Source organism: Triturus cristatus, chromosome 3_2 (genome assembly GCF_964204655.1).
Source record: "Triturus cristatus chromosome 3_2, aTriCri1.1, whole genome shotgun sequence".
NCBI lineage: Eukaryota > Metazoa > Chordata > Amphibia > Caudata > Salamandridae > Triturus > Triturus cristatus.
Genome location: NC_140584.1, coordinates 101,527,954 through 101,600,042, shown reverse-complemented (window position 1 = coordinate 101,600,042; position 72,089 = coordinate 101,527,954). Strand labels below are relative to the sequence as shown.

Below are 72,089 nucleotides of genomic sequence, written 5' to 3'. Positions count from 1 at the left end.
CCTATACTGAAGGAACTGTGCCCCTTAAGCGCTGTGTCCGGCGAGCGCTGTGAGCCCCAGATCACCGCCGCCGCCCAGGTACCTGCAACCCAGTGGAGCGTTCTTTGCCCAGGATCACCGCCGCGGCCCAGGCGCCACGAAGTCCGAAGCGCTGTGTGTGCCTCAGGCAGTCCAGGGAAGCGATCGTGCCGTCCCGTGAACCGCTGCGGCCCCCGAGGCGAGGGGGAGGGCTGCTGCTGGTGTCGCCAGAAGAGAATCGAGACCGCTGCTTCACCGCGGCCCCCGACGCGAGGGGCGGGCCGCTGCGGGAGCTGTACAGGCCGCGCTAGGCCTCAGAAGTGCCACAGGAGCGTTGCGGGGCAACCGGGGCGCCGGCAGCGTCACAGGCCGCGCCCCCGGTGAGCCACGCTCCCATTGGCTGTGGCTGCCAATCTCCCCAAGAGCCGCGCCCTCACTGGTTCCCGGGCAGGGGGAAGGAACTGGAAGGCCCGGAGCCCGTCCTGGCCTCAGCGTGGGGGCTCTGAGGAGTATGGGAGCCCTCCCTACCTCTCCTGGCTGGTTCTGACATCCCGGGAGAGCCGCCGGTGCCCTGCAGAGCCTACGCGGGGGCCCCGAAAACACGAAGCCCCAAGGTAACCCCCCTCCCGGGGAGGGCGGAAACTCCAGTGGGAATAGCGGGGCTGCCGAGGTGCCTAACCCGATCAGAGTGGAAGCCCCGTGACCGGCCCTCACTCAGACAGAGAGACCGAGAACGAGCAGCAAAGGCCTGTTTACCCCCCTGATTGCTAGAACTAACGTGGGCTGCCCCGTCTGCCCCCCTTAAAGGGGCGCAGCCTAGAACATCAGTGAGGACTCTCCCTTTCACCACGGAGGAAGCCACAGTGGATTCTGGGGGCCTGAAGGAATCTGTAACACACCCCCAGACCTAAAAAGTTTCGCATCTCCTGAATGTGTCCCTAATACAGCATACATGCCTAAGAAATGCTACTTGAATGAGTCCCTTACCTTGGAAATGTTTTGATGTTATATTCATGCCCATGAAGTGCTGCATTGATGACCTTGCTTATAGGAAATGCTGCCTAGGATGTACCTGAATGCATTGAAGCCTATGTTTTAACCTACAATCCCTTACCTACAGTGATACCTGCTCTTAGCAAGGTTTGTGCTACTGCCTTTTACCGGCCTGCAGTTTCATGCCCTGATGCACTTGAATGAATCTATGCATGTTTTGTACTGAAATGAATTTACTGTTGCCCTGAGATTATCTGCTCTATCATTTAAATGAATGTACTTGCCATGACCTGAATGAGATAAAGGGTCTTGTTTTACAAATCAGCCTGGTGTGGTGTCTCTTCGTTGTGTGCGCATTACTGAGTCCGTGTGAGTGTGAGCTGCACAACTGCTTAACACATTGCCTTCGGGTGCCTTCCTGCCTCGCGCCAAGCTACCGTGTCGGAGTCGGTGACCCCGGTTCTAACATGCACCATACTTGCCAACATTGTGTGATGACGAAAAAAGTTAACGTATTCCAGGTTTCACAACTATTACCTCTTGTTAGACCCGGGATCCCTGGTTGGCTGAGGTAGGTACCTTAGGCCAAATAAGGACCCGCGTTTCCATGTCGGGGAAAGAAAGGTCACCTTCTGAGATAGCCCCCCCTCACCCCCTTGGTAGCTTGGCATGAGCAGCCAGGCTTATCGTTATGCAGAAACAATTCAATGCGTCATACGACAATCAGGTAGTTCATTATGCAGAAATAATGCCGTGCGTAGTACACTAATTAGGTAGTTCGTTATGCAGGAATAATGCAATGCGTAATACACTAATCAGGTAGTCTGCTTTGCAGAGATGACGCAGTGTGTAATACGACAATCAGGTACTCTGTTATGCAGAAATAAGGTAATGCGTAATACACTCCAGCACCAATCACGGTGCCTTCGGCGGTCTCTCCGCCACACGTGCTGACTCACAGTCAGCCTCCATCAACAGTTGCCCCCAACACGGGTATGCTATAACAAAAAGTGCAGCTCCGCACTCCGGCACCAGTAATGCCATTCCTTTGGCCAGTTCGGGCCGCGATACGAGCCGAAGCAGAGGCTTGCGCTGCCAGAATGAGAGAGAGGCCGAGAGCGTCTCCCTCCGAGACCTGGGAGGTACAACCTCACTCTCCCATCCTCTTCCAGCGACTTGGGCTTCCGATGCAATCTATGTGAATTGGCAATGGTGGGCTCGGGCCAGCGGCTCAGCTCCTCCTGGACTGCCGGTCCGGGCCGCTACTGCTACGAAGATCTCAGGCTGCCATAGGGCACACGCACACAGCATCGCTGAGACTCCCTTGAGCTTCGGGTGCGCAATCACCGGGTACTCCTCACAAAGGTCTCAGGCTGCACGATAAACATGCACACAGTGTCGCTGAGACTCACTTTAACTCTGGGTGCATGATAACATGGTAATCCTCACAAAGGTCTCAGGCTGCACCAAGCACACGCACACAGCGTCACTGAGACTCATTTGGATTCCAGGTGCACGATAACAAAGCAATCCTCACGAAGGTCTCAGGCTGCACCAAGCACACGCACACAGCGTTGCTGAGACTCACTTGGATTCCAGTGCACACGATAAAAGGACGATCCTCACGAAGGGCATAGGCTGCAAAAAGCACACACACACAGCGTTGCTGAGACTCGCTTGGATTCCAGGTGCCCATGATCACAGGGCACTCCTTACGAGGGTATCAGGCTGCAAAAAGCACATGCACACAGTGTCACTGAGGCTCTCCTGGAAATTTTTGTGTTCCTGAGTTTCCACAACAGGCAGCCAGCTCACCTCGGGCCCTTGGGGATCAGTTACTTCAGGACACTGCACAGCAAAGTCCTTTCAAGCAGGGGGTGTTAGACCAGGCACCATTGGCGTGAGTCTCCCTTCCATTTTTCGCTGCATCTGCATGTTTTTGCTGGTTATAGATGCTCTGGGCGCTGTGCCACTGCCATTCAGTGCCACAGTGCGAATGCTCCCTTTGTAAAGATGACATGTGAATTGGTACATCCATGATTGGCTTATTTGGTTTACCTGTTAGTCCCTAGTAGCGTGGCCTGTGTGTGCCCAGGGCTGGTAAACCGAAGGCTGCTGGTGGGCCTGCAGCACCGGTTTGTGCCACCCACAGAAGCAGCTTGTAAAGTGTGTCTCAGACCTGCCACTGCAGTGTCTGCGTGCAGTCCAGAACTGCCATCTTGGCTGTGAAGTGCACCCACTTCCCAGCCCCTGAACCTTCCCTTCGCATCCTGTAAGCCACCCTTATGATAGGGTGCATTGTATGTGTAAGCTAGGACATGCTCTGATGTGTGTAGCATGTCCCAGTAGTGAATTACACCCAATTTCGTTTTTCACTACTGTAAGGCTACCTGTTCTCCATAGGCCAGAATGGGAGGTCTGGGCTATTACATCCTAAAGTCCTAACTGACCCACAGAACATGGCAGAAAAACGAATTTTGTATGCCTGAGCTCAGAATATTAAAATACATCTTTTAGTGAAGGTTATTTTTATATTCTGTGTTTGAAACTACCACTTTTAGAGTATAGGTACTTTTTTGCCTAAGCCTTCCAGTGTGCTCTGCTATTATGTGTATTGGCTGTCTGGTTTTGGAGGGACAGGGCAGGCTGAGTCAGACCTGGGTTGAATAGAGAGATCTGCCTTGGAGTGAGGGGAGGGGTAGCTCCTGCACTTGAATAGGGCTGTGCCTGGCAAGGTGAATGCTGGCTCCACCTCCCACTGTGCGTCTGAAGGCAGACCCCCTCTTTCTGAAAGGAAGGATGCAGCCTGGTAAACAAAGTGCTCCAGGACTGGGCAGAACTGGTTCTGGCTGGGTTCAGAGACTTGTGACTCCTAAGAACAAAGACTTTGGGGGTATAAATATTTGTGCCCAAACCCCTACAATTGGTATTGCTCCTGGACAACAAGAAGAACCTCTGCCCGTGTGACTACAGGAATCTGCAGGAGAAGGACTGTCCTTGGGCTTGTGTGCTGTTTCTTGGACTGGCCTGCAGTGGTTACTACTGGACTTGGAAGAAGGGGAAAAGGACTTTGAAGGAACTTTGATTTTGTGGCTACAGCAATCACCCAAATGCTAGAAGAGAGCTAGCCTCCTGCAGGATTCTCAGGCACACCAGCCTCCACCACCAGCCTACTGTGTCCTCCCAGCGAGGATTTCTACCTTCAGGTGAGGCTCCTGTGAGTTCCAGGGCCTCTAGTTCTACTGCTGAAAAAAGAGTGCTGAAAATCGTCGCTAACCCCCGTTAGCGAGCCGCTGCAGCTGGTGAGCATAAGAAAAATTGTCGCTCTGCTACCGCCGAGCGCTCGCTACCGGAGATCATCGCTTCATCTGTCAGCAGGCCTGAAAACGCCCGCTATCCCGAATATTATCACTTCATCTGTCAGCGGGCCTGAAAACGCTCGCTATCCCAAAACTTAACGCATCACCCGTCAGCGGGCCTGAAAACGCCCGCTATCCCGAAGATCATCGCAGAGCCTGTCAGCGGGTCCCAAAACACCCGCTATCCCGAAGATCGTCGCAGAGCCTGTCAGCGGGTCTGAAAACACTCGCTAACCCAAGTATTTGAATCACCTGACGGCGGGCCTGAAAACGCTCGCTAAACCCAAGGATTGTCGCATTGTTTGTTAGCGTGCCCCAAAGCGCTCGCTAACCCCGAAGCATCGCACCAAGCTGATCGCAGCGCGGACGCCAAGCGTTCGCCATTTTCCCCGCATCGCATCAGGATCGTCGCTCCCTCGCGGAGCGCCATTTTCTTCTGTCGCAGCAATATCGCACACGCAACAGGCTCGGTGCATCATCCTCCCTTAGCGGCAAGGATTTTATCGCATCACCGGCTTAGCGTGAAGAAGTTTGTCGCTTTGTCCTGCCCGCAACCCAGTGCATCATCCCCCCCTTGCGGTAAGGATTCAACGCATCGCTGGTTAGCGTGAGGAAATTTATCGCTACAACTCCTTAGCGACATTTTTGTTGCTTTGCTACAGAATCCAGATACCTTGTGAGTAAAAGGGTCGCAGAGACCCCTGCATTGAACTGAACATCATTTTGTGCACCTTGAACTATTTTTGCAGCATTTTCAAAGTAACCATATTTTTCTAGTATTGTGGATTTTTACTGTTATTGGTCTTGTGATTAAGTCTATATAAATATACCTATTTTTATAACTACTTGAGTGGTGTCCATTTGTAGTGTTCCTCATTGTATTACTGTGGATGGTCATAAATGCTTCACACACTGCCTCTGAGATAAGCCTAGCTGCTCGTGCTACGTTACCACAGGGTTGAGCAGGGGTAATCAAAGGGTGCAGGCTGCTTACTCTGACTTAGGAAGAAGGGTCCCTACTTGGACAGTGGCCAGCCATTGCCAACTAGAGACCCCCATTTCTAACAGGGGGACACAGCAAAGGCCCTTTAGTCTTTCCTTGGTTAAAACAGAAAACTGCAGGCCAGCCCCAGAACACACAGCAAGGGTCAGTCCTTTCCTTCAGTCTCTTCAGTTGTTTCTTCCTTGGCAAAGGTTCCTCTTGACCACGAAGTAGCTCCAGTCTTGTTCAATCTTGATCAAGCCATTCTCCAAAGTTCAGGGGCTTCAGCTCTCATAGTTATACCCCTCAATGGCTTTGAAGTCTTTGTGTTCAGGGGGGCGCTGACCCCTGTTCAAACCAGTTCTGGGTGTCTCCCGGCCAGTGACACCTTCCTTTGATTAGTGGGGGTCTGGATTCTCAGTCACTCAGCAGGAGATGGGGCCATTGCTTTATGGCTGCAACCCAGGCCTCTTCACCTCTAGGGGCTACTCCTCCCCCTTCACTCCAGATGCAGGTCAGCCTGTTGCTGTCTCACCTCCTCCCGTAGGTCAAGACATTCCCAAAATCCTATCACTTTCAAATCCAGACAGTCAATCCACAACCAGGCAGAGACACACAGAAACGTTAGAGCACAACAACCCAGCCACCTCTAAAATAGTAGCTTCTAATCACACAATGCAAAAATCACCTTCAAAAAAAGATGTGTTATTACATTGTGAGTTCAGGCATACTAAACTTCACCTCTCCATCTTAAGCCTTTGGGAAGATAGGCTGGAAAACATATTACACAGCCTCCCCATTCTGTCCTATGGGCAAGATGGCCTTTCAACAGTGAAAAACGAAATGGAGATCATTTCACTGTCAGGACATGGTACATACCTTAGTACGTACCCTACCTTTCACATGCACTGCACCCTGCCCAGGGGGTACCTTGGACCTACCATAGGCATGGCAGTTTAACAAACTGTGCGCAGGCATTGCAATGGCAGGCCTGAGTTCCATTTTTAAGGCTACTTGTGTGGGTGGCGTGATTCATACTGCAGGCCCACTAGTAGCATTTGCATTACCAACCCTGGCACACATAGTGCACTTTACTAGGGACTTTACTAGTAAAGCAAATATACCAGTCATGGACAACCAATTACCATTATACTTTATACAGGGAGCACTTGCACTTTGACACTGATCAGCAGTGGCAAAGTGCCCAAAGCATCTAAATCAGTCAAAAATAGAGGGGGTAGAGGCACAAAGTCAATGGTAATCACGCCAAGAGATGCCAGGTCTAACACCTCTGTGATGCCAGGTCCAGTAGTCATCACCGATTGTGGGAAACAATTTTCCTTGGGATGAATGTTCTCGATATGGAAAGAATTGTAATCATTAATTGCCAGGGCCTGAAGTGTGTCCTTGGTGTATAATAACAATGTGCCTAAGTCTGCCAAGTGTGAGTAAATTAAAATAGATATATCACTACTGTTTAATGTTTATCAGCTGTCAAAAAGGTATGACTATCAGTTCCCCTCAGTAGGCTCGCTGACCAACTGAGCTGACTTAAGAATGTGAGCCAAACTCTTCTATCCGTTTCTTGTGCTAGGTTTCACAATTGTGCAGATATTTTGACACCTTTCTTTGCCTATCAGCTAAGGTCACCCAGAGCACCACTTTCCCTTTGCCTGAGCAAACTGTGTCAGGGCTCCAATAGCAATTTGTTCTCCACTGTCTTAGGCAGCTGTTTTCGACGTGTTTTCTTCAGGCTTTGATAGTTATCTGAAAATCAGTGGCATAACAAAATCCCCCGCAGACCCCATGGTGCCGGGGGGGGGCCCTGAGCTCTGCGGGCCCTCTCCGACACTGGCAGATCCCTAGCATGAGAGCTCGGGAATGGGTGTACTTTGTAGGGGGGCCCTTCAAGTTTCTTTACAACACTGCTGAAAAGTGGGAAGGTGCAGTGCATGGGCACACTGGGCAGTTGCCCGGGGGCCCCACAACCATAGGAGTCCCATGCTAATCTATGTACAGACCAGAAATTAATATAAGTTTATTTTATCGATAATTAGGATTTTTATTCCTGTGTGCAGTTGTGTAGGCAGGGCTCAGTGCACTGCTTTGCCCGGGGGCCTATAATGCTGTTAAGACGGCCCTGGGTAGGTTGATATAAGACTGAAAGGAAGGCAGAGCGGGACCTTACTTTGGATCGAGGGAGCAGTAATCAAGTGGCCTCTTGAGAAAGGGCATACGTGCCACATTTTAGAACAGGAAAGAGGGAGAAAAACTAATCGGGGAATGTATTTCCCCCATTGAATTACATTGATGCAGAGAGCATTCTGGCAGGAAGTAGCTAAAAAAATGCCATTGGTGGCTTAATACATTGGGAGTCTCCAGCCAGAATTGGATCCGACGAGGAAGACACCTCTCTGTATGCTGCAAGGTGATGCTTCAGACTGGACGGACCTTGAATATCATGGCATTGCTGCGTGCTGTGCTAAGGAGCAAGGAAGAAGGTGTAATTTGTGAACAGACTGCCCAGGGAATAGGAGCAAGAATGGTGTTCTTGTGTTCTTGGGCAATTTATGCAAACTGCTGGGAAGCACCGCGATTAGGAAAATAACATTTATAATAATACATGCTAAAACTGTACCTGAATGGAAGGAGGAGAGAAACAAATCAGGCATTCCCAGTGGTTGAAGTGGATAAAATAAGTAGGGGAACTGTGGGTAGAGAACCAGGGGGCGGGAAAAACCCAGGGTTTGGGTCACTGGGTAGAGTCAGAGGTCTGGCTAGAAAGAGCATATTACGTTATTTAATTTACTCAATGGATATGCATGTTTATTTAAGATTTATTATGAGCTATTGACGTTAAAATACATTCACAAAGTAGGATACGTTTACAATCACAGAATGTCTTGAATGCGCTTATAAGTGGAATCATATGCTATGTGTCTCCAAGCCATGCAGTTTCTGTCATGAGCATTTCTCCCTTTTTCCACAAGAGCAGTTCAAACATGAATGGAAAAATATCCTAGCTTGGAAATGTTTTCAACATAATTATGGCTCTGCCGTATTTACCACATAATACATCATCTGCTGCATAATCTGACCATTTTAACAAAAAAATCGTTTCTATCTCAAACGGTTCAAAAGCTACTAAAACATGTGACTTGTGTTGCTGCGGAGTGGAGGGCCCCTTGCAAAGGTTGACTGGTCATCTTTCTCATTGCTGCATTTGTTTGTTACACTGGTGCTAATGAGGTGAAAGCTTTGCAGTGTCGTTAGTATGTGTAAAAATATCAAAATAAAAAAGTGTCAGAAAATGTACCACATTACGCCGCAGCCTTTTTTCTTCATAATTTAGTCGACACTACAACATTATTTTATCCTCCATTGGTGCATAATTCCAATGGCCCCAATGCAGTTAGCACATGATAAAAGTACTTGTGCATGTAGCAGAGAGATGGTGAAGTTTGCAAACTTAGTTTGGTGTGAGAACAAATCCTACATTGCCAGTCCCTAGTGATTTGCACTACTACTGCTGAAACAAGGCCAATGGAGGCGCCAATGGGTGAAGCAGACTGGCCTCAAGGGTCATTTGACCTCAATGACAGAGTCACTTTTGCTCTAGGATGTGCTGCTTCGTAGGCTGTTCGCAAGACTGGACGTGAACTTCCCGTTGGATTGTGGTGGACAGGCTTTCAAACCTACACTGACCGCCGGTAGGGTCCACCTGCTGGTGCTAAGAGACCAGGCCTTTTAAGGTCTAGCGGCACCTCAGGAGAGTGGGTTGGTGGACTGGCCATGAAGGCTAAACCTGGTTCTCCTGTTTCAAATTCGGCAATTCTGGCAATAGTGCCACATACTCCTCCCACCCCGAACACCTTTCTGGCCCACTGACAAAAACTGGCCCTGCCTTCAGCTACAACCCAATTTTGCCCTGTTATAAACATCTGGATGCCACTGAATTCAAATTATGAAATAGAGAAGAATAATATGCTCCCTCAAAAAAAAAGTAACATTCTGGAAAAAGCAAACACTCATAGGGAGTGCAAGCTTAAATCAAGCATGCGAAATGTAGCGGGAACGCCATGGTTACCTTAACGCTCTTCCACTCATTATTCTGAAATCATGAGTGTTTTTGCCTGAAAGGTTAAAGACATGAATACATGAAAGGACACGCTTCAATGTACATTGCTTATAGCCTTACAAAAGGTAAGCAGTATGGTTTAAAAAGACCACGTCCCTGAGACACCACAGTGGTACATATTGCAAAAACTAAAAGAAGGAAAACAGCTGATAAGAGGCACATTAAACGTTTCCACAGTTATTTTTTAAAAAGCGCTCAGGTTTCAACTGTTTCCCAACTAACTTGATGTTTGTTTTTATAGAGCGCCGAGTTCAGTTCCTGGGAATCCGAGCTTCTCATGCAGGCCTCGGTGCTGAGAAATTAGCAGAACTGTAAAACAGAGACTGTGGACCTCTGGGCAGGCACGAAGAGCGATTTCCAGGAGAGACTGGTGGGGCTGAGAAGGCATTGGGTACAGAGGCCAGTGGAGGCCCTTTTCTACTGCAGCCTCCTTTCCCCTATTTTGCAAGTCTAGCAGTGTGGAGAGCGGATGGAAAGAGTCAGGCAGAAATTTCACACTGAAGCCCTCCTCTTCTTTTCCTGGTGTCATCGTCAGTCTAGGTGAGCCCAAAAATAAAGGGCAGATGAAGCGAATGCATCCTGATATGATTGTTGTACTAGTCACAGTGGGCCAGGCAGGTAGTGTCACAAGATGAGGTGTAAATTACTGTAGGGCCATCATAGGTAGCTGTTTTTGTGTGCTTACCTAAGATTGATTGTCCCTTCAGTGTTGCTATGCAGGTCCCTGCCCCCAGATACAGAGGGTGAGAGGTTGGAGGCTGTGGCGAGTGCTGAGGCCATCCTTAATGTGCACCACATAGGGCTGAATGATTATGTATTCACTTTTAAGCTTGCCTGCCATCCTGGGGGGCATTTTTAAAATTAAAAAGTAGGGGAACGTATTGTACTAAATTAAAAAAGTTGGGTCAATCTGTGCCCTGCTGATCCAACTCACTTCAACCACTGGGCGTTCCTTATTCAAACCAGTCAGCTTAATAACCGGAGTAGTCGATTGTAGCGATGTGCATGAACCCTGGGCAGCGCGTGTACTTTCATTTCCGCTAGAATTACATTAGACACATTCTATAACTTAACGCTTGCATGTGCAAGGCCTTTTGTGTGTGCTTCAGTACAGAAGGAAAGGAATTGCAAAGACATGTCCCAACCTCAAGGACCATGCCATACTGTTAAGAATGACGACTGCCCCCAGTGGTTTTCATAATGCACTCTATGAGATTACTCAATTCCTGCCGTGGTCAGTTCAGCCTTGAGGCCAGGGGTCACAAAGGCAGTGCCAGTGGTTGGAAGGGGCAAGCCAGGGGTCGCAGTTGCGATCCCTGGTGACCCCTAAATTATGTCACTGAGAAAGAGCCTCAAAGAGACAAATGTTAGCTCTGTTATATTGAGCACTTGCGATATGTTATTTTGGGTGCTGTCACTGTGCCCTGGCGTCTGGGGGAGAGCTGCACCTTCCCCCAAGTACGTGTTAATTGGTTTGGCACACGCTGTGTGGGCGCGATGAATAAATGACTGTGCGCGTGCTCTCATTATTTAAAGGCCTAATTGCTTCCAGGTGTTGCGGTCTTCCCAAGCGGGTGTCCCAATGCCAAGAACACCCCACATCAGACCGGCAACACAACCTTTTGGCAACGAGGGTGGTCCAGAGGCCGCGTTGTGTCGAGTGGCGGCTGCGCACTTGATCCCATGTGCATGGTGCTGGTGCTGCAGGAGCGACACACACCCCTACTGGCTGTAATCAGGTGGGGAAGGAGAGCCACAGCGTTGGCCAGGCTACTGGGGTGTACCCATATCGTGCCCTGGAGGTGTGGCTGGTGTCTGGTGTTGCAGAGGCCCAGGAGGAGTACACATTTAACTGTGAGGAGCAGCCAGCAGGCGAAACAGTGCCCACACAACTGCAGTGCAGTGCTGGTCACTTTAGAACTGTCCAGGGGAGTGTCCCAGTACAGCGTGGGCGCAGAACATGGCTCAGATCCCAGCAATAGAGCTGTTTGTCGTGGAGGGGGCTCCTTCTGCACAGGCCCCGAGTGGGTGGAGCTTGTTCTCCTGTTCTTTGAGGCCACTGAGGTTGAGGATGACCCGAAGCAGGCCATGATACTACATCTTGGTGGAAAGAAGGTGTACAAGATAGCTAAATTGGTGGTGCAAGCAGTGCCAAAAACTCATCTCACACTCATTACAGCCCTGAATGCCCACTTCGAGCCTATGGTAAACCAGGACTATGAACGATTTATGTTCAGGCAAGCAAGGCAACAGCCAGAAGAATCACTAGATGGGTTTCATGCGCGACTAAAGGAGCTGGCACTCACCTGCGGGTTCAGAGATGAGATAGAGGAGATACGGGGCCAGGTAATACAAGGCTGTACCTCGGCAAAGCTGGGAGATAGGATTTTAGAGGAGTCAGGAAAGTCACTAGCTGATATACTTACCATGGGGCGAATGAAGGAACTCTCAAAAGCGAGGGCAGCACACATGGATGCTGTTCTCCAGACTTCTGTTAAGACGGAACCGGTGAGTGTCATCACCCCGACTAACGCTGCATCAACAAGTCGGACAAGAGGCCCAAGAATCCGGTCATGCGGATAAACTGGAGGTCCGTCACACCGACCGTCGGAGTGCCCAGCAAAGGGGAAAAGGTGCACGGCATGTGGTAAAATGCACCACTTCATGAAAGTGTACCGATCTCATAAAGGCCGCGCTGCTAGGTCTCAGGTGAACATGATCCCGGAGCCCAAGAGCCTAGTAGTGACATGGATGACGATGGCCAGACAGAACATACCGTGCATTCGGTGTTCACGGTAGGCTCAGCATCGGCAGCACAGAGCCGCCTTCCACAGTGCCAAGTACTGATAGGAGATCGTCCTGCTCTAGCCATAGTGGACACAGGTGCCACCATTAATATCCTGTCGAGGGAGGAGTACCAAGAGATGACTCGTCCTCCACCCCTGATTCCTGCCAAGAAAAAGGTTTTTGCGTATGATCAAACCAAGCCCCTGGCCATCAGAGGAAAGTTCAAGACCACCATCACCTATGACTCTCAGGAAGTAGATGCCCTTGTGTACGTGCCAGAGGAAGGGCATGGAATGTTGCTAGAGTATAGGTCAGCAGAAGCGCTGGGCATTGTCACGTTTGCTTTTGGGAGAAGGAGTGAGTCGGATCCTGGAAGAGTTCCCGAAAGTGTTCAGTGGAATCAGGTTTTTAAAGAACAAACAGATACGCCTTCATATAGATACATCGGTGGCTCTTCGACACAGGTGCGCTGCCTTTCATTTAAGACCATTGGTTGAAAAGGAACTGTACAAGCTTAAAGAAGCTGGAATTCTCGAGAAGGTGAAAGGCCCAACCCCCTGGGTTTCCCTGATTGTCGTGGCCTGAAAACCGAGGCAGCTCGGAGAAGTAAGAATCTGTGTGGACATGCGCATTCCTAACACTGCAATTAAGCGAGAACGGCATCCACTTCAAACATAGATGACCTAATAGGGGAACTGAGCGGAGCTAGCTGGTTCTCTAAACTTGACCTCCGAGCAGGCTATCACCAGTTGGTCTTAGATGAACAGTCCAGGTACATCATGGCGTTCTCAACGCATGTTGGATTGCGACGGTAGGTTGAGTTTTGGGATATCAAGTGCCGCTGAGGTATTCCAAAATACCATGAGGGAGGTTCTTGCTGATCTTACTGGCGTAGTCAACATCAGTGATGACATTCTGGTCTATGGAAAATCAATACCTGAACATAACAGTCGGCTGATTCAGGTACTACTGCGGGAGCGGGTAATGCAAAATGTTGTATACCCTCCCCAATTTGCATGTTTATACTAATTAGATTAATTAATTAATTATAACCGTATTCATTGTTTGAAGTGAAAAGTACTAACTAACTTTATTAATAACTGAAATACACGTGGGATTGCATTTGCATGGCTAATTAATACGTAAACTAAATTATGTACGCATACTAATAATAGACAATTAGAATATTGCATGATATGTGTTGGTTTTGTGATGTATTTGTGATTTGTGCTTTATTAAGTGAGTATAAACCGCTTTGAGTGTTGCTTTCTGCTAGATAAATACACACACATATGGGTATTAGCGAGGGAATAACATTTTATTAGCCATTTCTATGTATCAATTATGTTTTGTGTTTCTTTTGCTTAAGTTGACCATTTGGGCCTGCCACAAGATGGCTGCCTCCTGTACCTGACGTGACTAACGACGCTCCACGAGGTTTTGGGTGAAGTGCGCCTGCGCTGACGCCAGCAACAGTGGCCTCGTCTTGACCCTAGCCAGACTGTACCCACCAAGGTCGCCCTGGGAAGCCAGCCAGTTTTCCTGGGAACAATAGACTGTCTTTAAAAACCGGAACCAGCAAGTGTGATGACACCATGAACTAATACTTCATGAGAACTCTGTAGGACGCCCCTGATCAGCCAATCAGAAAAGCCGAAAACCAATATTTGTTACTTTCTGACAGTGATTTTACTATAAATTATGGTAGAATAGTGAGGTTGGCACGTTCGTTCGCTTTTTGTTTCCTGACGTTATGCTGACGGAGAGGACGGTGACGCTGCAGGACAGCTGTTTCCCTGAATCTTTGACGGACTGAACTGATGCCCAAATTTGACTTAGAGGACGACAATTAGTTAGAATAGGTCAATATGATGATTGACGGCTTGAATAACAAATGATTTGACTTGCATTAATTAGATAAAGATTTTTTTGATTAATTATCAAATGAGTTGGGTTGTTTATTCAAGGAAATGTATTAATTCAAAGTGAATAGAGAATTAGAAATTAACCTAACCAGCAACTGGCAGATTCATCGCCAACCTATGAGAGGAATACCAAAGGTGGAATTTAGGGCCGAATGAGTAGAAGAAGGTTACGAGGATTTAATGCTCATTAGGGTCAAGAGGTATTTCCTTTCATGTCAGTGTAGGAAGGTGGAATCTGACTATATGGTTGCCCCCAACTTTTTGCCTGGTATTTGGATGGTTTTTGACTAGTCTGGCTGGGATCCTGCTATCCAGGACCCCAGCCTCTCTGCTTCCTCCCTAAAACTGATGTGAGTACCCTAAGTACCTTCCAATTGGATACTGAGGACACCCTATCAGCCCCTTGTAGATGGTACCCTAGGTACCCAGGGCATGGGTCCCTCAGAGGCCTACCAGGGGCTGCAGCACTTATTGTGCCATCCCTGGGACAGCCATACCAAATGACACCACCAGACCACTACTGTAGTCTGGGTAAGGTGGTGCTTGCACTCCTTACAGGGATATAGGTACCCTGTATCCCACTTAATACAACAAATATATCCTCATAGGTCACCCCTAAAGCAGGCCTTGCTAATCCTACAAGGCAGGGTGCTGAGATATGTGTGAGGGGGGGCCCCTACCTGAGTAGGGCCCCTCTGCAACCTTCGTACAATCATTGCTGGGTTGTTTATAGTGTAGCCATACCATATACTCTTAACCGCATTATAAGTATATCGCGATAGCGTGATAACTTGAGAATGGCTACACAAAACCATATCGTGTTTGGTGTCAAACATGTAGGAATCATACCCCCAATCCAGCCATGGGACTGAGGGCATGATTCCCCCCTGCTAGAGGGGCGATATGGGAAAAGCGGCAGAATTTAGACACCAATTTAAAAGTGCACATGTAGTACAAAATGGATGCTACCCGCCACCCACACGACTCTGGCTGCCTGTTGCTGGGCAGAACTCCAGCCACGGCAGCTGGACAATAGGGATCCTGTTGCAGGGAGGTGTTCCCACCTCCCCAGACAGACTATGTGGATTGGAACTGGATGGGTGCACCATAGGATGCCTTTCAGAGTTGCACGTAGGCTTCCCCAGTGCCTACATTCTGCAAACACCGCCTGGAACCGGTTCAAGGGCATCCTGTCCCCTGTCCAGGTGGGAAACACACAAAGGGAGAGGGTGTAGCCACCCTTTTCCCGCCTGACCTCTCATTGGTGGTCTCTGATCTGGACACTCCCCTAATCTTTGGATAAAGGTGAATACTGGGTCCCCAGAGCCTCAGATTATTCTTGAACTTCACAGACTTGAACTTCGACTTGTTGCCGCACAGCTACCTGAAGAAATCTCCCTCGGGGTAAAGGAGTTACCCCCCTGCTTGGCAGGCACCTGAAACACTGCAAGTGACCCAGTTGGAACCTTGCTGCTCCTATGCACATCGATGACTCTTTCCAACCTTGAGGTGGGTTTCCAAGCATCCCAGAGACCAGTGAGTGTGTACAGCAAAGCTCAGCACCGTGGACCCCGTGGGTGCCGAGATCCCCAATACCCCAGGACAACAGCCACCTCTTGCACATCACCCGATCCCGACAAGTGGGGAAGTTGTGCTTTGGCCCATTATTTAGCCAACCTCTCAGCATCATCTGTGCCAAAGATCGATGCCCTATCCCGCTCCGGCGACCCATGGGCGCATCTTTACACACGCCAAATTGCTGCCTCCCGCCGTCCCTTGTCTCTCATCTTGTGGGCCCTAGCGGAGGTCAATCTTTGATTCCAAGAGTTCCCCTGGTTGCTCCAGGCCTGCTCTACAGTCTCCTCACTGGAGACCTCCCTCAGACCTCGTGGGTCTGCACCAGTAGCAGTTTTGTGTTCTTGCATGGGTTGCTGTTGCCAAGGCTTAGTGGATCCAATCGGGACACTAACACCCCAGCGACCCTCATCCTTTATGGGACAGTCGCCCTCCAGACGCTGGCCTTCCTTGACACCTCCTGGACGCCCTGGCTGACGATCCAAGCTACACCACTACCACCTGGAAGCACCCGACATTATAGGGCTCCTTCTCTTGAGCCCCCTGGTCACTGTGCCGTGACCCAGACTCTCTCCCCTCTGCTTTCAGGTCCTTCTCTACAAGATCTACATTTTCATTCTTCACGACCACGACAACGCTTCTTGCTAGCAGCAGTTCTTCACGTTTTGCCATTGAAAATCATCCCGCGACCCGACATCGAAAACGTAGAAGCTGGAGCAAGATCACCGCTGAGCAGCTCACCACTTCCCTCAGCCAGAACCCTCCTACCAACACGACGGACCCCAACGAAGCAGCCCGCAACCTAACACAGTCGCTCACCATCTGCGCCAATGACCTCGCTCCGCTGAAGAATCCTCCCAGCAGACCCGGCAGCAAGAAAGTCTCATGGTTCACCAGCGACCTCAAAAACTCCAAGAAAACTTGCCGTACCCTCGAAAAAACCTGGCTTCACAACCAATCAACAGAAAACATGACAGCCCTCAAGAACGCCATCCGCGAACACCACCAAAATGACAGCATTCAGAGAACGACTAGACAACAACGCCCACAACAGCAAGGAACTCTTCAGCATTGTCAAAGAGCTCTCCAATCCCAGCGCCTGCAACAATGATATCACACCCTCGCAAAACCTCTGCGACTCACTCGCCTCGTTCTTCCACCGCAAGATTGCCGACATACACAACAGCTTCAGCGCACAGACCACGCACCCAACCACCGAACCAGTGCCCCCCACCACCACCCTCTGCACCTGGACCTCGGTCAGCACCGAAGACACCACCCGCGTGATGAACAACATCCACTCCGGATCCCCAACCGACCCATGTCCACACCACATCTTCAACAAAGCCGACTCCATCATCGCACCCCAACTCCGGGACATCATTAACAGCTCCTTCGCATCTGCCACCTTCCCGGAGAGCTGGGAACATGCCGAGTCAGCGCCCTCCTAAAGAAGCCCACTGCGGACCCCACGAACCTCAAGAACTTCCGCCCCATCTCGCTCCTCCCTTTTCCTGCCAAAGTCATCGAGAAGACCGTCAACAAACAACTCACCGCCTTCCTTGAAACAAACGGCTCCCTCGACCCCTCGCAATCCGGTTTCCGAGCAAACCACAGTACCGAGACCGCCCTCATCGCAGCCACCAACGACATCAGGTCCCTGCTCGACAACGGGGAAACAGCTGCCCTCATCCTCTTGGACCTCACTGCAGCCTTCGACACCGTATGCCACCGCACACTGACACAGCGCCTCAGCAACACCGGAATCCAAGGGAAGGCCCTGGACTCACCGGAAGAACCCAGAGAGTCCGCCTCCCCCCCTTCCGATCCTCGGCCACCAAAGTCATCTGCGGCGTTCCTCAAGGATCCTCGCTCAGCCCCACCCTCTTCAACGTCTGCAAGAGCCGCCTCGCAGCCATCGCACGCCAACACAACCTCAACATCATCTCCTACGCCGACGACACTCAGCTTATCCTCTCCCTCACCAACGACCCCGCCAGAGCCAGCCTCCAGGAAGGAATGAAAGACGTCGCAGAATGGATGAAGCTCAGCCGTCTGAAACTGAACTCAGACAAGATGGAAGTCCTCATCCTAGGACCATCCCCCTCCGCCTGGGACGACTCCTGGTGGCCCCCTGCACTGGGCACCGCCCCCAAGCCTACTGACCACGCACGCAACCTGGGCTTCATCCTGGACTCCTCCCTCACGATGACCAAGCAAGTCAACACCGTCTCGTCATCCTGCTTCAACACCCTACGCATGCTCCGTAAGATCTTCAGGTGGATCCACACCGAAACCAGGAAGACGGTCACCCAAGCCCTCGTCACCAGCTGACTGGACTACGGGAACACCCTTTACGCTGGAACCACAGCCAGACTCCTGAAAAGACTCCAGCGCATACAGAACGCCTCTGCACGAAACATCCTAGACATCCTGCGTTACAGCCACATCTCTGCCCACCTGAGAGACCTGCACGGGGTACCCGTCAGCAAGAGGATCACGTTCAGACTCCTCACCCACGCACACAAGGCTCTCCACGACTGGGGCCCAAAATACCTCAAAGGGCCGCCTCACATTCTACACACCCACCTGCCAGCTCCGATCGGCCAACCTCGCCCTCGCCACCGTCCCACGATCCACTGAGCCAAAGCCGGAGGAAGATCCTTCTCCTACCTGGCCGCCAAGACATGGAACTCCCTCCCCACCCACCTACGGCTGACCCAGGACCATCTCTCCTTCAGGAAACAACTCAAGACCTGGCTGTTCGAGCAGTAGCGGCTCCCCCTCCCCCCAGCGCCTTGAGACCCTCATGGGTGAGTAGCGCGCTCTACAAATGTGATGATTGATTGATCGATTGACCTATGCACCCGCTTCCCTGGGGCAGGTAACAGTGGTACCTCGGTACTCTCGTGGGTGTGGGCTCTTCAAAAGCTTAACTCTAAAGTATTGAACTTGAACTCCTGCTAGAAGTGTTGAAGTGTTTTTAAACTTGTAAAGTTCAACCGCAACATTCTCCATAGACTTTAATAGAGATCCCGACAGTAGCTTTAGCCACTGCACGCGTCTCCCGTGACCCCCTTTCTCACTACCTTGGGTGGTTTCACAAGGGGCCAGCGACCCTAAATGCCCTAGGCATTGTCTGTAGAATTGTCGTGGTTCTTATACCACTTTTTTGATATATGGTTTGGTCCCCCCCCTGGGGCCCTGTGATTCCAGTGCTATTTATTGTAACTATCAATGCTTGTTTGAATTGTATCTTCACCTCTAGCCTCATAAAGAGACTAGTGGGGTTAATCCTAGAATAAATACATATATTTTATATATATACCTGTGTGGACTACTCTTTCATTTGGTTATTCAAGAGGTTATCTATGGTAAAACAATAGGCTTAACTCTCCTTCAAGACTTAACCTGAAGGCTGCTCTCCACAGCTACCACTAGGATAGCTTTCTTTAAAGGCTGTCTTTAACCTATTACCATAAGAGTCGAATTGGACTGGTACAAGGTGTCCCCTATAAATAGAGGACAGCATATGCCAGGCCAACTTCTCACAGTCAGCGTTTGGAACAATCATCTCCCAAGAAAGACAGACCGATGATGAGTGAATGTTGGTGTTATGGGCCCCACCAGCGAATGTATTGATTGAGTGTGTTTGTGAGATCTTTGGTCTGTGACAGAGGGAGGGATTTTGTATTCCACGCTGCAGCACTACAAGGGATACAATACTCAGGGCTCACGCTCCACAGAGATAAGTGTGAATTCCTAAAACAATGATTGCAGTTCTTCAGGTACATCTTTTTTGCTGAAGGAGTCGCTCCAGATCCCGAAAAAGTAAAAGACATTAAAGAAGCCCCTGCTCCCACAAATGTAACGGAAGTGCGCAGCTTCCTCGGGTTGGTGAACTACTGCGGTAGGTTCATCCTGGACCTCTCATCGATAACCACACCTTGCGAGAACTTACCAAAACATCTGTCTCATGGATATGGGGTCTGGATCAGGAGACTGCATTCCAGGCCACAAAGCATGCTCTGTCAAGTAACACCATGCTAAGATACTTCAATCCGAAGCAGCAGTCACAAATTGCTGTTGATGCAGGCCCAAAAGGTTTGGGAGCAGTCCTTCTACAAAGGCCCAAGGAAGAAGATGAATGTGCGCCAGTGGCATTTGCCAGCAGGTCCTTGACGGCCACCGAACAGAGGTACTCCCAAATAGAAAAGGAGGCAATCGCTGTGCATTGGGGGGGCACCATTTTCATTTGTATGTATATTGAAAACCTTTCCTAGTTACCACAGACCACAAGCCTCTTCTCCCTTTGTTCACCGGGACTGCCTCTAAGCCTCCACCTCGCATGGAAAAGTGGATGCTGCAGCTGCAGGAATACGACTGCAAGATCAAGTACCGTCCAGGGACGAGCAATCTGGCGGACTATTTGTCTCGTCATCCCAGAGAAGCCACTATGAGTGAGGTAGAGGAAGCGGAAGAAATGGAGGAATACGTACGTTACATCGCAGACCGCTCCCGTCCGCTGTCCATATCATTGGAAGAGTTGTGTCTGGCAACTGCACGGGATGACTGTCTGCAAAATGCGTTGGAGGTGGTGAAAACCAACAAATGGCAAGTCTTGAAAGGTCAAGAGGTAATGTTCACTCCAGAGGCAAAGAAAGTGGTTGAGAGTCTCTACCAGGTGAGACAGGAACTAAGTGCAGATCCAAATGGACGCCTGATGAGAGGCCACCGACTGGTGAGCCCATCGACCCTAGTGGACAGAGTGATTGGATCAGCACATGCCGGTCACCAAGGGATGGTAAAAATGAAAGGACGACTCTGAACCAAAGTCTGGTTCCCACTCATGGATGACAAGGTCGAGGAGTTGGTGAGGTCATGTCAGTGGTGTCAAGCTACCGGTGAACCGAATCCCCCTGCCCCGATTGCCATGGAAAAACGGCCAGATGGCCCATGGAAGAGTGCTAGCATGGACTTTGGGAGTCTTCTGTATAGGAAGCACTCAATGGTAGTAATTGATGATTACTCAAAATACCTTGAGGTAGAAGTGCTATCGTCACAGAGCGCAGGAGAAGTTATCCCAAAGTTAGAAAAAGTGATGGCTACTCGTGAACTTGTCAGAGAAATCAAAACTGATAATGGTCACCCTTTTCAAGGTCAGGAATTTGTACTGTATTTATCATCATTAGGCATTGTGCATAAGAAAATAATGCCGAAATGGCCACAGGCCAATGGAGAAGCGGAACGCTTTATGAGAACTCTGAACAAGGTTATCCACATAGCTGTGGCCAATGGTGACTAGGTGGAACAATCCATCTATTCCTTTTTGAGAGACTATCGCCAAACTCCACATACCTCTACTGGTCGTGCCCCAGGGCACCTGTCAATGGGGATAGTAGTGAGTGACTCTATTCCGCACCACCCCCGATTGGTTCCAGACGAGATCAATGATCAGGAGGTTGACTGTCGGAGAAAAAAGTCCAATGCCCATGTTAGCCAACGGCGCAGAGCGAAAGTATTTCAGTAAACGGTAAATGATCTGGTTCTGATTAAAGACCGTCACCCCGGCAGCAAATTTAGGCTTCCTTTTGAAAAAGTTCCTTGGTGCATTGTGAGTATTCGTGGCACTCAAGTCACTGCAAAACGGGGATTGGATATGATCACACGAAATGTGTCAGCTTTCAAAAGGTATCATGCTTGTTGTGCAGAGGGGTTGGAGGGTCCCATGGGACTGTGTGGTGATCATGATGCAGGGGACTGGTCAGAAGATGATACAATGACCCCTCAAAGTGGTGGTGCTCAGTTGTCCACTTCCTCTCAAGTGGGTGGGCCTGAGGTGTCTGAGACTCCAGTGACCACTCAAGGGAGTCAAGACTGTTGTGATACACGTACTCAGTATAATTTAAGGAACAACCCTGAGCCTTCCTGTAGATTGAGAGATCATCTCTGCTTAGTGAACAGATGTGCAGTATTGTGGTTTTGTATTGGTGCCTGCTATTTTGACATGTCCTCATATCTTTGTTGTTCTTGCACAATTGTTTGTATTCATGATGGTGCTACCATTTATTTTTGGGGAGGAATGTTATATCGCGCACTTGTGATCTGTTATTGTGAGTGCTGTCATTATGCCCTGACGTCCGGAGGAGAGCTGCGTCTTCCCCCGAGTATGTGTGTTAATTGGTTTGACCCGCGCTGTTGGGGCATGGCAAATAAATGACTGTGCGCGTGCACAAGGCGTTAGAGCCGACACGCGCGTATTCAGTACAACACGCATATCTGAGTGCTCTCGTTATTCAAAGGCCAAATTGCTTCAAGGTGTTGCAGTCTTCCCCAGCTGGTATTCCGATGCCAAGAACGCCCCACATCAGACCGGCAACACAACAAGCTCCAAATCCACATCTATTGGTGCGAAAACAACTGAATTCATGTCAGTGCGCACGGGTGGCGCCTGCATAGGCCTCCCGCATGCCACAACTGGCGTGGAACGACATTGACATGGAGCTGTTGGTGTAGCTTCAAGGGGGGTAGCTTCAGGAGGTTGTTTGGGGTATTACACCCCTCTAAAAATGTATTTTGTAGTAAATAGTTGGGTACAAGTGCTTTCAGTTGCGTATAGTGAGGTGTCTGTTGTATTTTATCTTCATTTTTACATATGCACAGTCAAAACACACACACACACTCATTGTCTGATCTCTGTTTCAAAGATCTTTAAATATGTTGTTCAGTTTGTAAAAATATTGTGTTTTAAACTGCTAACAATACACCCTGCCTCTTAAAGATGCCTTATGCCCTGCCGCTCATATAATGCATTTTAACAAAATATGCCAGTGTGATTGTTGGCCCTTCCCACAATCTTACTGACTAAGCTATGTCCCTGGCAGTAGCACTGCTGAAAATGTTCCAGATCCAGTCTGGCATCAGAGGAAGTAATCAAAATATGAAGAATCTGCAATTAGAAGTCTCTATCAGAATGATGGACTGGGCATTAATCAAGAACAGTGCACCCATCGCAGGTTGATTCCCCAAGCAACCCTTACAGTTGATATTTACGTGGGTTTTTTTGTTAGGTCTCGCCTTGCTATCGCGTAAGCGATTGCAAAGCGAGACTATTGTAAGCGGGTTTTAAAAGTGCTCCCAAAAAGAGGATTGTATGGCTAGCACGCTCACAATCACGCGCATCGTGCCGCCATGCAATCCGCTTTTTGGGAGCACTTCAAAGGGTCCGCTCCCCCGCCCCCGCCAAGCGCGCGCGCCACGCTCCGCTTTTTGGGAGCACTTCAAAGGGTCCGCTCCCCCGCCCCTGCCAAGTGCGCGTGCCACGGTCCGCCAGGCTTCTCTTGTTTTTTGGGTCGTTCGGTGCACATTAAGCTTGGGCACCTCTTGGCTGCAGACATTACACGCCCGGCCCCCCTTGTGCGCTTTGGCCCTTTACATTGAAAACCTCCTGGGCTGACAGGGTCCCTACAGTGTTCAGATAGGCCTCAGCAGCTCGCCCCATGCTGCTGGCCTCGCTCTGTTACCACTTCATTCTTGCGGCTGCTCCTGCCACTCTCCTACAGCCTCGTTGCTCCGGCTGCGCTGGGACCGCTCAGCACGAGTGGTGGGGCCTAATCTTCTGTGCCAGCCGGCCATGTGCGCACTCTTCCTACGGGCGGGGCACTAGCGCCAAGGCTGCTCTCCTGCACGCACGCCGCCTGCCAAAGGCTCCCTTATCGGCCAACAGCACCTCCCCATCTGGCTGCTTCCCAGGAAACACAGGGGACCGGACTCCACAGGAAGCCCCTCCTTTTCTCCACAGTGAACAGTGAGTCTTTTCCTTTTATTGTAAACGGGCCGTTACTGCCTCGCTGCCCAGCGGCCCTCTCCCTCACATTATCTTTACCGCCGCACATGTGGCACTCCACCCCATGTCTGCTCACCCCGATGGGGTCATTCTACCTCCTGCTGCCACTCATGCCTTAGGCGGCTGCCTCTTTCCCCTTTTGGGCACTTCTCTACAGCTGTTCTGACCGGCCACTGGCTTCACGCTGTCTCTTTTTTCACTCACGCTGTGCGGGGGGGGGGGCTGGAGCTGGCACCGGAGACTGCTGGGTCCATTCTGGGCCGAGATAATCTTCCTCGCAGGGGTGGGAGAGTGGGCAGCTACTCCACTCTCCGTCCTCCCACATTAGGCTCTCTTCACTGCTCGCCACAGCCCCACAACACCTCTCGCCTTCCACGGGCTCACCTCCTTCCCTTTACTTGTCAGGCGTCACTCGGCCTCATGGCAGTCTGCGGTGGCGGCCAGCATCTTGGCAGTCCAGCCTTGCTTGCCTTGCATCTCTTCCCCTCCGGGACTCACTTCATGCCGGATATCTCCACAGCACATTCTTCAATGCGGGTTGGGCTCCCGCCACCTTGCGTTCACCTCGGGGCTCCTCACACGCCCTGCAGGTCTTCCGATTGTCTTCTCCTACTACAGGGAGTGCCCTCAACACAGGCAACACACTTTCTCCCTTCACCACCTTCAAAAAAGCATTTGCAATGCAATAGGTCTCGCATTTGTGAGACTTTGAGCTATTGGCATTGTAAATGACAATGACTTTTATTTATGTTTTCAAACCCAACGCATAGATAAAAAGTTTGTCATTTACTATTCCAGTAGCTCAAATTCTCACAAATGCGAGACCTATTGCATTGCAAATGCTTGTTTTTTTTTATCTAACCTGTATTTCAACTATAGATGCCAAGTTTCCCATGTCCATGTGGTGTGCTGAGCCACTCCAGAATTCTGGGACAAGTAGTCCTATTATTAATGTAATACACAAGACCACAAGTCCCAGAATTCAAAGAAAAAAACCTGGACAGGAGCAGCACATCACACATGGACCTTGGAACTTAGCAGGGCGTCTTTGAAGTTTAAAATGCCAGCTCAGTCGCTTCTCAAGTTAGTTGGTACTGAATTGGGAGCTCACATGTTGTGTGAGGTTACTACTAGTAAAGTCATCTAATATGGTAATTAGTCCTCAGTTTTAAAAATGTTGAACACTTGAGAAATCTGCTTGAGGCATGGTGATCCTTGCGCACCAGATGTTCGCCGTGTCTACTTGTCCCTGCAGAGGGTGTGACTTAAGGGCTAGGGCGGACGATTTTCGATTACTGTCGCCCCCCCTGTCTGTGATTGGCTCGTTCCTGCCTTTGGGGGCGGGCTCTTCGGGAACCAAGTCGTCTTTCGTGGCTCCCGCTGTTAGCTCTGGTTTGCCGGTACACGGCGCATGCGCCGCTGGAATTCGAGGAGCCGCGAGCATGGTGCGGGATGCGAGACCAGCGCGGGTCAGAGAGCGTGGCCTATTCAAAGGGTGAGTGAAGAACATAGTGCGACAAGCCCCCCCGTCAGGCCCGGTTCTAGCGGGTGGGCCAGGCCCACCCAAAAAGGAGCCTTGGCCCACGCAGTGAGGGCTTGAAGGCAGGTACACAACGGCATATGGCTCAAAGGGCTGTCTGTGCGCCCGGGCTGAGATAGCTTCCCGGGCGCGCGCACACCGACAGTTTTAGAGATGATCGCAGCCGCACCCGAGTACTTCACAGGTCTTTAAAAGACCATTTACATGTTAATGAGGCTTTGTTTTATTTCACCTCTTCATCTCCACATGGCGAAAATGACAAATCCTTTCTTTGACAAGGGTAACCTTTGCCTACTGTTCTGCTGCGTGGATATTTATTTTTCTATGCAGCGCAGGAGAAAAGTTTGTTTATTCCTATTCACCTTTCCTGACCCCTGCAGCTGCAAATCACATCAGGCAGTGACACAAAGTTTGACTAATGGAGTAGTAGGTAAGAGAATGTGTTACTATTTGGTTTTCTTTTAAAAATCTGCACAGGCACAGCAGGACACATAACTTTGTGTGCGCTTCATTTAAACAGTTTTTAGCATTATCATGCAGGATAACGGTAAAACAATAAAAGATGCCCAGGTAACGCTGGTGATTAATAATCCAGCTGGAGAGCAATCATTTGTCTGTTAGTTTTTAAATGCAGATGAACTGTATTTTATGTGGAAGCTGAGTGGGTTACTGCCTTTTGTCACAGAGATCCTTGTGTTACTTGCAGTTCAGAAGGTACAATCCCAACATAGGACAGTGACCAATGAATTGTCACCAAAGAGCTGCATACACAAACATGAATGGTATGGTTAGAACTTCGCTTTTTTGTTTTATGATATAGTTAGAACTTCCTCAGTCTTCCATCATTCTAATGTTGCTAAAATGAGTATATTTGGGCAGATATACATTTTTATCAGTAAATCTGACCCCCATGGAATATTCTTTAAATCCTAAGGTTGTTTCCCCAGACCAAGCCCTCTCAAAATATACTGCCCACCAGTATGGATGACGTGATTCATACACCTTGTAATCCTGATTGGCTTATGTGACATTCCCTGTAGACTGATTTACATACTTGTATGATTCATTGTCTCTGTATAATGTGTGCGTGGTGTAAAGTACTGACACACACTACACTGATATGAGTAGCGCTATACAACAAATGAAATGCATATGAGAGAGGGGCTTCGGAGCGATGAGGGGCACTGGTGGAGGGTGGCAGTGAGGGAATCTGAGGAGGAGGTAGTGGGAGGGGCTGTGGAGCGATGAGGGGCACTGGTGGAGGGTGGTAGTGAGGGAGTCTGAGGAGGAGGTCATGAGGGGCACTTGTGGCGTCAGGCAGTGAGGGAATCTGAGGAGGAGGTCAATAGGGGGGGCCATGGAGGGATGAGGGGCACTGTTGGAAGGTGGTAGTAAAGGTATTTATGGAGAAAGAGGTTATTGGTGTGGCGCCAAAAAAGACTTTAGCATCAGCGCTAAAGCCGGCCCTGTCATGCCCATTCTGTTTTTGTTTATTTAATTAGCAGTCGGGTCATAAGGGCTTCTGTGGAACATACTTTAAAGTGTGTGCTAATTATATTTACTGCTATATTCAATGTTTTAAGTTTGAAGGTGATTTCACTAATGTTTTTACCTGAAAAATGAAAGTGGAGCCCGATGGTGCCTGATATGGGGCTGGGGCCCAAGGTCAGCTGTGAGATAAGGTGCACTGGAGAGGAGTAGTGGATAATCAAGCCTGTAAGGGAGTGGGTTGCAGAGTCTGGGGTCAGGTGGAGGTAGTAATGAAGAGGGATTCTCCATGAAGGCTCGCACAGAGGGAGCCCGAGAAGTGTCACTTGCCTGATACTCCCACCTCAGAAACCTCCTCTTCCCATCAAAGGAACATTACATGGAAAAAACACTTTTTGAGAGTGATAATATTTAGAAACAGATTTCGAAAAGAGTGCGTTTTACTGGGCCTTGTAAGACTAAGAAGAGATAAAAGAGGGCCCTGAAGCAGGCCTGCCCAGACATATATGCGACAAATTAAGCCCGCAGTGGTCCACCCAAATGCACCCTTGGCTCACCCAAATAAAAATTCCTGGAGCCGGGCCTGCCCCCCATACACCTGGCAGGACGGTTTAGTCCCTGTGTCTAGCTATAAGTGATAATCCCCTCCTGTGCGTCTGGTCGGGGTGTGGTGAACATGGTTTGATCGCAGTGCTGTGCAAGAAGCTTGCAGAATTGCCATAAGTGGGCCATGGAGCGAAGGGACTGGGGGACTTACCCCTCCATATTTTTTACGTGGGGGGATGGGACACAGGGTACAAGGGTGAGGGGTGCAGGCGAGGTGTACCAGGCAGCTTAAGTTTAAAAAGACAGCTTTTACTTTGCAAATACAAGTCTAACTTCAGGCGTTGTCTTTGAAACAGCCTCAACATAAGACAGTTGGCAAAGCCGTAACTGTAGAACTACTCGTTCAGTCCCGTTGGTGCTCACAATGTCTGGTGGGAAGTATACATGTGACGAATGTTGTCCATGAAGTAGCTGTAAAAGGCACGCATAAACAGAAGTTGTTTGGCCCCCAGGGATGTAATGTCAGAGGAATATTGCGCGGGGATTCATGTATGATGGCACCGTGTACAGAATCCTCTTTCTTCCTCTGGAGTGGGCGCATTCAGTAGATTTACATTTGGACAAATGACAGTGTGTAGTATCCTGTGGACAGGATACTACACAGTGTTTGGTGGGTGCTCTTTTGATTGAGACTGCAGGATCAAACAAGTGAGATGGAGACAGCTAAACCAAGGATGCAAATCCGCTCTTATATGGAGTGGTGCCCACCATTTCACAGCATAATCCTGGGACAGGTAGGCCTTGATGGTTGGACTGAGCTGTGTGGCATTTGTTGTTTGTTATAGTAAAAGCTCTTAGATGAGCTATGCAGAGACCTGTGAAATCCTTGATCAGTTGCAAATTATAGAAATGTTTTGGTAATGCACCAACATAATTGTTTTACGTATATAGAATTTTGGATGGGGATTTTAAGACTAGTTTTTTCTTATGTAGCAGGAACATGCCAAATGCTCTTAAGCTAATGCACTAATTGTTCCTACTCAAGGGGCACTGCAGTACTCTGTGCACCGGCCATTCTATGTCTGTTGCATCCACGATATGTTGAAATGGACAAGTTTGGATCAATAATCTTAATGCTTCAGTAGAAGCGAGTGAGGCATATGTGTACAAATGAGATAGTGAGATGGGCCCCCTTTGGCATGGACTCTGACGAGTTATGGGTGTGCTGCCAATACTACCACTCCTACACAGTGGTAGTATTCCTTATGAAATGTGGAGTGGGACTTGCTATTTATTTAGTGTGTGCCATAGGCAGGGGAGAGTTTATATTCACGTCAGTGTTCCATTTTATGATAGCTATGCAAGTGGCTCATGTGGAATCTATTGGAAAACTCATGAATCTATTTCCTTATATGAGCCTAGGTTCTATTTCAGGAGAAAGGAATGTCAATGACTTTAGGACAGTCATGCAGCATGCCCAGGTTGTTCTTGACACTTGTAAGGACCCTGTCCTTGACATAGGAGGAAAGTTTATTTTTGAAGCCAGAGGTGCCACAGATTCAAGAACGTTTGTGTGTGACTGTATCCTCGAAATGTATTCCCTTTTGATGCCCAGCCTCAAGAATGTCCTCAGACCTACTTCTTGACGGGCATTACATATGTCTCTGAAACACTAATGAAAACTGCATTTAATAGCTACCATTTTCTTCATCACATGAACTGTCTAAAGGTATTGTCTCTACCACAAGAGTTGATGTGTTACAAGTAGGGAACGGTGTGAGGTCCTGCCAGGAACCATGACTGGCATAGACCCTATGTAGTGGTAGTGGTACATATTCATAAAGGGTTACAGCATAGACTCTACTTTCAGTATTCAAGGCTAACCATATACTTTGTATGGGCAAAGGTTAGCCAAACCACATGGTTCAAGTTAACTAGTTTTCAAGGTTTAAGCCACTGATGCCTCAACGTGACATGATTGCATCTCTTGACCACCTGCAGACAAACCTACCTGAAGTTCATTCAATTGGTAATTAATTACAACAGTTTATAGGCAGCTGTCTGCTTCTGATTTGGTCCATATCTGTGCTCAGTCTTGACTCCTTTGGGAGTGCTTCCCCCATGTGGGGTCTAAATGATCCCCCTCAGCTCTCAAGTTCACTTTGACCGGACAGGGTCTAATTGAGCTCTTTGCTATCAGTGACATGGATGCAATGCCTGCCATGTCATTGGAACCAAAACTGGAGAATGACCAAGGAGGATTTTTTTTTAGTACACTCCTGACATACTGTGTTATGAAGGTGGCAGAAGTGCCATAAAGTGGGCCCCATGGGACTTGGAACTGCGGGGGAACGTGAGGGATTTATCTTCCCATATTTTGGAGGGGGATACTGGACATGGGTGGGTGGGGGAGGGGTGCTATTTAGACCCCATTGGGACTTTTTTGGTTTCATGGGGACTGAAAATGGAAAATATTTTAACCCCTTCAGTGCCCATGACGAGCTGGACTCGTCATGGGCCGCGGTGGCGCTGTGCCCATGACGAGTCCAGCTCGTCATAGACCCCGCCCGCTAATGCAACGGCCGGCACAGGGCGGGGAAAGGGGCGGGCACTGAAGGGGTTAAACAGGCTGCTGACTTTTCACTGTCCAAACCTGCAATGCCTATGACACAGGATTCTTGTGTGATCTGTGTTCTGGACTGTAGTATTTCACAGTTCATTCAAATACCTTTTAAAAGTTGGATTTATTTTTGTAATTGCTGCTTTTGCCCCCTGCAGTATGCGCTCTCATCATCCCATTTGCAAGCTGTCAATTAAAGACTTGGTAGGGACAGGTAAACAGATGAATGGCTCTATTAGCATATCTTTCCCCAACGAGAAATACACTGCAGTAGTACCATGTCACACTCTTTACTATAAAGGAGAGGTTATGCAAGATTCCTTTAAAATATAAATGTGCAAGACAGTTACAGTGTTTTAATATATCAGCATTGCTATAGCGCTTTCTTAACCCTTGTGAGTCCTAAATGTTAATGTGTTTTTAGGTCACGCTTAGGCAGCTCTTGCGCCGTCTCTTCGAGACTTGCTGTATTCCTGAATGGACTTTAAGCTCCTCTCATTTTCCGCTCATCTTTACAGTTGGCTTCTCTTGCTGTCCTGTGTAGATGATGGCTTTTACTTTGTGAATAGGCTTTGTAGACCCTCCTTAGTACCTCCCACTCTCCTGTTACTTCCCATAAGGACAGCCCCTCTTACTTGTGTCCTTACACTCTAGCTTTCATTAGCAGTTAGGGAGACCTATTTACTTAATTCATGTCGTGCTGAAGCAGGCTCTACAGTGCCCGTGGCAATGGGGCCTCAACTTGTATGTATTTGCAGCGTGCTATGCACATTTTCACTTTAGGAATGACTGAGTGACGCCCCACATACAGAGCTCAAAAAATCCAGTCGCCCGCTCGCCTTTGCAAGCTTGATTTAATTAGAGCGAGCTATTTTTAGGTCTTACTCTCCCTTTCTGGCGAGTAGGAAAATAAACTGACTTTTGACCTCTGTCTCTGAAAGCAGAGAGAACGTGACAAGAGAGCAAGATTCAAAAGCATCTTTTTTGCTCACAAAGTAAATGAGCAATAAAAATGCCTTTAAATCTTGTTAACTTGTCGTATTTGCTTGCTTTCACAGACAGAGGTCCAGTGCATTTCAGTTAGGTCGAGTAAATTTTGTAGGTTACTAGACTTGCAGGTCTAGTAAAAATTAAATGATTTTTCGAGCCCTGACACAGCACTCGTGAGACCGGTGGCTTCGGCAATGGCGGCCGCTTGTTGGTGTTTGCAGCGTGCTGCCTGTGCTTTCACTTTAACAATGGCTGCCCCCACACAGCAGTCACGGGATGCCTGTTTTTTGTTTCGAGGATCTGATCACCCTACATTGTACTTATAAAATTTGCTGCACTATGTCGCATAATTTATATTTGCTTGACTCTTAATTTACTCAAAAATCTAAATGTTAAGAACCGCTGTATTACAATATTCAAAATGTTTTTGGAACCACTCCTCTCTGAAGAGCCCTTTATTTTCACCCTCAAATTGAGCCATGTGGTTTCACGAGCTTCCCGTTGTAAAGCGCTTCAATGCATCGCCAGGAAAAGTAAGCAATATATTAATTCAATTATAATACAGTATAAAATGAGAATTTTTTGTGAAAATAGTTAAATTCTGTAATCCGGTTCTATAAGTCATTTTATTTAATGGCCCAGCATTACATGTCCACTTGCTCTTCTCATTCCCAGTGATTGTTGCCTTTAGAAAACTATATTGTAGGTACTGTAGACCCTGTCGCACTGTACAGCGCCTGTCACGTTTTCGTTCCATGGAAACTGCTTTGAGGGGGATTGGGTGAACGTATGGGCTATTTACTTTTTATCACAATATTTGGTTGAGTAGGGAATCTATGATCCAGGTTTTCTGGTTTCACTTTGTACAAATCGGCCTTTAAATTGTTATTTATTTGTATCTCCCTTTAACCTCAAATGTTAATCTGTTTTTTGTAACCTTTTTTGTGCATGAGGGTAGAGTAAGTTTGGCAGCCATAAGCCACATGAAGGTGTGGCTTGATGGTTCAACTGGACATCGATCCAAGCCAGGACCAGGCTTCGGGCTCGAGCTTGATTGAGCTTTCGGTGGCTCACTCACCTTTAGTGTAATATGACTTCAGATATCTGTATGTATAACCGGTTGGTGCACTGGGAACTAGTGACCTGTGTGCTTACAGACATATAAGGTACCATCCTGGGAGTGAAAGCACTGTGAGTATGTAGGACAGTAAAAAAATGTATTGCATGTTGTACACAGTAGTAGATCGACTGGCAGAAAGACTTGAGGAGAATTATCTTTCACCTGGTTTACATCTTAAAGAAACAGTGACGCAAAATCTGGACAAAGTGTTGTACTGGAATTTACGGAATGCAAAGTAGAGGTAAGAGCTGCTTTGCTGCTTTGTGGCAAGAGCATGTTCCATGGGTTGTACATTGGCATGACTCTGCACTGACCAAATAGTTGGGCACCACAAGACTTACCAAGTGGTTAGACAGTGCACTCCACTTCTCTTATTAGAAAGACAGTGCTCCGAGAATAATACGGGTCATCGTTTTACTGACCGCTTTGATTGCGTGGTGGCCTGTGTGTGTGTGTGTATGTGGTTTTCCTCTGTTTTGTCTGTTGAAATCTTGAATGTTTGTTAAGGGGAAGATGTGTGACATAGTTGGTGTGTGCAGGTGACAGTGTGGATGACAGTGTTGTTCAAGAGCGTTGGCAGTGGCGAGGGAGGAGCAGGCAGATGAGACAGTGGTGGTCAGCTCTTGGGCTCTTTCTGGATGTAACTTGTGGATGTATTCTTTCCATATTCTGGCGATCTTGAAAGAATAACTTATGACGAAGCTGAGCGACTCTACTATCTTTGCCACAGAGCTTACTAAATACAATCATTCTATATTGCATGCGGAAACGCACACATCTATGTCTGCTCCTGTTTGTCCCCTCCCTACAGCGATGCTGCGTTCTACTCAGCTTGCAGTTGAAAGGACAGATGTGTTATTGGATGTAGTTTCTGAGAGGACTGATTCGGAGGCCTCTGTAGGGGCTAACATCACATCCCAGATACCCTTAGGTTTTGGTAGGGATAGTTTGGACCAAGCTCAGGCTCCAGATACAAGGTTGGATAATGTGGTATGGGTTGGTGAAGATACTTTGAGAAGTAGGCCTAGCATATCCCCTTTGCCTAAACCTGTGCTCCTTCACTTACTTCCAGAGGCAACACCCTGTGTGGTTATTCTGGGTAATGTCACACAACATTTGGCTAATACAAGAGTGCTATTGTCAATTGAGGAATAAAGTTGTGCATTGGCTTAGTATGAACACTGCCCTGGTAGTGGTGTAGGGTTTTACATCAACGAGGTTCGCCAGGTAAGCTGGTTAGAAAAGGGTGAAGAAGCTTTGGATGGGGATTGCGGGGTCATACATTTTAACTGACCACATGTGGCAGGGTTAATTTCATAATGATTTAGGGGTAACCCTTTTAATGGCGCAGTTTCCTCTATTCTGGCACTCCCACTGTTTTTCTTTCTTTAAGTTCATTCATTGGACTATGACCGGTATTGCTGGGAAATTTAAGGATCCTAAATGGTTGGCCTTTATTGGAGGGCTTGAAATAAGTTTTCTCTAAGAGAATTGGGCAATTGAGAGTAATTACTTTTTACAGGTATATAAAACCTCTTTTTCACCAGCATTAGAATCCAGAGCTGAACGAGCAAAGTGAGGGAGGCAAGCTGATTATTTTTACTCACTTGCTTTAAAAGGGAGGTTTTAGGTGTTTCCAACTGGTGTCTCCACCATGCAGGCTTTATTAGTCTCCTCCGCCAACCCACATAAGGTAGTAATGGTAAATCTGATGGGCTTAAAAACGTCTATGGCATATATTATTGTGGGAGGGAACTTTAATGTTCACCTGTTTGTGGTCCTGAGGGAATTGGTGGTTTTGGATGTTGGATGCGCTCTTTTATCTGGAACACATTCATTAGGGGCATTAGATCAAACCCCTTGTTGAATGAGCCTAATTTAACCTTTACATTGGATGGAATATTGCTGACTAGAAGGGATGTTAATCGTACTCTTTTATAGGAAGAGGTTGTGAATCATATATAGATTTTTTTGTTTTGTCTCCACTCCAGATGTATATTTCCAAATTTTGGATACCGAAGAGCCCTTTCAGCGATGATAATCCGGTTTGCGTCTCTATCTGTTGGTCTGCAGTGACTGCCCTAGGGTAGGTGTCCAAGGGGTTGTTAAGGTTACAAGCCATGGGAGAAGACATAAGTGGACCCAGATTATACCTGAGGCTTTTTACAAGTCCTTGTACTCCAGCTGCGAAAGGGACCTCGATATTTCTATGTCCACTACAAGTCAAGCTCAGGATATTTTAAGGGTCTTTTTTGACATCTCTAAAGTAGTGTCTGGTTTGCTGGGGGCCCTCAAGTCCCACCAGTGTACTAATCTCCCCAGGTGGTTTGACTCTGCATGTTTGAAAGTGCTGAGGGAGCTTAAGAGTGTTTTAAGTGTTAAGCCATGGGATCTAGCCAAGGTAAAGAAACGTTGCTGTTTGTATAAGAAGGAAGAAGCAAGCTGTAAAAACGACATAAAGCAGAAGGCCTGGGTATATCTAATTGAGGCAAGTACCATGAATAGCAGCTCAAAATTCTGGAGTATTATCAATGGCCTCATATTTTCTCTGGAAGTGGTGCTTCCGTGGAGCCACACATAACTGAAGATGCATGGGTGGCTCACTTAAAGGATGCATACAACATAGGACATTTGGAACACCAGGACAGGGATTCCGTGATTGGGTCTGCTAGGTTGACCTTCTCCAGTGAGAAAGTTAAAAAGACCATAAGGGTTTATTCATTAACAAAGCACCAAGCTTGAATGGCCTTCCACCTGATATATTCATAAGTGATGATGTCTGTGCGCTTTTTCTAACTGCACTTATTATTGCAGCGGTGTTGGTAGGTCCACCAAAGTCTTGGGCTATGTCCATCATTTTACCAATTTTTAAAAAGGGGGACAGAGATAGCCCATCCTGTTGTAGGCCAATCTCCCTACTCAATTCTGTAGGGAAGGTTGTAGGTCGCATTTTACTGGAAAGACTGTCAGTGTGAGCTGAGGAAAACAATGTGTTGTCAGAATCTCAATATGGGTTTCATGCAGGATGGTCAACTGTAGGCAAGTGTTTGAACTTCTACTTGATTTTAGGGAAATACAGTTGCCCGTTCTGGTTCCATACACTTAGGTTTTATGAATCTTTCATTTGCGTTTGACCAGATAAACGGATCAAAATTGTTGCAAATTGTTTCCCTGGGGTGTAGCCGGATCATTTGTTTCTGCAGAGATCTGTATTGGGACACAGAGGCATCTGTCCATTTCTCAAAAGACTTGCAGTGCTCACATAGTTTTAGTATTAAGGGAGGGGTGTGGAATGCTTGTATTTTCGCTCAGTTTTTGTTTAACCTATACATTGACAGATTAGAGAAGGCCCTGATTGATGTGAAATCAGATTGTCCGAAAGTGGGCTCACGTAGTCTACCAGTATTATATGCTGATGTTGCAATCCTCGTGGCTGAAAAGGTTAGAGGCTTACAATTCCTGATGCCATCTTTTTCTAAGTTCATAAAAGATTTGGACTTCTCGATTAATGAGAAGAAATCCTTTGTGATGGTAGTCTGTCCCCGATTCACAACTAGTTTTATGTTAGGATTTAGTGTTCTTTCCAAGGCTAGAGTATTCTCATATTTCGGATTACTATTCAATTCAGCATTGAGTTGGCTTCCTTTAATTAGCAGGCAAAGGAAGATTTCACACTAGCAGCTTCTGCAGTTTTTAGTTTTTCTAAAAGATTAGTAAGCAGACCCACTAGGGCCCTTATGCAGATTTACAGTGCAAAATGTATTTCTGCAGTAATCTATGGGAGTGAAATCGGGTGTTGTGCTAACCATATGGAGCTGCAAATATTCAAAATTATGTTCTTAAGGAGGCTTTTGTGTCTTCCTCATAGTACCCCCTCCTTTTCGGTGCATGAGGATGCATGAGGAATTGGGCGTAGGTTTTATATCTGATTGTGGCCTTTCTCCCCCTTGCACTCTGGTTGATCTGGTTAAAGCCAGGTCTTCCATAAAGTGGGGAGATTCTGTAAGGTTATTTGTCCCCGGATCCCCCATTTCATAATTGCCCGTGGCTTAAGTATATCAGGGTCTCTTTGCAGGACTTAGGCAGAGGTGACCTTGTTATCGCTCCTGAGTGGCTTTGTAAGGCCGAATATGCTTGATGTTAAGGGACATTGTTTTAGGCAAAGGATCATGGATAGAGAAGGGACTGAACTAGTAAAACCCTGTGTTCTACGCCATATTATGTTGAGAACAGTGTCCGTTACAGAACCTTACCTTCTTTTCATTAAGAATCAGCAAAACAGATTTCTGCCAACTAGGTTTCAATTGAATTTACTGTCCATCTTGTTAGCCTATTCCAGGGAAAGTACAGGGGGTATACATTTTTATTCTGTGGCTGTGACAATAGATATCCGCAGGATACACTGCACTTCACTATGTTTTAGAAATTATATGCAATGCCTGGAACGTTTATCTCGTCCCTATTATGAAAAAGGCAATTTGTTTACATGCTCGGCCTGCTCTTATGTACCTACAGCTGCTTTCTGGGGTTATTATTTTTTAGCATACTTAGCTTAATGAAGGTTTCTGTGAGGCTGAGGAATAGCCAGGATTTAGGCTCTTAGTTTTAAGTTCTCTAGTATCTGTGATGTACGGAATAATCAATTCTGCATGTTAAGAAATGTACAAAGATTAGCAGATTTATTTATTCCGTTTTTTTATTTGTATTTATTGTGATCTTTACGATTTTGTTTTTATTACACTTATTTGCTTTTATGGTTTGTATCCTCACAACCAAAAAAAAAGCTACTTTGACTGACTGACTTCTCAGTATTTGATGCACTGGTCTCTTCGTGACCCAATCTTGCATACCTCTGACTTGTTCTGTGTAACATACTTCTTTCCTCTGTGCTTTGATGCACAGGTCTCTTCATGAGGCTATCTTGCATACCTCTTACTTGCTCTGCATAATTGACTTTTCAGTGCTTTGGTACTCTTGTCGTTTCGTGAGGCGATCTTACATACCTCTATCTTTCGTAATTACCTTCTCAGTATTTTCTTACACTGTTCTCTTCATTAGGCGATTTTGCATACCTGTGACTTGCTCTGTGGAATTTACTTCTCACTTTGCTCTCTTCTACAGTGTGCCCACGTGGATGACTTGAAGGCAGCAAAGTCCATTTACGATTTCTCAGCCAGAAGCTGATAGAAATGAAGTGTCCTGTATAAATATCGGTGAGTTTGAACTGTACCACTTCCAGACTTGGGACTTGCATCTTGTGTCTACCTGAAATGAACAGACTCATGCTGACTGTTCTGAGCTAGTTTGTCTATCAGGCACCTTATGTTTCACAGTGGTAACTGGGAGTACGCTGCTGTGCTTCACTGAGGGGTTGTTACAGGGAATAAGCTTCTGCGCTTCATTGAGTGGTGGTAACTGGGACTATGCTGCAGTGCTTCATTGAAGGGCCTCAGCCGGGTATACGCTGCTGTGCTTTAATGAGGTGTGGTAACTGGTAGTACGCCGCTGTGCTTTACTGAGGGGTAATAACCGAGTACGCTGCGGTGCTTTATTGAGAGTTGATAACTGGGAGTACCCTGCTGTGCTTAACTGAGGGGTGGTAACTGGGAGTACGCTGTTGTGCTTCATTGATGGGTGGTAATGCAGTATGATGGATGGTAACTGGGAGTATGTTGCTGTGCTTCATTTAGGGATGGCAACTAGGAGTACGCTGCTGTGCTTCATTGAGAGGTGGTAACTGGGAGTGCGTTCCTGTACTTAACTGAGGGATGCTAACTGTGACTACGCTGCTGTGGTTTGAGGGGTGGTGAATGGGATCGTGAGGGGTGGTAATGGACTTAGCTGCTGTGCTTTTTTGAGCAGTGATAACAAAGTACGCTGCTGAGCTGAGGGGTGATAATTGAGTACGTGGCTGTAATTGTTTAACGGGTGGCTAAGGAGTACACTGCTGTGCTTCATTGAGGTGTGATAACTGTGAAGTACAGTGCTGTGCTTTATTTATGGGTGCTAACTGGGAGTATGAAGGCTGGTAACAGACTATGCTGCTGTGCTTCATTGAGGGGCAATAACGGAGTGCGTTGCTTCATTGAGTGGTTGTAACGGGGATATCTAAGTATGGCACTGTGCTTCACTGAAGGTTGGTAACATTATGCTGCTGAGTTTCACTTAGGGATGGTTACTGGGAGTACGCTGCTGTGCATATTTGAGGGGTACTAACTGGGAGTACCCTGGTGTGCTTAACTGAGGGGTGGTAACTGGAAGTATGCTGTTGTGCTTCATTGATGGGTAGTAGTGGAGTATGATGATGGTAACTAAAATTACTATGCTGTGCTTTATTGAGGGTTGGTAACTATGAGTATGCTTCTATGCTTTCTTGATTGTTGCTGTGCTTCATTGAGGGTTGGTAACTGGGAGTACTCCACTGTGCTTCATTTAGGCGTGCTAACGGAGTATGAAGGCTTGTAAGACTATGCTGCTGTGTTTCACTGGGTGGTTGGTTACAGGTGTACTTTGCTGTGCTTCATTGAAGGGTCGTAATCGGGGGTATGCATTTGTACTTCAGTATGTTGTGGTAGCTGAATATGATGGGTGGTAATTGGGAGTGAGCTGCTGTACTTAACTGAGGAATGCTTACTGACTACACTGCAGGGCATACAGGGGTGGTGAATGGGATTATGAGTGGTGGTAATGGACTTTACTGCTGTGCTTTTTTGAGTGGTGATAACGAAGTATGTTGCTGAGCTTCTGAGGGGTGGTAATCAAGTACGTGGTACTTTTTTGAGGTGTGGCTAAGGAGTACGCTGCTGTGCTTCATTGAGGTATGCTACCTGGGAGTACAGTGCTGTGCTTTATTGATGGGTGCCAACTGGAAGTATGAGGGCTGGTAACAGACATGCTGCTGTGCTTCATTGAGGGGCAATTACTGTGAGTATGTTGCTGTTGTTAATTGAGAGGTTTAACTTGTGTATGCTGTTGTACTTCATTAAGTTGTGGTAAGGGAATATGAGTGGTAATTGGGAGTGCGCTACTGTGCTTAATTGATGGCTGGTAACCTGGAGTACACTTCTGTGAGCGGTGGCTACGGAGTTAACTGCTGTGCTTGATTGAGTAGTGGTAACAGGTAGAACGGTGCTTTGCTTCATCGAGGGGTGGTAACTGGGAGTACACCGCTGTGCTTCATTGAGGGGTGGTAACTGGGAGTATGCCGCTGTGCTTCATTGAGGGGTGTTACCTTGGAGTACGGTGCTATGTTTTATTGAAGGGACTTAACTGGGAGTATGCTACTGTTCTTTAATGAGGTGTAGTAACTGGACGTACGCCGCTGTGCTTTAATGAGGTGTGGTAACTAAAAGTACACTGCTGCTGTTTATTGAGGGGGCTAACAGGGAGTATGCTGCTGTGATTCAATGAGGGGTAATAGAGTACGCTGCTTTGCTTTATTGAGGGTTGGTAACTGGGAGTACCCTGCTGTGCTTGACTGAGGGTTGGTAACTTGGAGTACGCTGTTGTACTTCAGTATGTTCTGGTAATGGAATATGATGGGTGGTAACTGGGAGTGCGCTGCTGTGCTTAATGGAGGAGTTATAACTGAGTTTGCTGCTATGCTTTGGTGAGGAATGCTAACTAGGAATACCCTGCTGTGCTTCATTGAAGAGTGGGAACTGGGAGTACGCTGCTGTAATTTTTTGAGGGGTGGCAAAGGAGTACCTTGCTGTGCTTCATTGAGGGGTTGTAACTTGTGTACGCTGTGGTATTTCATTATGTTGTGGTAAGATAATATGGATGGTAACTGGTATTGCGCTGCTGTGCATAATTGATGGTTGGTAACCGGGAGTACACTGCTGTGCTTTTCAGAAAGAAACAGTTAGTTATAGACTCCTTACCTTAGAATTACCCCCAGGCGTCAGACTGGATCCGGGAAGTTTTTCATCAGCAGTACCTCTGCACATCGGAAGGTGGCGCCGGTCGGCTCCGTGTCCGTCATTGGCGTCGTGGTCGCTGGCACCGGTCGCAGAGCCATCACCACTTGTCATCCAAGTCTTCGCACTCGAGGTCAAGTGAGTCGAAACACAAGAAGAAGTCGAAGAAGCATCGTCGCTCTTTGACTTCTCCCCGTCGATCGGCTGAAGCAAGGAGGTATGCAGGCGGTGCCCCTCCCACGGCTCAGTGTGCGGAGCCTGAAGGGTCGACTCCGAGTTTCCCTCACTTCCCGGGACCCGGAGCGACCCCTGCCCAGCTTTGTTAGTTTTACGAGACGATGCATGCCATCTTTGGCAGCCCGACTCCGCCTTCGGCCCCGTGGACTCGGTTGGGGGTCCTAGGTCTTTCCTGCCAGTGGTGCCGGCGCCACAGGACCCCCATGGATCCAGGCCTTCGGCACCGCAACCGGTTGTGCCCCCAGGCGTCGACCTCAGCCTCCATCCTGATGTGGATACAAAGCTGGTCTGGCGTTGCCCAACGCCGAATCCGGTGCCGAGTGTTGTCTTTGTGCCCTGTTCACTCCTGGGGTCGCTTTCAGGCCAGATTGGCACCCAGAGGATGGGGAGGATGACTGGGAGGGGTCAGGTGACCCTCTGACCGACCTGTTGGATTATGACCCGGACTGGAGAGAGGACCTGGGGATGTCAGTGGTCTCGATACCTCCCTGGACCATGGCATGTTGTCTCCTCCTACCGTGGCTATGGAGGAGGGAGCGTCCTATGCAGTGGTGTTGCGTAGGGCCGCCGAGGCTCTCCACCTCGAGCTCCCTACAGTGGCGGTCAGGCCTAACCTCCTGACAGAGCGAGCTCTTGGGAACCCCTGCTGCTGTCTAATGAAGCCCTAACCGACATCCTTTTGGGCACCTGGTCCAGGCCCAACACGGGGGCTCCTGTGGATAGGATGATTCCCCCGACGCCACCGCCCGGCCCCAGGCGACCCCACTGTTATCTCCCAAACCCCACCCCTGAGAGCTTGGTGGTCCAAGCCTCTACTTCCAAGAGCACATTCCCTAACGCTCCACCAGATAGGAAATCCAAGAAGCTGGATCATCCTGGGAAGAAAATGTTCTCTTCCGCCAGCTTGGGACTGCGGTCGGTAAACACTTCATATCTATTGGGCCGTTATTCCACTCTGTGTGGGTCAGGGTTGTGCAAGTGCTGCCTCAGTGTTCACAGGAGGCCTGGACCGCACTCTCCCAGGCTGTTGCCGCAGGGAGGGATGCAGCAAAGTTAACCGTCTGCTGTGGGCTGGATACCGCTGACTCTCTAGGCAGGACGATTTCCACGTCGGTAGCCCTTCAATGCTATGCCTGGATGAGATCGACTGGCTTTTCTGGGGCTCTTCAGAGCACCCTTAAGGACATGCCTTTTGATCGCCGTCGCATTTTTGGCGACAAAGCAGACAACGCTCTAGAACGTTCCAAGGACTCATAGGTTACGGCCAAGTCCTTGGGCCTCTCCAACTGCCCTGCACAGTCTGCTTTTCGCCCCTTTCATGGCTACGGTGATGCTCCACTATGTCCCGCACAGGCCACAGGCCGAAGCAAGTTCCACAACCTTCATGCGGCCAGGGACGTGGGAACCACTGCCGTGGTTCTGTGGGCCAGCGAGCGGGCCAGTTCATAAACACCCCTCTGCTTCCGCCTCCAATCTTCCTAGTCTGACATTTCAGGCCCATCAAACGCCAGTGGGCGGCAGGATCCGCCATCATCTCCCCCACTGGCGCACCATCACGTCGGACAGGTGGGTTTTGCAAATGGACCAAAGGGGCTACTCCCTCCCCTTCGAGGCTACCCCCACAGCCATGCCACCTCCGTGCCATTGTATGTCAGTGGGTCATCTGGGCCTTCTCCAACTGGAAGTCGCGGCTCTCTTGGCCAAGGGAGCCATCGAGCGCGTTCCCGTCCCAGAAGTAGGTTGCGGTTGCTATTCCCACTACTTCCTGGTACCCAAGAAGGACAAGGGCCTGCGTCCTATCTTGGATCTCAGGAACGTCAACTGCTTCCTCCGAAAGGAGAAGTTCAAGATGTTGACACTCGCTCAGGTTTTGTCTGCCCCAGACCCTGGAGATTGGATGGTAGCGTTGGACTTGCAGGACGCTTACTTCCACATCCCCGTCCTGCCGGCCCACTGGCATTACCTGCGGTTCACAGTAGGCCACACGCACTTTGTTTACCATGCTCCCCTTTGGCCTTCCCAGTGCCCCTCTGGTGTTAACGAAAGTTGTGGCGGTGGTCGCAGCTCATCTGCACAGATCAGGGGCTCCAGTCTTCCCCTATCTCGACGACTAGCTGTTGAAGGCGGGCTCGCCCCAGGCTGTAATCTCCCACCTCCAGGCTATGGCTGACCTCCTGCATTCGCTGGGATTCTCCATCAACATGCCAAAGTAACACCTGACTCCCTCTCAGAAGCTCCTCTTCATCGGAGCGCTTCTAGACACAACGCAGTTTTGGGTTTATCCTCCTGAACAGCGAGTCTGGGATATTCAGGCTCTGATTCCGATCTTTCAGCCTCTATCCCGGGTTTCGGTCAGGATGACCCTGAGGCTGCTGGGCCTCATGGCCTCCTGCTGTTCGATCATGCCAGGTGGAAAATGTGGGCTCTGGAGTGGGACCTGAAGTTCCAGTGGGCGCAGCATCAGGGGAATCTGTCCGATTGCGTCCAGATCTCCGAGGGCGCTACACAACAGTTGCAGTGGTAGCTCACAAACCAGTTTTGGGTCAGCGGCAGATTCCTCTCCCTTCCCCTACCAGAACACACAGTGGTGACAGAGGCATCCCCTCTGGGATGGGGCGGCCACATGCAAGAGGCGGAGATCAGAGGCCTCTGCTCTCCGGCGGAGTCCGGGCTCCACATCAACCTTCTGGAGCTTCGGGCGATCCGTCTTGCACTCAAAGCCTTCCCACCCTCTGTTCGGGGAAGAGTAGTGCAGGTGTTCACGGACAGCACCACTGCCATGTGGTACTGCAACAAACAAAGCGGGGTGGGGTCGTGGACCCTATGTCAGGAGGCCCTCTGCCTCTGGATATGGCTGGAACATCAGGGCATATCCCTAGTGGTTCAACACTTGGCAGGTTCACTGAACGCCAGGGCGGACGAACTCAGCCGCAGGTGCATGATGGATCACGAATGGCATCTTCACTCGGAGGTGGTGCAAGATCTCTTTCAGCAGTGGGGAGAGCCTTGGTTAGATCTATTCACCTCGAAGAGAACGCGCAATGTCAGCAATTCTGTGCTCTGGAATTTCCAAGGCGGCACTCGCTAGGCGACGCTTTACGTCGCGAGTGGTGCTGCGGTCTTCTGTACGCCGTCCCACCTATACCACTTCTGCCCAGAGTGCTGAAGAAGATCAAGCGTGACCGAGCCCAAGTCATTCTCGTGGCTCCGTATTGGGCACAAAGAGCCTGTTATCCCGAGCTGTTCAACATGGCCAACGATCGTCCGATCAGACTGCCTCTTTGAGAGGATCTTCTGTCTCCGCAGCAGGGGACGGTCCTCCACCCAAACCTGTCCAGCCTCCACCTCCTTTCCTGGAGATTGAGTGGCGGCAGTTGATGTCATTCAACTTACCTCCCAAAGTCTGTAACGTAATCTTGGCAGCCAGGCGTCCCTCCACTAAAACATTTTTTTCTTGCCGATGGAACAAATTTGTGGCATGGTGCACAGCAAAGGCTGTGGATCCCCTTTCTGCCCCTCTTTCTGAGGTTCTCTTGTTCCTCCTGTCTTCGGCACAGCAGCGCTCTGCTCTGGGCACTATCAAGGGCTCTCTCTCTCCCATTTCTGCCTTTCTTAGGCTTCCTGATTAGCCCTCTCTCTTCAAGTCCCAGATTGTTAATCGTTTCTTTAAAGGCATTACTCATCTCTTTCCTCCTATCCCTTTCGTAATGCCTCAGTGGGACTTGAACTTGGTTGTTACCTATTTGATGTGCGCTCCCTTGGAGCCACTTCGCAACTGTCCTCTCAGACTCTTAACACTGCATTCCTGGTAGCCATCACATCTGCCAGAAGAGTGTGTGAGCTCCAGGCTCTTTCATCCAAGCCTCCTTTTCTGGCTGTACATCCGGACAAGGTTGTCCTAAGAACTCGTCCATCCTTCCTTCCCGAGGTGGTCACCTTTTTTCATATTGGCCAAACTATCACTTTGCCCACCTTCTAAAGAGGGAGAGGCTCCACTGTCTGGACCAAAAATGTGCACTTTCCTTCTATCTGGATCGCACCAAACAGTTCCGGGTGGATGACCAGCTCTTTGTTGGCTACGTGGGCGCCAAGAAAGGTCGGGCCCTACACAAGCTGATCATCTCTATATGTGTCTTTTGTGTATTAAAGCCTGCTATTCTCTATCAAAAGAATGAGCCTCCAGTGGGGCTTCGCGACCATTCCACCAGGGCGACGGCAGCCACTACTGCTTCGGGAAGAGGGGTTCCTCCTAATGACATCTGACAGGCAGCTACGTGGGCATCGCTGCACAGGTTTACAAAACACTACTGCCTGGACAGCCTTGTCCGGAGAGACGGCTTCTTTGACCGTTCTGTTCTCCAGGACCTTCTGGTGTGAATTTGGTTCGTAGACCCACCTCCGGGGTTGGTATTGCTTGGGTATCTATTCTAAGGTAAGGAATCTATAACTGGTTCTCTCAGATGAACAAGTTACTTACCTTCGGTAACGATATATCTGTAAGAAACATAGGTTAGTTATAGATACCTTACCTCCCCACCCATCCTCCCCGTTCTGCGAACTGATTTCTAGGGTTAAGGACATCCTTTCTGTGCCTTAGTTATGTGCACCAGTGGTCAGTGTCTTGCATTGCTCTGCGTTTCTGGCGCGGAAAGTCATGTACAGAACTGATGTCAGCACGCGAGGGCGGCGTTTAAGTAGCTACCACGACGTCATCCCGGCCACCACGACGCCAACGACGGACGCGGAGCCGCCCGATGACACCTTCCGATGCACAGAGGTACTACTGATTAAAATGTTTCCGGATCCAGTCTGACGGCTGGGGGTAATTCTAAGGTAAGGAATCTATAACTAACCTATGTTTCTTACAGATATATCGTTACCGAAGGTAAGTAACTTGTTCTTTTGAGCGGTTGCTATATTTGCTTTATTGAGAAGTGGTAACTGGGAGGACAGTGCTGTGCTTCATTGAGGGGTGGTAAATGGGAGTACACTGCTGTGCTTCATTGAGGTAACGGAGTGGGGGTAGTAATGAACTACACTGCCTTGCTTCAATGAGCAGTGGTAACTAAGTACTCTGCTGTACTTCACTGGAGTGGGGTAACAGTACTCTGCTGCGTTTCACTAAGGGGGGGTAAATGGTAGTACGCTTTTATGCTTATTTGAGTGGTGCTAACTGGGAGTAGGAGGGCTAGTAATAGACTATGCTGCTGTGCTTTACTGGGTGGTAGTAACTGGGTGTATTTTGCTGTGCTTCATTGAGGCATTGTAATTGGGGTACGCTGTTGTACTTCATTATGTTGTGTTAACGAATATGATGAGTGTTAACTGGGAGTACGCTGCTGTGCTTCCATGAGGGGTGTTGCCAGGCAGTACGTTGCTGTGCTTCAGTGATGGGCGGTAATGGAATGCGCTGCTGTGTTTCATTTATATTTGTTAACTGGGAGTGCACTGCCGTACTCAACTGAGAAATGCTATCTGTGGCTACGCTGCTTTGTTTTGAAGGGTAGTAAATGGGATTATGAGTGGTGGTAATGAACTTCACTGCTGTGCTTTTTTGAGCGGTGATGACTAAGTACACTGCTGAGCTTCACTGCGGGGGTGGTAACTGAGTACGCGGCTGTGCTTTCTTGATGTGTGGTAACTGGGAGTGCGTTGCTGTGCTTATTTGCAAGGTGGTAACTGGGAGTATGAGGCGGTGCAACTGTTTGCTTTCATGCTTCAGTGAGGAATGAGAACTAAGAATACAATGCTGTGCTTCACTGAGGGGTGGGAACTGGGAGTACTCTGCTGTTCGGTTTTTTTGAGGGGTGGTAACTGGGTTTTCTCTGCTGTCCTTCATTGAGAGATTGTAATGGAGTACCCCGTTGTGCTTTATTGATGTGTGGTAACGGAAAGTACGCCGCTCTGCTTTATTGAGAGGTTTTTACTGAGCACGCTGCTGTGCTTCATTGAAGGGTCTTAACTGGAAGTAAGCTGCTGTTCTTCAAAGAGTTGTAGTAACTGGAAGTACGCTTCTGTTCTTTAATGAGGTGTGGTAACTAAAAGTATGATGCTGTGCTTCATTGAGGGGGGTAACTGGGAGTATGCTGATGTGCTTCATTGAAGGGTCTTAACTGTGGGTGCCCTGCTGTACTTCAGTATGTTGTGGTAACGGAATATGATGGGTGGTAACTGGGAGTACGCTGCTGTGATTCCTTGAGGGGTTTTTCTGGGTAGTACATTGCTGTGCATCATCGAGGGGCGATAACTGGCAGTAGGCTGCTGTGTTTAATTGAGAGTTGGCAACTGGGAGTGTGCTGCTGTACTTAACTGAGGGATTCTATCTGTGACTACGCTGCTGTGCTTTGAGGGGTGGCAATGGACATCTCTGCCGTGTTTTTTGGAGCGGTGATGATATAAAGTACGCTGCAGAGCTTCACTGAGGGGCATTAACCGAGTACACGGCTGCACTTTCTTGATTGGTGGTAACTGGGAGTACTCTGCTCTGCTTAATTGAGAGATGTTAACAGAGTACTCCGTTCTTTATTGAGGGGTGGTAACTGGAATTAGGTCTCTGTGCTTTGAGAAGTTACTGGAAATGCTGCTGTGCTTCATTGAAGGATTTTAACTGGGAGTACGTTGCTGTTTTTTCATTGAGGTGTAACTGAACGTACGCTGCTGTGCTGTAATGAGGTGTGGTAACTAAAAGTACGCCGCTGTACTTTAATGAGGTGTGTAACAGAGTACACTGCTGTGCTGCACTGACGGGTAAAAGAGTATGCTGCTGTGCTTTATTGAGGGTTGGTAACTGGGAGTACGCTGCTGTGCTTCATTGGTGGGTGATAATGGAGTATGATGGATGGCAACTGGGAGTTTGCTGCTGTGCTTCATTGAGGTGTGGTAACTGGGATTACGATGTGGTGCTTCCTTGAGGGGTGTTGCCGGGCAGTATGTTGCTGTTTTTCATTGAGGGGCGGTAACTGGGAGTACGCTGCAGTTCTTAAATGAGTGATGCCAACTGTGATGACGCTGTTATACTTTTCAGAAGTGATAATGGACTTCTCTGCTGTGCTTTTTTGAGCGGTGATAACTACATATGCTGCTGAGCTTCACTGAGGGGTGGAAACCGAGTACGCGGTTGTGCTATGTTGATTGATAGTAACTGAGAGTACCCTGCTGTGCCTAATTGAGGGGTGGTAACTGGGAGTATTTAGGGTTGTAACTGAGGTCACTGTTGTGCTTCAGTAAGGAAGTTAACTAAGAATACACTGCTGGGCTTCATTGAGGGTTTGGAACTGAGTGTATGCTGCTGTGCTTAATTGACGGGTGGGAACTGGCAGTACGCTGCTGTGCTTAATTGAGGGGTGGTAACTGGGAGTATGGGGGCGGGTTACAGACTATTCTGCTGTGCTTTACTGGGTGGTGGTAACTGGGAGTATTTTGCTGTGCTTCATTGAGCGGTTGTAATTTGGGAATGCTGTTGTACTTAATTGTGTTGTGGTAATGAGATATGATGGGTTGTAACTGCGACTACGCTGCTGTGCTTCCCTGATGGGTGTTGGCAGGCAGTACGTTGCTGTGCTTCATTGAGAGGTGGTAACTGGGAGTGTGCTGCTGTGCTTAATTGAGGAGTGGTAACTGGGAGTATGGGGTATTGTAACTGAGTTTGCTGCTGTGCTTCAGTGAGGAATGTTAACTAGGAATACACTGCTGTGCTTCATTGAGGGGTGGGAACTGGGAGTATGCTGCTGTGCTTAATTGAGGGTTGGCAACTAAGACTATGCTGCTGTTCTTTTTTCTTGATGGGTGGTAACCGATTACACTGCTGTGCTTCTTTGAGGGGTGCTAACGGAGTACTCTGCTGTGCTTCTTGAAATATTGTAACTGAGTACACTGTTTTGCTTTATTGAGGGATGGTAACTGGAAATACGCTGCTGTGCTTTATTGAAAGGTGTTTACTGAGCTCACTGCTGTGCTTCATTTAGGGTGGTATCTAGGAGTATGCTGCTGTGCTTCAATGAGGTGTAGTTTAACTGGGAGTATGAGGGCTGTTAACAGACTATGCTACTGTGCTTACTTGAGGGTCAATAACGGAGTACATTGCTGTGCTTTATTAAGTGGGTGTAACATGTGTACGCTGTTGTACTTAAGTTGTATCTGAAAGAAACACGTTAGTTAGATTCCTCACCTTAGACTATCCCCAGGCGTCAGGCTGGATCCGGAAAGATTTTTGTAGCAATACCCCTTGCGCGTCGCTAGGCGTCATCTGTGGCTCCGCGTCCGTCGTTGGCGTCGTGCGCCGAAATGACTTCATCGGAGTACTTAGACGCCGCCCTCACGCGCTGACGTCAGTTCTTCTTTTTCCGCGCCAGACAGCGCCGATCCGGGAAGAGCTTACCCCTTAGTCAATTTTTGACTAAACTTTTTTGACTCTTTTTGGTCTTCTGTCGACTCGACTCTGGTGCCGGTAGGATGCCCGGGTTTAAAGCCTGTGACTCCTGTCATCGACTGATGTCGGTGACGGACCACTATCGCCGGTGCCTTTGCTGCCTGGGGGCCGACTACGACGCGGAGTCGTGCCCCGATTGTCAGGCCTTGACCTTGAAGGCTAGGCGGGAGCGGTCCCGTAAGCTTCGGCACTCGGCTCCGCGCCGCTCATGGTCCCGGTCCAAGAGGAGTTCCAAGGACCGGTCGCGGAGCTGCAGTCACCATCATCGCTCGTCGGGCTCGAAGTCTTCGTGTAAGTCGAAGCGATCTAAGAAGTCCAAGAGGCGACACCGCTCTTCGGACACCCCTCGCCGGTCGCGCGTCTCGGCCGAGGATCAGGGTGGTCCCACCCCCGCAGCTCCGTCGGAGCCGCAGGAGCCGCATCCGTCCCCATACCCGCCAGTCCCTGGGACTGACGCGACTCCGGCGGAGGTCAGTGCCTTCCTCTCGGCCATGAGGGGCCTGGCTCCACCGCCGCCGCCTGCCGGCGCGTCTTCGGGCCCCGCGGGCTCGACTCGGCGACCTCTCGTGCCGGCGGCTCCGGCGGCGTCGACGACTTTGTTCCCGACGCCGCAGGTCCCCGAGGGATCCAGGCCTGGATCTCTGCCGGCGCCGGTCGACCTCACAACGCCTCCTCCGCCAGCGCCGACACCGGTACCGCCCCCGGCGGCGTCTCCGGACGACGCAGTTCCCCGGTTTAGCCCCTGTCCGGGCCCGGCGTCGGTGCGGCGCCGCCTGACGCCGCGCCCGGCGCCGATAGATGAGCGTTTCATCTACCGCCCGGCTCCAATCATTCCTCCTGTTTATCAGGAATCAGATGACGGGGGCGACTGGGAGGGGTCTGAGAACCCTATGGCTATACAGGGCCAACTTTCACAGCACTGGGCAGACGAACTGGGGGATGCCAGTGGTCTGGACACTTCCCCGGACGCTGGTTTCATCTCTCCTCCGACTGTGGCCTCGGAGGAAGGTGCAGCTTTTTCAGTGGTGCTGCGCAAGGCGGCCGCAGCCCTGGGGCTCGAGCTGCCTGCTGTGGCCATGAGGACTAACGTCCTCACAGAGGTGCTTCAACCGTCAGCAAGCTCCACTGACCCTCTGCTGCAGTTCAATGAGGGCCTCATCGACGTTCTGCAGGGCACTTGGTCCAAGCCCTCCACAGTTCCTCCTGTGGATCGGAACGTGGGCCGGCGCCACCGCCCTGCTCCGGGCGACCCCAGTTTCCTGTCCCAACACCCCACCCCCGAGAGTCTGGTTATCCAGGCCTCCACTTCCCAATCCTCCTTCCCGTCCGCCCCTCCGGATCGGGAATCCAAGAGGCTAGAACAGTTCGGAAATAAGCTGTTCTCTTCCCTGAGTTTGGGCCTTCGGTCTTTGAACACCACTTGGCTCTTGGACCGTTTATCCCACTCTCTGTGGGATACGGTGGAGGACGTGCTGCCCCTGTGTCCGGAGGAGGCCCGGACACGTCTCTCCCAGGCGCTTGCTGACGGGCAAGATGCAGCATGACATGCCATACGGTGTGGACTAGACACCACGGACTCGCTGGGTAGGGTGATTTCCACCACGGTGGCACTCCGGCGCCACGCCTGGCTGCAGTCCACATCTTTTTCGGGAGATGTCCAGAGTTCCCTCATGGATATGCCCTTTGATGGCACTCGCCTTTTTGGTGAGAAGGCGGATAGTGCGGTGGCTCGTTTTAAGGACTCCCGAGCTACGGCCAGGTCCTTGGGTCTCTCGGCCCCACGGCCGCAATCTTCCGCCTTTTGCCCCTTTCGTGGCCAAGGAAGGGGTGCCTCCACACGTCCACCTAGCCACCGGCCGCAGACCCAACCTGCACGCGGTTGCAGACATGGATTCCACCGTTGCGGTACTGGAGGACAAGGTGCCGGTCAGTCCACATCCACCCCGGCAGCATCCGCCTCAAAGCCCTCCTAGTCCGAGCTTTCAGGCCCATTCCACGCCAGTGGGCGGCAGAGTTTGCCATCACCTGCTCCACTGGTGATCCATCACTTCGGACAGGTGGGTGCTGCAAATCGTCCGAAGAGGCTACTCCCTCCCCTTCGAGACGACCCCTCCGGCCATGCCACCGCAGTGCCACCGTATATCGGAGGATCACTTGAATCTTCTGCGGGAGGAAGTTACGGCCCTCTTGGCCAAAGAGGCCGTCGAGCGCGTTCCTGGTCCAGAAGTAGGCCGTGGTTGCTATTCCCACTACTTTCTGGTTCCCAAGAAGGGCAAAGGGGGCCTACGCCCTATCTTGGACCTCAGGAGCGTCAACGCCTTCCTCCGGAAGGAACGGTTCAAGATGCTAACTTTAGCTCAGGTTCTGGCTGCCCTCGACCCTGGAGACTGGATGGTAGCGTTGGACTTGCAGGACGCCTATTTTCACATCCCCGTCCTGCCGGCCCACCGGCGTTACCTGCGGTTCACGGTGGGTCAGGAGCACTTTCAGTTCCCCGTGCTCCCCTTCGGCCTCATCAGTGCCCCTCGGGTGTTCACAAAAGTGATGGCGGTGGTCGCAGCTCATCTGCGCAGATCTGGGGTTCCAGTCTTCCCCTATCTCGACGACTGGCTGTTGAAGGTGGGCTCGCCCCAGCAAGTCGTCTCCCACCTCCAGACTACGGTCGACCTCCTGCATTTGCTGGGGTTCTCCATCAACGTGCCGAAGTCACACCTGAGACCCTCCCAGAAGCTCCTCTTCATCGGAGCGGTTCTCGATTCGGCGAAGTTCCGGGCTTATCCTCCAGAACAGCGGGTCCGGGATATTCAGGCTCTGATTCCCATCTTTCGGCCTCTATCCTGGGTTTCAGTCAGGTTGGTGCTGCGGCTTCTGGGGCTGATGGCCTCCTGCATCCTCTTGGTGCATTACGCCAGGTGGCGAATGCGGGCTCTGCAGTGGGACCTGAAGTTTCAGTGGCCCAGCATCGAGGCAACCTGTCCGACCATGTCTTGATCTCGGAGGGCACTGCGAAACAGTTGCAGTGGTGGCTCACGGACCGCGATTGGGTCAGGGGCAGATGCCTCTCCCTACCCCAACCGGAGCACGTAGTAGTGACGGACGCGTCCCTCCTGGGATGGGGAGGCCATATGGGAGAGGTGGAAATCAGAGGCCTCTGGTCTCCGACGGAGTCTCAACTCCATATCAACTTGTTAGAGCTTAGAGCGATCCGGCTTGCACTGAAAGCCTTCCTTCCCTCTGTCCGGGGAAGTGTCGTGCAGGTGTTCACAGACAACACCACCGCCATGTGGTATTGCAACAAGCAGGGCGGGGTGGGGTCGTGGACCCTTTGTCAGGAGGCTCTGCGCCTCTGGACATGGCTGGAACACCAGGGCATCATCCTGGCGGGCTCTCTGAACGCCAGAGCAGACGAACTCAGCCGCCGGTGCATGATGGATCACAAATGGTGTCTGAACTCGGACGTGGCGCAAGGTCTCTTTCTGCAGTGGGGAGAGCCTTGGTTAGATCTATTCGCCACCGAAGAGAACGCGCAATTTCAGCAGTTCTGCGCGTTGGAATTTCCAAGGCGGCACTCGCTCGGAGACGCTTTTCGTCACGAGTGGAGTTGCGGTCTGTTGTACGCCTTTCCGCCCATACCCCTTCTGCCCAGAGTGCTGAAGAAGATCAGGCGCGACCGGGCCCAAGTCAGCTTAGTGGCTCCGGATTGGGCCCGAAGGTACTGGTATCCCGAGCTACTCAGTATGTCAATCGATCCTCCGATACGACTGCCTCTTCAGTAGGACCTTCTGTCGCAGCAGCAGGGGACGGTCCTCCACCTGAACCTGTCCAGTCTCCACCTCCATGCCTGGAGATTGAGCGGCGACAGTTGATGCCATTTGACTTGCCTCCTGAAGTCTGTGATGTGATTCTGGCAGCCTGGCGTCCTTCCACAAAATCGGTATACGCCTGCAGGTGGAACAAATTTGTGGCATGGTGCACAGCAAAGGCTGTGGATCCCCTTTCCGCCCCTCTTTCTTCTTTCTTTGGCCCAGCAGGGCTCTGCTCTTGGCGCCTTGAAAGGTTATCTTTCTGCAATCTCTGCTTTCTTACGGCTTCCTGATCAGCCTTCTCTTTTCAAGTCCCCTGTTGTTTCGCGTTTTCTTAAAGGCATTACTCACATGTTTCCTCCTGTCCCCTTCGTAATGCCTCCGTGGGATTTGAATCTGGTCTTGTCCTTTCTGATGTGCGCTCCCTTTGAGCCCCTTCACAATTGTCCACTTCGTCTTCTGACTCTTTAGATTGCTTTCCTGGTAGCTATCACCTCGTCTAGACGGGTGAGTGAGCTCCAGGCTCTGTCATCTAAGCCTCCCTTTCTTTCTGTTCATCCGGACAAGGTTGTCCTCCGGACTCATCCTTCTTTTCTTCCGAAAGTGGTGACCCCCTTTCACATTGGGCAATCGGTCACTTTGCCCACCTTCTCTCCGCCTCCGCATCCTTCGAAAGAGGAAGAGAGGCCCCAACGTCTGGACCCCAAACGTGCGCTGTCCTTTTATTTGGACCGCACCAGACAGTTCCAGGTGGACGACCAACTTTTTGTTGGATACGTAGGTGCTAAGAAGGGGAGAGCCGTACACAAATGGACCATCTCACGGTGGGTCATCTTGTGTATAAAAGTTTGTTACTCCTTGGCGAAAAAGGACCCTCCTGTTGGGCTGAGAGCCCATTCCACCCGGACCACGGCGGCGACTACTGCCCTGGGACGGGGAGTACCCTTGCAGGACATCTGTCAGGCGGCGACGAGGGCCTCTCTGCACACGTTCGCCAAGCACTATTGCCTGGACAGCTAAGTCCGGAGAGATGGCTTCTTTGGCCGTTCTGTTCTCCAGGACTTTCTGGTGTGATCTTGGTTCGCAGACCCTCCACCGGGGTTAGTATTGCTGGGGTATCTATTCTAAGGTGAGGAATCTAACTAACGTGTTTCTTTCAGATGAACAAGTTACTTACTTTCGGTAACGATGTATCTGTAAGAAACATTAGTTAGTTAAATTCCTCACCGACCCACCCATCCTCCCCGCTCTGCGAACCGACATCTAGGGTTAAGGTCATCCTGTTCAGGGCCCTAGACTTTTTGGCACCAGTGTCGGTCTCTTGCATGGCTCTGCGTTCCTGGCGCGGAAAGCTATGTACAAGAACTGACGTCACCGAGCGAGGGCGGCGTCTAAGTACTCCGACGTCATTCCGGCGCACGACGCCAACGACGGACGCGGAGCCGCAGACAACGCCTAGCGATGCGCAAGGGGTATTGCTACAAAAATCTTTCCGGATCCAGCCTGACGCCTGGGGATATTCTAAGGTGAGGAATCTAACTAACTAATTTTTCTTACAGATGCATCGTTACCGAAGGTAAGTAACTTGTTCGTTAAGGGAATATGATGCGTGGTAACTGGGAGTGCGCTGCTGTGCTTAATTGATGGGGTAATAACTGGAAGTATGTTGCTGCGCATTTTTGAGCGGTGGCTATGGAGTATACTGCTGTGCTTTGAGAGGTGGTAATGGAGTGAGGCGTGGTAATGCACTATACTGCTGTGCCTCATTGAGCGCTAGTAAGGAAGGACGCTGCTGTGCTGCACTGAAGGGTGAGAACAGTATGCTGCTGGGTTTCACTTACAGGTGCTAACTGGGAGTATGAGGCTGGTAACAGACTATGCTGCTGTATTTCACTTGGGTGGTGGTAACTGGGAGTAGGTTGCTGTGCTTCATTGAGAGGTTGTAATTGCGGTATGCTGTTGTACTTCATTATGTTGTGGTAACAGAATATGATGAGTGGTAAGTGGGAGAACGCTGCTGTGCTTCCTTGAGGGATGTTGCCGGGCAGTATGTTGCTGTGCCTAATTGAGGGGCCGCAACTGGGAGTACACTGCTGTGCTTAATTGAAAAGGTGTTAACTGGTAGTATGCTGCTGTACTTAACTGTGGGATGCTAACTGATTACGCTGCTCTGAGGGTGGTGAATGGGATTGTGAGAGGTGGTAATGGACTTAACTGCTGTGCTTTTCTGAGCGGTGATAGCGAAGTGCGCTGCTGAGCTTCACTGGGTGGTAACAGAGTACGCAACTTTGCTTTCTTGATGGGTGGTAACTGGGAGTGTGACGGGTTATAACTGAGCTTGCTTTCGTGTTTCAGTGAGGAATGTTAACCAGTAATACTGTGCTGTGCTTCATTTAGTGGTGGGAACTGGGAGGAAGCTGCTGTTCTTTTTTGATGGTTGGTAACTGGGACTACTCTGCTGTGCTTCATTGAAGGATTGTAACTGAGTACGCTGTTGTGCTTTATTGAGGGATGGTAATGGGAAGTACACCGCTATGCTTTGAGAGGTTTGTACTGAACACGCTGCTGACCTAGGAGTATGCTGCTGTGCTTCATTGAGGGGCAATAACTGCAAGTATGTTGCTGTGCTTAATTGAGGGGTTGTAACTTGTGTAATCTGTTGTACTTTATTAAGTTGTGGTAAGGTCAATAGGATGGGTAGTAGCTGGGAGTGTGCTGCTGTGCTTAATTAATGGATAATAACCGGAAGTATGCTGCTGTACTTTTTTTGAGCTGTGGCTACGAAGTACATTGCTGTGCTTCATTGAGGACGGAAATGGTAGAACGGTGCTGTGCTTCATTGAGGGGTGGTATGTGGAAGTATGCTGCTGTGCTTCATTGTAGGGTCTTAACTGGGAGTATGGTGCTGCTCTTCAATGAGGAGTAGTAACTGGTCGTAGACTGCTGTGCTTTAATGAGGTGTGGTAACTAAAAACGCTGCTGTGCTTTAATGAGGTGTGGTAACTGGGAGCACGCCGCTGTGCTTCACTGAGGAGTCATAACGGAGGACGCTGCTGTGCTTTATTGAGGATTGGTAACTGGAAGTACCCAGCTGTGCTTAGCTGGGGGTGGTAATTGGGAGCACACTGTTGTACTTAATTATGTATGGAATATGATGGGTGGTAACTGGGAGTACCCTGCTATTCTTTTTTTGAGCGGTGGCTAAGGAGTATGTTGCTGTGCTTTATTGTGGGGTTGTAACATGTGTACGCTGTTGTACCTCATTAAGTTGTGGTAAGGTAATATGGTGGTGCGTAACTGGTTTTGTGATGCGGTGCATTATTGATGGTTGGTAACGGAGTACACTCATGTGCTTTTTTTGAGTGACGGTTTAGGAGTACACTCCAGTGCTTCATTGAGAAGTGGTGCTAACTGGGAGTATGGGGGCTGGTAACAGACTATTCTGCTGTGGTTTACTGGGAGTAGCAACTGGAGTACGTTGCTGTGCTTCAATGAGGCATTGCAATTGAGATACGCTGTTGTACTTAATTATATTGTGTTAACGCAATATCATGGGTGGTACCTGGGAGTACGCTGCTGTTTCCTTGGGGGGTGTTGCCAGGCAGTACGTTGCTGTGCTTCAGTGATGGGCGGTAACTGGGAGTACACTGCTGTGCTTCATTGATTTTTGGTAACTGGGAGTTCACTGCTGTACTTAACTGAGGCTAATGCTACCTGACTAAGCGGCTGTGCTTTGAGGGGTGGTAAATGGGATTATGGGTGATGAAAAATGGTCTTTGCTGCTGTGCTTTTTTGAGCGGTGATGACTAAGTACACTGCTGAGCTTCACTGAGGGGGTGGTAACTGAGTACGTTGTTGTGCTTTGATTAGTGGTAATTGGAAGTGTGCTGCTGTGCCTATTTGAGGGGTGGTAATGGAGTATGAGGCGTTGTAACTGTTTGCTGACATGCTTCAGTGAGGAATGTTAAATAGGGATACACAGCTGTGCTTCATTGAAGGGTGGGAACTGGGAGTACACTGCTGTGCTTCATTAAGGGGTGGTAACTGGGATTTCTCTGCAGTCTTTCATTGAGAGATTGTAACAGAGTACGCCAATGTGCTTTATTGAGGCGTGGTAATGGGAAATACGCCGCTATGCTTTATTGAGAGGTTTTTACCGAGCACTCTGCTGTGCTTTATTGAAGGGTCTTAACTGGGGGTACGCTGCTGTTCTTCAATGAGGTGTAGTTACTGGAAGCACGCTGCTTTGCTTTACTGAGGTGTGGTAACTGAAGACGCTGCTGGGCTTTAATGAGGTGTGGTAAATTAGATTACGCCGCTCTGCTTCACTGAGAGGTAGTAACAGTGTTTGCTGCTGTGCTTAACTGAGGGTTGGAAACTGTGAGTACGCCGTTGTGCTACATAGAAGTGTGGTAATGGCGTATGATGGATAGTAACTGGGAACGCACGGCTAGCGGATCGGGCGAGGGCGGAGCAGGGAAACTAACTGCAAACCCCAGGCTCCTCTACTCGCCACAGCCTTATCTCCTTGTGCCTGGAGGCACTTAAATTCAGCACCTACCAACCTCAGCGCGGGACGCGTGGCCAGCGATTCGGATGAGAGTAGAACAGGGGAACGAACTGCAATCCCCAGGCGCCTCTGCTCTCCACAGCCTCATCTCCTTGGGCCTGGAGGCGCTTTAAATTCAGCACCAACCTCCTGCAGTGCTGGACGGGCAGCCAGAAGATCGGGTGAGAGTGGAGCTAAGGAACGAACTGCAACCTCCAGGCTCCTCTGCTCTCCACAGCCTCATCTCTTTGCGCCTGGAAGTGCTTAAATTCAGCACCTACCTCCGCAGCGCTGGCCGCGCAAGGCCTGCACCTGGGCGAAGCCTGGCCCAAGGGTGGGCTCGTTCTTGCCCTTCACTGACCGGAGAAGACCGGACTTGGCCCACACCAACATCGGCAGTCAAATCTCACCAGAAGGAGCTCCTTATTTATATCTTTCCAGTGTTTTTGCTACAGAGGTGCGGCTTATGCAGTTGTGAAGGAGTATTGATGTACCAGTATCGTGTTTACTAGGGTTGGAGGTAGGAGCCAGGTATTCTATAAAAGGTCTGAAGATGCCAGGCTGGGCCTCATCCATCTTTCACCTGAGTGAGTGAGCTTGAATTTCTATTTCTCTACTATTTTATTATATTATCCGCTGGGCTACACTGTGCTAAGGTGACATTAGTTAGATCATGGGTAAAAGGAAAGCCGGTGACCCTATCAAGCCTGAGACTAATGCCAAGAAACCACGGAAGCCAGGACATAAAAAATCTGTAGCTGCTCTGTACTCTAATACCAGCACACTGGCTGACATAGACTCATTATTTGAAGAGGTAGAGTATCTTCTAAATCTGAACACTAACAAAGGCAAGGGCAACCCCTCAAGGGTCCCCGATATGTTAAAAAACGCAAAAAACTGCATGCATCAGTTATTGCTCATACAACAAGTCCTGTTGTTCTAGACTAACCCTGGGCGTAGTTCGCGTAGTAGCGCTACACGTAACTACGCAAAGTGCACTTCGCACTACGCGAGATACGCGCAGCACTATGCAAACTGCGTAGTGCGATGATTGCACAGTGCCGGATGCTTGTCCGCACTGTGCAATCATTGAAAACGGCATCTTGCACAGTGCGAGCTGTCATTTTCTGCCGCTCGAGTCGATTTTTACTCGAGCAGCAGCTTTCTCAACGCAGACTGGTAGTTTCTCATCGCGAGCGGTCGCGAGCATACGCGACCACTTGCAATGAGAAAACCTGACCTCCCCGTGTTGAGAATTTTGCCGAGAGGTTTATTTTCCACGCTCGCGATCGGCAACTTGATGTTGCTGATCGCGAATGAGGAAAAAGTCTCACTGGGATGTCATTTAGCTCGCTCGCGTTCGCCAACTTGACATTGAGGACCGCGAGCGAGCAAAAAATGCCAACTACGCTACACGTTTTTGCACTGTGCTACGTGCAATTCGCGTAGCGCGAAGTAGCACAAACTACGCAAACGTAACGTAGTTGTTCGCCCAGGGTTATTCTAGACCACAATTGTGAGACCCCTAAGCCCACAGATGATATAGGCCTTGCTTCGCCTAAATTGAAGGAAGCCTAATGGAGCCACCTATCCCGATCTCATGCCCATTATTACCTGAAATCATTATTGTCTCTAACGTTCCCTGTCGCAATCTATTTGCTCCCCTATAATCCCCCGATGATATCAGAGGGTCACACGTGGTACAGGAGCAATCTGGGAAAAATTGTGTTGATCAAACTGACAACGGGTTACATCAAGAGATGGGTGCCCGAGAAGATAGTGACTATACCACTGTAAAATTCTAGATTGGACCATCTTGGTAGTCTGTCTCCTTAACGGACCAGGTTTCTTCACTACAAATAAAAAACTCTTCCTGCTGGTGCAATCAAGGACGTCAGGCAGGCTTGGATGGATCCTCTCTGATACCAGAGGATCGGAATCTGGACTTACACTAGCTTCATTAACAGTTGCTAGAGGGCTGAGGGCATGCAATGGACGCACTATCTCCGACCCTGATCAAGCCCCCACTTTTAGAAGAGGTAATCATGTGTGTGTAATTGATTTTGTTATTCTAGACGTGAGATTGTAGCCACTTCTGGCTGATATGAAAGTAGATCGGCGCCCTGACAGTGATCACGACTTCTTGATTACAACATTGATTGGAGCTTTACTTGCCGGGGAATCAAATACATGGCATACAATCGTGCTGAACCCATATTAGCAAACTGTCGATATGTCTCATGGCCTAGAGCTTTGTCAAAACCGAATTTGTTGTCCCAGATATATGGCCTTTATGCTAAGTTTCTGCCAAATTATGTAGGGGAAAATGAATCAGAAATTTCCATTTTGAGCATACACAACCTCCTATTTAAAGAGTTACAACAGGTATTTTATAAAGATGTGGCTCATAAGAAGCCAGCCTTGGGCAAAGACATGAAATGGTATGATCTCACTTGCAGGCAGGCCCAAAGGCTCTTTAAGATCTGCTGTCTTAGGCAGTATTAGGAATTTAATAGTCCAAGCTAGGTGCACTGGTAAAGCCTTGTTAAATCTTGCAAAAACAAACTGGAACGACCAGTCTGCAGTTAAAACAAATGATAATAGCCTTTTCTGGGGTACAGTGGCCCAAACTAGAACAGAAAATGTGAAGAGCTGGCAACTTCATACCCCAGCTGAGAAATGAGTATCTCACTATTCTTATCTCTAAGAAGGAAAGGTTTCATATACCTTAGGGCCCTCTTGCAACCCGAAAATCACAGGCATAGTTTGTCACAACACTATAGAAGCTCATGTACCAGCTATTACCTTTAGCCTAAAGGATACTGCTTGAGCCATAGCCTCATTAAAATATGCTAAGGCGCCAGGACCAGATAAAATCCCTGGCGACTTCTATAAATCAGAACCTCAGATTTGGACAGTTTATCTTAATCTACTCTCTAATGCCATAGCACGAGGAGGCAAGATACCAGACTCTTGGAGAAGAACAGAGATTATTACAATATATAAAAAAGGTGACGCATGAGCGCCCTCAAACATGCCAATTAGCCTAATTGATAATGCTCAAAGGATTTTTGCTAAGCAAATTCTTGAAAAATTGTTGTATTGGGTAGACTCTTACAACATTATGTCAACCCTCCAAGCTGGGTTTCGCTCAAAGATGAGTCCCTCTGATCAAATTTTTAGATTTGCCACATTGCACTGTAGATATGTTTTACTGTGTCATCAGAAACTTTACGTGGCTTTTATCGATCAAAGAGCCGCTTTTGATCTCATTTCACGTACCAATTTGTGGCATGTTTTAAATACGGTGGGGATCCCCAGACACTTGATCCATTTTATATCCCATCTGTACAGTAATTTTGCTTGGGTACGATGCGGCCACATGGGAGAATTAACCGATCGCATACCTATCCAGAGGGGTGTACGGCAAGGGTGCGCTGTTGCAACCACACTCTTCAACCTTTATATAAATTGTGTGAATAATATTCTGATGAACTGCAGAAATGATTTCCCTGTTCAGAGCAGCAGCAAGGTACGGATTCTCATACTCACAGACAATTCCCTTCTCATCTCTAAGACTCCGATCGGGTTCCAGCTCCTTGCTGACATATTCAGATTTTTGTGTGCCAAGTGGCTTTGAGCTCCTTGTTAATAAGACCAAATATATGGTGTTTGGGAAGGGTGTGGCCAAAAACTCCATTATTAGAGTAGGTGGAGAAGCCCTATAGAGGGTGAAGAGTTTAGATTACCTGGGTGTCAAAGTAATGGAGAACTTCAAGTGGAAAGATCAACTTAGCACAAGCACGCTATTTGTTGAGCACAGAGCGAGTGCTATCAATAGGTTGCACAGGTAAACAAGCTCTCATGCGGTCTCACTGGCCCTTGAAGTATATCGTGGTAAGACACAAGGGACCGCTCTTTATGGTGCGGAGACTTGTGGTTGTACTGATGTTTCTCAACTTACCACTGCAGAAAATAAGTTTGTCAGACATTTTGTTTCCGTTCATAACAGTACACAGTTAATTCCCCTATTTTTTGATTTAGGACTAAAAAGAATTGTAGATTTGCCTGCACTTAGACCCCTTGTCAGTTGGGTTTGTCTATGGGTTACAGCTGAATTAAGAGTTCAGAGATTGCCTTGCTAACTTGCTTAGTGCAAGAGGTGCCAAATCAGTACCCTGGGTTAAATTGGTCTCTGACTGGTTAAGCAAGTTGGGATTGGGAAAGGGTTTGGGCTGACCCGGAAAAATGTGCAAAGAGGATATCAATATTTTGAAAATCCAGCTATTGGATTGAATTCCTAATGATCCATATCAATAACCAGTCAAATGGCCCATTGACAAATAGACTTTTAGATATTAAACCGTTTCCTAGTTTTGAGGAATTTTAAGACTGTTTCCTCTTCCTTAGCGAAAAAGGCTTTATATTCGCTTTTGATTTGGGTACCTTACCTCTGAGGTCCTTCAATAATAAATTAAACAAGGACTTAGCTTCAAGTATCTGCCTGGCGTGTGGCTTGGAAAATAAAAAGGAGACACACACTATTCTTTTGTCCTGGTTATCTAGGCCCTCACCAGAAATGGATTATTCTCCTATGTCATGACCTCAACATGACCACATATTTAGTGGCTTTCAGAATCTTGAAGAGTGATACTACTCCCGTAATTGTTATTGCCATCAGCAAAGTTTTATAGGTGGTTTGGTTCAAACGTGGTAGATTACAGACTGTGATTACCAGAGATTAAGATGTCTTTTAATTACCACCTAATTCCAATCATGCATATTTTTTCTAGACATTTTATGCTGCTTTTTGCCCGTTTTGCATATAGCACTGGCTCAACTTTTGTACTCTGTTTTGTATATAGTAATAATTGCAGGAATTAAATTCTTAATAGCATCTGCTTTTTACTATACACCTGAGCAACGTGATGTTTTAAAAACATAAAAATGTATTTTGATGTTATTTATTGTATTATTTTGAGCATGTACACTCTGATGGTACTTGTATACCGAATAAAGTATTTTACTACTACTAACTGGGAGTACGCTGCTGTGCTTCACTTAAGGATGCTGACTGGGACTATGCTGCTGTGCTTCATTGAGGGGTAGTTACTGGGAGTGCGTTACTCTTCTTCATTGAGGAGTGGTTACTGGGAGTTTGATGGGTGATAAACTGCTGCACTTTATTGATGTATAGTAACAGTACGCTGCTATGCTTCACTGAGGGATGGTCACTGGGATTGAGCTGCAGTTTTTCATTGAGTTGTGGTAAGTGGGACTACACTGCTGTGCTCTACTGAGGGGTAGGAAGAGTATGCTACTGTGGTTCCTTGAGGGGTTGGTACTGGGAGCATGAGGCATAGTGATGGTCTAAACTGCTGTGCTTCACTGACCAGTAGTTACTGAGCATATGAGGGGTGGTAATGGACTATGCTGCTGTGCTGTTTTATTGAGTGCATTTCACAGAGTACCCTTCTGTCCTTAACTGAGGGGTTGTAACTGAGTACGCTGTTGTGCTTCATGGAGGTGTGGTAAGAGTATGTTGTTGTGCTTCAGGAGGGGTGGTAACAGAGTATGTTGCTGTGCTTCATTGAGGAGTTAGAACTAGCAATACGCTGCTGTTTCATAGAGGAGTGTTAACGTGAAGTATGATGCACTGGTGTCTTCATGAGGCGATCTTGCATACTTCTGACTTGCTCCGTGCATTTGTCTTCTCAGTACATGATACAGTGGTCTTTCCATTATGCGATCTAGCATACTTCCGACTTCCTCTGTGTTATGGACTTCTCACTTTGCTCTCTTCTACAGTGTTTCAAAGAGACTAACTGGAAGGCAGCGAATTCCATATACGAGTTCTCAACCAGAGAAATGGATAGAAATTAGGTGTTCCTGAAAAAATACTGGTGAGTTGGATCTGTACCCCTTGCTCTCTTGGAACTTGCATCTAGCATCTACTTGAAGTGGACAGACTCACGCTGATGGTTGTGAGCTTGCTTGTCTCGTCGGCAACCTTATGTTTAGGGCTCCCTGTTTTATGGTATTTTTTTTTACACCCCTCTGATTCATATTTATTTTTTGGCCCTCTTATTGGTATTTATCCACATTTATTTAGTGTTTTGAGAATTAAAGCATTTGTAAGAAGGTATATTTCCATATTTATTTAACTGATAAAGATGCGCTCAAAACAATGATGCCTAACACATTTTAGAAAACTGAGCAGCAAATATAACAAAGCACTACACCCACAGATAAATATTAACATTATATACAACTGTATGTTAAATGCCTTTATTTAAGGAAAATGCCATACTACGTTTTAACTGCCCATGCTGTCTATCTTCTTAGCAGTCAGCCTGGAATTCATAAAGGACAGTGTAGACAGTCACTCATAAAAGGACTTTTTCTGAATTGTTCTGCTTCTAAAAATACAGATAAGCATTTTTTCTGTCTATATTTATCTGTAAAAATCAATAACAATGGAAAACTAGGAGCCTTACTTATGTTTTAGAGTACTTAGAAGATCCTTTAAGTTTTCATGCTCTATATCGGGATAAATACATCCTTTAGAGTAGGAGGAAAAGCCTGTAAAATGGCTAATTTGTTCACTGGGAGACCTTGAAAAGTGGTTAATCAACATGAGGAACAATACAAATGACATTTTGAATGATTTTTTGTACAGTTCCAAAAATCTATTTGCTGATGACAAATGGCGACTTTGGACCTGAGAAACCTTCTTTGAATGGTCGGTAATGATTGTTTAATTTTTATTCTTTCAATTGTAAATGACTGTCGGATGTGAATCATCAGTTTTGGAACTAAAATGAGTTTGTTTAGTTATTTTGAAATCGGGATAAATTACAGGCTTGTGAGTTGGAGGGAAAGTCTATAAAAATGGCAATTTTAACCACTGGGAGTGCTTAAATGGTAGTTATTCAACATAAGGTGTGATACAGTTGACATTTTGAATCATTTCTTGTATTGTCCCAAAAAATTAATTTTCTGATGAAAAACAATAACCACCCCAGACCTGAGTACATTTCTCCAAATGGTCAGTAATGGTGATTATTTTAATATTTACATTTTTGACTGTAACTGACTGTAGGATGTGAATCGTCACTTTTGGAAATGAAATAAGTATATTTACAGTAATTTTCATGCTCGAAATAGGCAAAATACATGCTTCTGAGTATCAGAAGTCTATAAAATGTCAATTTTGGTCATTGGGAGGTCATAGAAAGTGGTTATTCAACATGAGGCGCTATACAGTTGACATTTTGAATAATTTTTTGTACATTCCATAAAATCCATTTTCTTATGAAAAATGATGATACCGGACCGGAGGAACTTTCTCTGGATGGTCAGTAAGGGGATTTTGTATTCTTTCAACTGTAAATGACTGTCGGTGTCATACCTGTGTATCACGCTGTTCTGAGGGTTGCGCAGTGTAATGCGGAAGACTGAAATCCCGGAAATGGGTTTCTAGAACTACATTTCCTATGATGCCGTGGGTACTTCCGATTCCTTCGATTATCATTGGTGGAAGGATTGGCCGGGACTAGAAAGGGAATGACCGCGCAAGAAGGGGAATGAGCGCGCGAGCAACCACTGCAGATTATTCCTTAGCAGCGAGTGGAAGCGGAGCAGCAGTGCAACGTGTACTTTTGTTGAGCAGAGAGACTTGGTATGTGCTGGAGTACAATCTCGTGGGAGTTCATGGTTGCGCGTTCTTCTGGGATACGGTAAGGCTGTCTGCATGTCAGGACTGTCAGACCAAAACTTAGATTGAAACCTTTTGTAAGGTCAAGGGTGCTGACAACGAACATTCATAAGAAGAGGCGCAGCTCCTTAAGCTTATTTAAGGATCGAGCTAAACCCAAAATGGCCGCCAACACGGGACCGAAGGAGCTGCAGGTTAGCGCTCTAGCGTTCCACAAAGATTATGAAGGTACAGGTGTTGAGCGGTTGCCGCTTCGCACTTCACCAAGAAGCTGAGGAGAGAAGGTTGTGTTTTGGCAAGCGTCGTGAAGTCAGTCAGGGATAAGACGCTTCGTCGCGCAAACCAGTTTTTGAGCATTGTTTGTCCGCAGCGGAGAAAAGCAAAGTAAGACTGTTCCTGATATTAAAATATTAAGATATTTTCCGGGAGTTGAAGTAGCGTGCCTCGTCTTCGAGCACATTAGTAGCAATTACCTACCGCAGTGTAAGGCAGCATAATTTGAGGAGAATAAAAAGAGCAGTATCTACCGTATAAGGCATTTTCATGAGAACGATTCATACCGTGTAAATAAAGATTTCAGTCGCACGTAATTTCAGAACTCTTAGTGTGGAGAGTAGTGTACAGAATATACGGAAAGAAAAGGAAGCAAGAAAAGAATTAGAGAGCGGCAAAGAGGAGAAAGAAATAAGGAGTTCCAGACACACACTGAAAACAGAATAAAATCTTGTACAGAAATATATTACTCAACAGAACAGAATCCAGTCGATGGCGCTCGTCTCGAGTCTGTGGGTAAGGACATCTAAGGAGATATAAAATAAAGATTAATAGATAGTCAGAAGGAAAATAAAACTAATATCGTTCCATTTAGTTACAGCGCCACAGAAGAACAGAAAGAAAGAACCGAGTTAAACAGAGTGATAGAAGAGAAGCATTGGTCACTATAGACAGGGTAGGTGTTAGAGGAGGACTTCACAATACACCACCATATGGATAGGCAGGAAGGATATTTTTGATTTAAATGTCGTTTTCTCTTTTAGTAAAGACTCACCTGTCCAGTCCTAAGAAGATAGAAGGGTGTGAAGAGTGAAGAACCAAGAGGACAATCGTGGCTGTCTCTTCTCTGTCCCATCCCCTTTCCCCCTCTGGAATTCCTTGGTGTGTTCGCTCAGGTTATAATGCGGAACACTGGCAAGGCTAGGGGAGGTACCGGGAACTTGCGACATTCTGCTTCCGTGCTGAGAGGAAGGGGTGCAAGCAGTACTTGACACTGCACCGTGCTGCGAACGGTGTATTACTTGCTTTGGATTTGTGAGTAAGACTATTCAATAAAGCTTATGAATCAATCCCTTGCCTGTATACCGGATTTAGATGTCAGAACGTGACGGCATTCTACTTGTTTGATTGCTGACGGCAAGGTGGTGTCTGCCTCATCAGCAGAGAAAGAAGTCGTGCCTCGATTGACTTCTCTCAGGGTGTGGTGATTAACTGTCTAATTGGCATTGAAAATACTATCATTTAAGATATGGAACAAAGGGGGTGAAGATTAACCTTCCGTCTTCTGAGCAATTGATGTTCATTACGTGTGGTGGCTTGGAGGTGGTTGTTAAAAGATGGCATTGCAAAGTTAAACTCTTGTTTGATGTTCCGGAGTAATTCAGAACTTAGTAAAGTGATTCTCTACTGTTCTCATTTTTGCCTATTAACAGGGGGTCAGGGCCCAGAGGTTTTCTTCCCTACTCCTGTGAAGCTGAAGCTAAGTTGTTGGTAGGTACTGTGTTGAAATAGGATATCAAAAAGTATACTGTAGTATTCTGTTCTCACTCTGCCCGTCTTGGATTTAACCTATACATATATATTCCTGTTTATTATAATTTCACAGGATTATTTTTAACCTATGATTATGTCTCTATGGTCTTATGAAGCTTCGTGTATGATAGTTTTTTAAAAGTTTTTTCAGGTATTGAGGGTAGGGTAACATATTCTATGTCCGCTCTTGAGTGATGTTTACATTGATAATACTGATGTCAACATTTTCTGTTGAGGTCTCCATTTCAGCTCTTCCCTTCTCATCCTTCCCTCGCTTGATCCGATCATCATTCTGTGTTATTTATAATCAGAAGTGAAACGATCAAGAGGTGGAGTAATTTTCAGCATCAAATCAACTCCGAGTTATCTACAGGCTGACAGTCAGATGTGAATCATCACTTTCGGAACTAAAATAAGTGTGTTTAGAGTCATGTTCATGCTCGAAATCAAGCAAAATACAAGCTTCTAAGTAGGAGGAAAAGTATATAAAAATGGTAATTTTGGTCCCTGGGAGGCCTTGAAAAGTGGTTATTCAATATAAGGCGCAATCAGATTGACATTTTGAATCATTATTTGTGCAGTCCAGTAAATCAATTTTCTGATGAACAACAATGACCCCGGACGTTACGAACTCTCCCCATATGGTCAGTAATAGTGATAATTTAATGTTTAATCTTTTGAAAGTAAATGTTGGATGTGAATTATCACTTTTGGAACTTACATTTTAAGTGTGTTTAGTCATTTTCTTGCCAAAAGCAAGCAAAATGCAACCTTCTGACCATGAGGAAAAGTCTGTAAAAATGGTAATTTTGGTCACTGTGAGGCCTAAAAAAGTGGATATTCAACATGAGGAGTGATTCAATTGAAAATTTGAATCATTTTTTGTACAGTCCAAAAAATCAATTTTCTGATGAAAAACTATGACCCCCCGGACCTTACGAACTTTCTTTATGACCATTTAAAAATCACCATCACTGACTATCTGTCACTAATGCTGATTTTTAAATGTTTAATATTTTGATTGTTGGATGTGAATTATCACATTTGGAACCAAAATAAGTGTGTTTAGAGTCATTTTTCTGCCCGAAATCAGTAAAAATAGAAGCTTCTGAGGAGAAGGAAAAGTCTGTAAAAATTACAATTTTGGTGACTTTGAGGCTTCAGATAGTGTTTTTCAACATGACGCAATTGACATTTTGAATCATTTTTTGTACAGTCCAAAAAATCAATTTCCTGATGGAGAAAGATGACCCCCAGGCCTGTTGAACTTTCTAGTAAGTGTGTTTAAAGCCATTTTCCTGCCCCAATTGGTCAAAATAGAAGCTTCTGAATAGGAGGAAACATCTGTAAAAATGGCAATTTTGGTCACTGTGAAGCTTTAAAAAGATTTTATTCAACATGAGGCACGATCCAATTGACTTTTTGAATCTTTTTTTGTACAGTCCAAAAAATCAATTTTCTGATGAAAAACGATGACCCCGGCGGACCTGTCGAACATTCTCTATATGGCCAGTAATGGTCATTTTTTAATGTTTAATCTTTTGACGGCAAATGACTATTGCATGTGAATTATAACTTTTGGAACTAAAATAAGTGTGTTTAGAGGCATTTCCCTGCCTGAAATTGGTCAAAATAAAAGCTTCAGAGTGAAAAGTCTGTAAAAATTGCAATTTTGGTCACTGTGAGGCTTCAAAAAGTGGTTATTAAACATGAGGCATGATCCAATTGACATTTTGAATAATTTTTTGTACAGTCTAAAAAATCATTTTTCTGTGAAAAACGATTACTCCAAGCCTGTCGAACTTTCTCTGAATGGTTAGTAAATGTGATTTTTTAATGCCTAATCATTTGTCTCTAAATGAAAGTTGGATGTAAATTATCACTTTTTGAACTAAAATAATTGTGTTTAGAGTCATTTTCCTGCCCACATTTGGTCAAAACAATGGCTTCTGAGTAGGAGGAGAAGTCTGTAAAAATGGCAACTTTGATCACTGTGAGGCTTTAAAAATTGGTCATTCAACATGAGGCATGTTCCAATTGACATTTTGAATCATTTTTTGTACAGTCTAAAAAACATTTTTCAGATAAAAAACGATGACCCCCCAGACCTGTCGAACTTTCTGCAAATGGTCCGTGATGATGATTTTTTAACGCTTGATCTTTTGACTGTAAATGACTGTTGGATGTGATTTGTCACTTTTTCAACTAAATAAGTGTGTTTAGAGTCATTTTTCTGCCTGAAATTGGTCAAAATAGTAGCTTCTAAGTAGGAGGAAACATCTGTAAAAATGCTCATTTTGGTCACTGTGAGGCTTTAAAAAGTGGTTATTCAACATGAGACATGATCCAATTGACATTTTGAATCATTTTTTGTACAGTCCAAAAAAAGCAATTTTCTGATGAAAAATGATGACCCCGACTTTTTTCAGATGGGCAGTAATGGTGAGTTTTTTAATGTTTAATCTTTTGACTGTAAATGACTGTTGGATGTAAATTATCACTTTTGGAACTAAAATAAGTGTGTTACTTTAGAGTCATTTATCTGCCTGAAATTGGTCAAAATAGAAGCTTCTGAGAATGAGGAAAAGTGTGTAAAAATGGCAAATTTGGAGACTGGGAGTCTTTAAAAACTGGTTATTCAACATAAGGCATGATCCAATTGACAGTTTGAATCATTTTTTGTACAGTCCAAAGAATAATTTTTCTGATGAAAAACGATGGCCCCAGACTTGTTGAACTTTCTGCAAATGGTCAGTTATGATGATTTTTTAACGTTTAATCTTTTAACTGTAAATGACTATTGAATGCGAAGAGATACATTTTGGAACTAAAATAGGTGTATATAGTGTCCTTCTCTGCCCAACATTTATCAAAATAGAAGGTTCTCAGTACAAGGAAAACTCTGTAAAAATGGACATTTCGGTCAATGTGAAGCTTTAAAAAGTTTTTATTGCACATAAGGCATGATCCAATTGGTATTTTGAATCATTTTTTTGTACAGTCCCAAAAATCAATTTTCTGAGGAAAATCGATGACTCCGGACCTGTCGAGCGTTTTCCAGCTGGTCAGTAATGGTAATTTTTATTTAATGTTCAATCTTTTGACTGTAAATGTATGTGAAGGGATAACTTTTGGAACTAAAATACTTTTGTTTAGAGTCATTTTCCTGCCCGAAATTCATCAAAATAGAAGTTTCTGAGTAATAGGAAACATCTGTAAAAATGACAATTTTGGTCACGTGAGGCTTTAAAAATTAGTTATTCAACATAAGGCACGAACCAATTGACATTTTGAATTATTTTTTGTACAGATCCAAAAATCCATTTTCTGATGAAAAAAAAAAAAAAGACCCGGGACCTGATCTGGTTTAGAGGCATTTTCCTGCCCGTAATCAGTCAAAATAGAAGCTTCTGAGTAGGAGGAAAAGTCTGTAAAAATTAAAATTTTGGTCACTGTGAGTCTTTAAAAAGTAGTTATTTAACACGAGGCACGATCCAATTGACATTTTGAATCATTTTTTGTACAGTCTAAAAAAATCACAATTTTCTGATGAAATACGAGGACCCCAGGCCTGTCGCGCGTTCTCCAGATTGTTAGTAATGGTGATTGTTTAATCTTTTTTTCTAAATGAACATTGGATGTCAATTATCACTTTTATCACTCTTAGAAGTGTGTTTAGAGTCCTTTTCCTGCCCTAAGTCGGGCAAAGCAAACGCCTCTGGACGTACTCGGGCATTGGCCTTTTCTCTTCGGCCTTTGTCTCCCTCCAGTGTGGGCGGCTGTGTTGCTAGGTACATTCTGGTCCCGTGAGGTGCTGGGACATCCCACGCGGCCAGACCATGATCCTATGAGTCTGCGTTTGCCGGCGCAGATATCGGCTGGCGGTGCACGGCCTGCAAAGTGAGTTTCCTGGCGGCCCCGTACAGCCTACTGGTCCCGGGTGCCCTCCGGAGCAGCCCCCCGGTTTAAACCTGCTCCGTCAAATTATAGAGGATGGTAGCCAAATTGAATGCCCATGGGCCCGGAGGCCTCACGCTAGCCCCGATTTGGTGCCCCCGGAATCATCGGGGCCCCAACCCCGCCCTCCCTACACGGCATATAATCCAACATACACCCCCGATGGTTCAAGGGTGGTGATACTTGGTGTGATGAAGAGGGCGCCTTCAGCCATTTGTGTCGAGACCATCTGCCTCAGCCCACGGGAGCAGCTGACTTACCTAAAGGAATCCTCCTCAGAGCCCTAAGAATTCATCTAGTGCTGGCGACCCGGCTGCTCAGCGACAACGACCAGAGGTGAGCAATATTGGTGGTGACCTTGCAGAGTGGTGGTGGTGAAATGCTATGGCAAACTGAGGTCTTGTGGTGGACTGGGGGTCTGGCGAGTCTGGTGCATTTAGCGGGGCCTGCTTGGCTGGCGGTCAAGGGCTGCGGAAGGTGGAGGGATGTCTCCCTGGCATTTGTGAGACCCAGAGTGTCGGGAGACTCTGTCCCAAGCAGTCGCGGAATATTAAACATTTAATGAAGTATTGACCCCCTCTAAATGCACTCTATGGGAAGCCTACCATATGCGGGGTGGATATCAGTTTTCGCGCCATGGCTAAACATAAATAACTGGCGCTACTATTGAAGCTAGAGGTCTCAGCGACCCAAACCTCACACTAAAAGTGACCTTACTACAAGTATAACAGGTCCATGCACCATCATCTTAAGGGTGAGGCCAAATAAATTTGGTTAGCTTCTCAACATAGAATCTACCAAAGGGGAGATAAATTTAGTAAAATGCTCCAAGCAGAGAAGTCTCCTACCAGTGTACCGGTGCTTCGGGACGATAGAAGGGCCTTGTGCTCGTCTCCCGAGACAGTGGCTGCAGAGTTTGCACGGTATGTCTTACTCCTACTCCACCTAGAGCAGTTAACAGAGGCCACCATACACAAATGTTTGCTTGGTATCCCCCCCCCCCCCCGTAGACTATCAGACTCAGCACGGGACATACTCGATGCTCCAATCACTATAGACGAACTTAGCGCTGCACTGGTGGCTATACATCCAGGCCAGGCCCCTGGACCTATCGGTTTTCCTATGGAATTCCTTAGACGGAAATGATCATACTGGGCCCCTACCTACTCGATGCCATACAGGAGGCCGCCGACAAATCCCAACTCCCTCTGGAGTGGCGACATGCTGCGATAGTCTTATTCTTAAAACTGGTACGCCCGCCAGAAGATCCCGCATCATACAGACTTATATCTCAGCAATTTTGATCCTAAGCTTCTGGGCAAGGTCCTCGCTGACCGCCTTCGATCCTGTATACACGACCTGATTCATCCAGACCAGTCAGGGTTTATGCCTCACCGCTCCACACGACATAACATCAGACGTGTACACAATGCTATGGATAGGCCCCGAGGCTCGGGCGCCCTGCAACCATGCTGCTTGCAGACATCGACATGGCGTTCGATTCCCTCAGCTGGACATACCTCTTTCGCCTTCTAAACACCACCAACTTCGGCCCACGTTTCCTAACTTATGTGCGCCTCCTCTATACGGGGCTTACTGCCTCGGTGCGGGGTGCTGGCCACCGCTCTGCCCCATTTCCAATATGCTGTGGTACGCGACAGGGCTGCACCCTGTCGCCCCTGTTGTTCGCCCTTGCCATAGAACCTCTGGCGGTGTTGGTGCATGGCGTCCCAGTATTCAGGGGCT

At 47.8% G+C, this 72,089-nt stretch overlaps 1 long non-coding RNA gene across 1 annotated transcript; it reads left to right on the top strand.

Moving 5' to 3' along the window:
- The first annotated feature begins 25,022 nt into the window (after positions 1–25,022).
- Positions 25,023–66,497, top strand: LOC146856867 (uncharacterized). The gene is made up of 4 exons (XR_014979511.1): positions 25,023–25,118; positions 37,049–37,140; positions 62,672–62,766; positions 65,618–66,497. It is a non-coding gene; the product is annotated as an uncharacterized LOC146856867 (long non-coding RNA).
- The last annotated feature ends 5,592 nt before the right edge of the window (positions 66,498–72,089 follow it).